Here is a 72,089-nt window from a genome sequence, read left to right on the forward strand (position 1 = left end):
TCTCAACCTTTCACCCTCTCAACCTTTCACCCTCTCAACCTTTCACCCTCTCAACCTTTCACCCTCTCCCCCTTTCACCCTCTCCCCCTTTCACCCTCTCCCCCTTTCACCCTCTCCCCCTTTCACCCTTTCACCCTCTCCCCCTGTCACCCTCTCCCCCTCTCCCCGTCACCCTGTCCCCCTTTCACCCTGTCCCCTCCCCCCCTCTCAGCCTCTCCCCCTTTCACCCTCTCCCCCTTTCACCCTCTCACCCTCTCCCCCCTCTCAGTTCTATTGTGAGGTTTTTCGCGCTCGCTGCAGTCGTCTGAAAATCACTCAGAGCGGAATCTGCGGAAAGATCCCGAAATACTGAACGTGAACAGGTGAGGTGTGGGGAGAGAGAGAGAGGGGTAATGGAGAACAGGTGAGGTGTGGGGAAAGAGAGAGAGAGAGAGAGAGGTAATGGAGAACAGGTGAGGTGTGGGGAAAGAGAGAGGGGTAATGGAGAACAGGTGAGGTGTGGGGAAAGAGAGATAGAGGGGTAATGGAGAACAGGTGAGGTGTGGGGAAAAAGAGGGGTAATGGAGAACAGGTGAGGTGTGGGGAAAGAGAGAGGGGTAATGGAGAACAGGTGAGGGGTAATGGAGAACAGGTGAGGTGTGGGGAAAGAGAGAGGGGTAATGGAGAACAGGTGAGGTGTGGGAAAGAGAGATAGAGGGGTAATGGAGAACAGGTGAGGTGTGGGGAAAGAGAGAGGGGTAATGGAGAACAGGTGAGGTGTGGGGAAAGAGAGAGGGGTAATGGAGAACAGGTGAGGTGTGGGGAAAGAGAGAGAGAGAGATAGAGGTGTAATGGAGAACAGGTGAGGTGTGGGGAAAGAGAGATAGAGGGGTAATGGAGAACAGGTGAGGTGTGGGGAAAGAGAGAGAGAGAGGGGTAATGGAGAACAGGTGAGGTGTGGGGAAGAGAGAGAGAGAGGGGTAATGGAGAACAGGTGAGGTGTGGGGAAAGAGAGAGAGATAGAGGGGTAATGGAGAACAGGTGAGGTGTGGGGAAAGAGAGAGGGATAATGGAGAACAGGTGAGGGTAATGGAGAACAGGTGAGGTGTGGGGAAAGAGAGAGGGGTAATGGAGAACAGGTGAGAGGGAGGGAGAGAGCAGGTCAGGCAGGAAGAGAATGGAAGTAAAGGGGTGACATGAAGAGGGGAGAACAGGTAGTGGAGGGAGAGAAGAGGGAGAAAACAGTTGAGGTGTGTGTGTCTGTGTGTGTGTGTGTGTCTGTGTATACATTTCTTCCCGTTACTTATCTTTCTCCGAGTCCTTCCATGGCAGTACACACAATGGGTTTATGCCCCTCATCCCACTTAAGATCCCCAGTCATACATTTAGCTGCCAGGACTTTTCTCAAACATTATTGCATCACGGAGCAGAAGTACTGTCTTCCAAAAAATACCTCTTCGGCACAGGCAAAGTCTGTGTACGCTCATGGAAGGACTCGGAGAAAGATAAATTAAAGTAAGAAATGTATACCTTTTCTCTATTGTCCTTCCCATAACCGTACCCCCGCAATGGGGATGCACCAAAGCAATCCAATTAAGGGTGGGAAGAGTCTGGAATGATCGCTTGAAAAACCTTTCTTACTAGCCCAGCTTCCTCTGAGGCTGACACATCTAACTTATATGTACAGCAGGGCCCCTGGTATACGGCGGGTTCCAGAGGCCCGCCGTGTAATGAAAATCGCCGGAAAGCGGATCCGGCGATTTTCACTTCTGCACATGTGCAAACCGGCATTTTTGCCGTTCTGCGCATGTGCAATTTATGGTATGTGCGCGCAACCTGTGGTCTGCGCATGCTTGCCGGGCGCACCTGCCCGTTCTGCGCATGCGCGACTGAGAATCCAAAATGGCGGCCCCCTTCTCAGTGCCGCCGTATAAGCGGATCACCGAGAAGCGGGGCCCTGCTGTACTTAATGAACAGTGGGAAAAAATGAGACACGGTTACCGCACTTACTCCGCTGGCGTCTTCACCCAGTTGATACCGGGCTCATGAATATGCGCTGTTGACGCGGTGTGCTTCGGATCGTTGTCCTGGTAGAAATGGTGACCATTGGGGAACTCGCGTGTGATGTATTCCACAATCTCAGGCACAATTTGCTCTTGGAAAAAAGCTTTATTCATGATTCCTATAACAAGAAAAGAAAAGTGCTCAAAAAACTGCACACTAGTACAGTACAGTGCATAAGGCAAAATTATATTTTTTATATTGTACCTTCAAAGATGACGATGCATCCTGGTCCACGCCTAGAGATGGCACCCCACACATGCATCTTCACTGGGTGTTTTGGACGCGGCTTCATAGATATGCGACCTTTTTTGTGGAATGCAAAGGTGGCAAATCTCTCCAGCGATACAGTAGACTCGTCAGTGAAGATGCAATCCTGGAAAGTTTCCCCACTGTCGATCCATGCCTGGGCCTGGACCACTCTCTTGATCTTGTTAACGTCCCTTATCATAGGGTATGCTCTGTAATGACAAGGAATAATTTTATAGGTACAGTATAGTTTCTTAAACAACACTTTAACCTCCTGTACTGTCCAGTACTAACCTCACACATCCATATTTCCACCCAATTCTGCGTCTCATCTTCTTTATGCTGGCCTCGGATACAGTGAGATTGTGATTTTGCAGCAGAGTGTATTTGACCCTTAAGTCACTCTTCTCATCATTCTCTTCACTTATTTTGTCGACCAGAAGAGTTGTCTCCCTACAGTGTACAGAAAAACAACAATCCGGTAAGTTACAGTGCAGTAGGCCACAAGTTCAGCACAACATTTACAGTAAACAATAATAGATGCAGCAATATAAACAATAATAGATATACTGTATTATATAGTTATATAAATATACTTACGCGTTAGTTACCGTTGGTGTCCTCGTGCGTTGTTTGGTTTTTCCGTGTGCATGATAGCACACGGTGGTTGATGGCACAACGAGGCCAGAAGTAGCTAACCAGCGTTGGATAGCAGCAATTCGGTGTCCGCTCGTGTACATCTCCTTAATTCTCATGCTGAGATCCTTTGAAATCTTTATAACAGGCATAGCTGCGAGTAGAAAGAAATACAAGCACAAGAATGTATATTCGATGTGTATTTAATGTGCAGTGAATCCACAAAATGGATGGTGTATTTATACGATAATGACTCACACGCCAACTTTCAACACCTGTACCTCGTCGCCATGCATAAAAGGTTACACACTTTGCATAGCCCACCACTCGATGATCTGTGTCTGAACTTGCCCTTGACCAGATACTGCATTGTGACAAGGTGATAGTGAAAAAACAGGCGCTAATAAAATGCTAATTATAATAATATATAACCCTAATAATTCAGTGAAAAATATATAATAAACATATAATAGTGCTATAACTTAAAGTGACTAAAATAGTGCAACCATAAACTTAATAAAAGTTGTAACCCCCTGCTCAAACCCTCTGGAAGGGACTGTCTTGACTGGTCCCAGATGATCGATACAAATTCTCACAACCCAGGGGGAGCATGGGGGAAAAACAACAGAAAAAACACAAACTTAGTGCAGACAATCAGATTCAATATTGAAGCGTGTGTTCAGACTTGGCTCTTATGTGCAGCCTACTCACAAGATGGTAGTAGGGTAAAGGCAATATCAGGATAAGTGGAATCTATGGAGTCCTCTAGACGCAGACAGGATACAACTCAGGCTCAGAAGTCAGGTGCAAAGATACATGGGAAAATAAAGAGAAATCTCCATGGTGCAGGTCAATGGTACAAAAGGTATCTTTATGAAAATGCTAAAATTGTGCACTTACAATATAAAAAAGTATAGTTAACATGTATCACTTAAAAGTGAATGAGGAGTGTTAGGGATGTTGCCGCAGCTCACCGCACCGCCGACGCTTCGTTATCTCACACTTCTCCTGACGAAGCCAGCTGTCCTATTGGCGAAACGCGTAGAGTGGACCCGCCCAGGAAGTGTGAGGATTGGTGCTGCAAGCTATCAATCTCGAGCCGCACCGGAAGTGATGCGACGGAGGTCATTGTTTACACCGGAAGTGACGTATCGCATCGGAGAGAGTGCTGGAGGTGATCCCCAGACATTGCGGTGGAGAGGGGACCACAGAAAGCTCATCAAGCAGGAATAACGAAGTGTCGGAGGTGCGGTGAGCTGCGGCAACATCCCTAACACTCCTCATTCACTTTTAAGTGATACATGTTTACTATACTTTTTTATATTGTAAGTGCACAATTTTAGCATTTTCATAAAGATACCTTTTGTACCATTGACCTGCACCATGGAGATTTCTCTTTATTTTCCCATGTATCTTTGCACCTGACTTCTGAGCCTGAGTTGTATCCTGTCTGCGTCTAGAGGACTCCATAGATTCCACTTATCCTGATATTGCCTTTACCCTACTAACGTCTTGTGAGTAGGCTGCACATAAGAGCCAAGTCTGAACACACGCTTCAATATTGAATCTGATTTTCTGCACTCAGATACTGCATTGTGCCATCTGCTTCCATGGATCAACCCCGATTCTACGGACGCAGGAAGCCACTCGCCTCTGCCGTGCCTGTCGCGCAGAAAAAGCGAAAGGCAGGAGCCATTTCCAAGCCAAGTCCAAAGAGAAAGGCTAAGGCTAATAAAGAAAACCTTCTGCTGATCCCAAAGGCTAAGGGTTTTAATACACGTAAGCCTTATTATGTCAAGAAGAAATTCTGTGATGTACACTCAAGGCAAAACAGATGGCTGCCAACCCATCGAACCCGCAGGCCACTTCCTCGATTACGCTTCGACGTCTCTGCCGCTGCTTTCCCGGAAATCTACAGCCCATCTTCTCCACTACTCGTCCACGACGCTGCTGCCGCTCTCCCGGAAACCCACAGCCCATCTTCTCCACTACTCTTCGACGACGCTGCCGCTGGTCTCCCGGAAATCCACGGGTCACTTTCTCCATTACGCTTAAACGACTATGCTGCTTCTCGTCCGGAAATCCACAGGTCACTTTCTCCATCCCTCTTCGAACGACGCTGCCACTTCTCTCCTGGAAATCCACAGGTCACCTCCTCCAATCTTCTTCGACGACGCTGCCGCTTCTCTCCAGGGAACCCCCATCTCATCCTCCGTAGTACTCATCCACCCAGATGTCCACAGCACCCCATGCACAAGAACCAGCTCGTTAGACCGCATTCTTTTAGAGACCATGCTAAATATGGATCGACGGATGGAGAAGATGGATCGACGGATGGAGAAGATGGATCGACGGATGGAGAAGATGGATCGACGGATGGAGAAGATGGATCGACGGATGGAGAAGATGGATCGACGGATGGAGAAGATGGATCGACTGATGGAGAAGATGGATCGACGGATGGAGGAGATAGAGACTGACATAGCGGGGATACATAATTTGCTCAGTGTGCATGCCCCTGTATCCCCGACGCCGGAGCAGGAGGGTGGCATGGATGTGATGAATGGGACCTTCGACCACCTTGCAACACCAAGAGCACCCCCTCCACCAGAAGATTTGTGTACATGTATGCCGTTGACGAGGAGGATAACATGACAACCCCGTCAAGACCCGCCAGGAGACAACATGGCGACCAAGACAGGAGGAAAGCTTCCTCCCAGACAACCTACCCTCGCCCGCCGTCACAAGCACACCCGCTCCCAGAAGCACACCCGCTCCCAGAATCCAACCTACATACGCTTGCATCAATACGGTGCCCGACATCATCCTGCGCGAGCTGCCAGGGAGAAGTATATGGTGATGAGTGCTGGTTTACCCCAGAAGTATGGCATGTTAATTTTTAAGCACCACGTGTCCTACTTGGTGTACTGCGGGTGGGCCAAAAATGTAAACTACAAAGGAAATCGCGAAAAAAGGGCGCTTCCTGAAAATTTAAGAAGGACTATTGTGGAGGAATTGCGGCGCTATTTGTCAATTTTAGATCCTTTAATGAAAAGCGTTCGAGACTCCATTAATGGCATTTTGCGCCATACAAGGCATCGGCCCTGGAAGGACAATCTGGTGGGGATCGAATTTGCGTGACTGTTCAACTGTTGTTTATTTTTTGACTTGTTGCTTGTTTTAACTTGTATTAATAAAGAAATGTTTTTACTTTCACAAGACCTGCACAACTCCAGTCCTTGAGGGCCGCAAACAGGCCCGGTTTTCAGGATAAAACCGGGCCTGTTTGCGGCCCTCGAGGACTGGAGTTGTGCAGGCCTGACTTACTGTACTGTACACCATCCTACTGTAAATATTTTGACTTTCTGTACAGAGTTTCTAGAACATACAGTACTGTCCAGGCATACTGTACAGTACTGTATACTGTAGGCATGCTCAGTACTGTACATCACAAGAGTATTAAAACAATACATGCTGTACGGGTATAGAATACACATATGTACTGGAATACATGTAGAATAAATGCATACTTTTTATTTTTCGGGTTTATTATACAGTATATATAAAAAAGTATTGTATACGGTCTGAAAACAACAGCATACTGTTTCAGGTTTTCTATGGAGCTCTCAGTTACAGTATTCTATCCTAATCAATAACGGCCACTAAACTGTAGACTCCGGTACGTAGTTTTTTAAATCCGATTCAGCAATGTGCAGGCATTGCTACACAAAGCGATATTATCCATCGAAATCCCTCCATGTGCCGTTTTCCGCATGAGATGACAAAGCTTTCTTTTCTGAGGAAAAACAAAAGTACAAGTTTTACTGTAATGGTCCGTCAGTCCCCTAAAGAAGTTCCCACAGTCAGTCCCACCAATAATTTTCTCGGGGGGCGTCTCCTGTTCACATGCGCATGCGCCTACTGTTGATGTGATGACACGCATATGCGTTTCAAGAAGGTTCCAATGCGCATGCGCCTAGCGTTCCACCTATTGTGCAGTATCTACTGTAGAAGCCGCTCAGCCAATGATATTGCTTACAGGAGAATCGCTTGACTGAGCATTGATATTGATATTTCAAAAACAGAATAAAATACGGCAACATTACTCACCATAGACTTTGCCAATCAGCTGGCGCCGAGCCACTGCCAGTCCCGTATTCTTGATTATACACGTAGTTGACAGGTGCCAGCGGATGAGGCTGGAAATCGCTTTGGTACATGCAAGCTTGCTGGAATCTGTACGCGAAATCCGGCTCAGGCTGCAGGTATCCGGGCGGGGACAGACAGCAAGGGTTGCCGGTCACCAGGTTTTCACTGACGGTCTGACCGTTATTGGATGCTGGCGCTGTCGCTGGCGCATTGCTTGCCAGCGACTGACGTTTCTTAGTTGGTTTTAGCATGACCTTTCGCCTTTTGAAGTCTCCATGATCAAAGATACGGGAAAAATCTGGTGATACACACCAATACCCTCCAATAACACCGGGATCAATACGAAAAAACACGGATCGATACATAACTTTTTCCTTATTGCACGCCTCCACACACGAGCATCTGGTGAAAATTTGTAAAAGTCATAGTTTTTGATAAAATACTGATAAATTTGACCAACTGTTGCCATCTTATCATCGGTTGCATTAATCGCGGCCCATATTAAATAAGCGTACGTTTTGTCGGGTTTTTGGAACACGGACTGCGGTGGTGCACTCATGTCGGGACTCTCAGGACAATAAAACACCAGACACTGTGCATGTATTTTTTAATATGAAAAGCCTAAATTGATACATTATTGTAACTTCTTCAGTACCAAGGCCAATTTACAATGGACCACTGTGGTATTTTTTTAAACACCTGCAAGTCGACACATTACTGCAGCCCGGGGAAGGCTGATGGCGTGTAGACTCTATAGGAAAGCTGCAGGTGTTGAGAGAACGCCCCCTAGCTTGCTCGGCTGCCTGGAGGCTATTTTTGCCTAGTCCTTTCCTCTGCAGGGAAGCACTGGTGAGTCACTCTCACTCCTGCGCTGAATCGTTAGAAGCCCTGCGTGTGAATGTGCCGCCGCCGACTCGCACGTTTCGCGTACTATTGCGTGGGGGGGGGAGGGGGTCCTATACACCTTGCAAGGTCATATTAGGAAAGTATGTTGAAATGATACGGCAGGATTTTTCCAAAATAATTTTGACAATTATTGTCACGAAGTAGTGACTTTTAACCCAATTTCCAGGAATGCATTATATCTCCAGTTCTATATTTACCGTATACTTTATTAAGATATAAACTTGGCCGAAGCGTTTAAAAGATGCTTAATATGATTTCTCCTATTTAGAGGATGGGACTGAAGACGAATCCCACGTGCAATCCCTCGGGTGCTAATGTGCCAGGCACATATATCCACCTAGATTCTTTTTTAAGGAGCTCCTTATCCCAGTCCCCTCTCGCATACCAGGGGAGAATTCGTCTATTCCAATGAATTTTACTAGATTGTTGTCATTATTATGGAAATTATTTTGGAAAAATCCTGCCGTAACATTTCAACATACTATCCTAATATGACCTTACAAGGTGTATAGGAAAACAAATTAATGGCATTCAAAACGAAATTATTATTGAATGATCACAGATCCGTAATCTGAAAATGTAACAAATAACCCAAGTGAACATAAGGTATTAACTCTATGAAAAATCACTTCTATTTCTCCCATTCTGGTTGCTATATGCAGGGCAACCTAATAACTGTGCTTTAGGGAATACTTACCTTGTAATGCTTAAGATGACTTAGTGTTCTAAAGCAGGGAGAAGTGTGCCAATCGCCTAATAGCATACGCAATTGTTAAAAACAATCAGAACAAGATTGCAGGTTCAAGGCATTTGATTAGACACACAAGGGGTTAATATGTTATGCAACCTTTTTTGCACGCGGCTACAAAAGCCCCAGGTATAGGACTGGGACTCTTCCCCCCCTCCTCCCCCCCCCCCAATATTGCGCCTTGAGAAAGCATGTATTCACGTGAAACGCGCGCTTCGCCGGCACATCACGTGAAGGGATTCTAACGATACAGCGCAGGAGTGAGAGGCTGAGGCCCCGCTGCCTCAGTCGGCGCGCTCGCACTGCATGCAGGGAGCTGGGGGGCGGCGTGGTTTGAGCGGAGGGCTGCAGCGCAGTACAAGTGCCGGCGTACAAGGAGGGCTGCAGTACAAGTGCCGGCACGTCTTCCGGGTCACCTAACCCCCCTGGTGCCAGTACTTGGTACCACACAATCCTTATCACACTGAATCTGGTTGTGTCTGTGTGTGTATCTATACCGAGGGGCAGACTGTCTACTAACAACCACCTACAAGGACATAGATGTGTAAGGAAATCCTCTGTTGTGACGTATATTACACCACAGAAGGACAAAGATACCTTTACGTGACAGCGCTCACACAGGGCCGTGTGAGTGACATTAATTATATTTATTTATTCCATCACATCCATCCCTTTTCACTCCCCTCATTGGTATGAGCGGTGAGGCTATGGCTGGGGTTTTTTTTTAACTCCTTGAGCATCAAGCTCAATACTTACCTTTGCTTGACTATTGGCTTCACATCTTTTCAGACACAATTTGTGTCTATCTCCACATAGGAGTTGTATGTATATCACTGTTCACTTTGTGCTCCCAACTCTCTTTTGTGTTTTTATTGCATGCACAGTTAAAAATAATGTATATTATAGCATATATAACAGTTACAGACCAGATTAAAATGTGAGACTGCTGGTAGGGGTTAACCAGGCTATCTAGTAAAGGTTAAGCCCTCTGGTTACCCCGGAAAACGTGGGGTTAAAGTGACCCCGGGTTTTTCTATTTTCTTGTTCCCTTTGCCCTAGAACTGTGAGATTTCTTGTGTGTCAGTTTTAGGGGGGATATTTGGGTAGAAATACAATTATTTTGTTTGCAGGAGTTCGGGGGCCGAAGTTGATGATTTTCCGGTACGCGGGGTGAATTACACCGGGGCAACCCAGTGTCCCCCAGACTCCTGGATTTCCAAATATCCCAAATCCATTCCCATTATAAGTATAAGTATAAGATTCCCCAAAGTATATTCTTTATTAAAGTGTATTTTATAATGTGTTCTACATTTACTATAAGGCTCTATGCAGTCAGCCAGGGCATCTGGTTAAGGTGCCAGCAAGTCTGCATAGAGTCCATAGATGAAAGAGGAGACGGGATGTTGAGAGGTGTCGAGGTGCTAAGTGGCTGGGACAGGGCAGAGTACTGGGTCCAGAGAACAGAGACCCCCTGTGGGGAGAATCCTCTGGTCTTCCAGACTCAGTGGAGCCTGCCCAGTAGGTGGCAATGGGTTGACTAGGGGAAGCGGCAGAATGTCTGCGCGTTTCCCATTAGTCAGTCCATATGTCCCGCCCACGGGGTTATCCCAAGCCAGCTTGGCACACCCCTCCTTTGACGTCAGCCAAATGATGAGCTCCCTTTCCTATTGGCTGTTGGGGAGAAATGCCCACGCTATGATTGGTCGCTCCTCCTTCCTCCATGCTGAGGATAGCTTAGCAGAGGGTATATAAGGAGATGGCCGAGTTAGAGTACCAGACCATCCAGTGGCTTATGTCAATGAAGCCAGGGCGGCTTTTCAAAGTTGCTCTGTTTTAAATATCAGAGCAACCAGCTTAGTTTTGAAGCTAGTTAAGCCTGCCTCTCAGAGACAAAGTCCTGACTTTTGCGGCCAATTCTACAAACGAACTAGCGATCGCGGTCACGTTTTGTTGCGAAAAACAGTTCCAGGAGTATCGGTACTAGGTCCCGGTCAGGAGTTTCTGCTGAATCTCGGTACAGGACGTCCGGAACAAGGTTCCGACCAGGGTAAGCCCTGCACCGAGGAAAGGCTAGCTCTCATACTCCAGACCCCAGTAAGTGTGTATATTTCTGTATTTTGTGTGTTGTTGTATTTCCGAGGTTTTATCCAAATAAACCCCATTTTATTTCACTGCCTTGTTTTGCCTATAGACTGATCCCAAAAATATAAATGTGTTAAAAGACTTGGTCTACCGTGACAGAGACAGCTTTAGTTGTGAAAGAACTTAAACTGGTGGTGGATGTGAGAGTTTCCGGTAGGTTGTTCCAGTTTTGGGGTGCACAGTAAGAGGAGGAGGAGCGGCCAGATACTTTGCTGAACCTTGGGACCATGAACAGTCTTTTGGAGTCAGATCTCAGATGATAAGTGCTGCATGTGGTTGGGGTGGGGATCTTGTTCTGATAAGTTGGTAGCTTGCCCAGAAAGTATTTGAAGGCAAGACAGAAGAGATGAACTTTGCGCCTAGACTCAAGTGATGACCAATCTTCTTTGAGTATTTCACAATGTGTTGTAATTGCATTGGAGGACAAAGCAGCAAATTGAGTTGTAGAATATAAAGTTTGCCAAGGTGGGTTTGAGGTGCCGAGCCATATAGTATGTCCCCATAGTCTTTAATTGGCATTAGCATCTGCTGTGTGATACACTTTCTGACCAGCAGACTTAGGGAGGATTTGTTCCTGTAAAGTACACCTAATTTGGCATAGGTTTTGGATGTCAGGGTATCAATGTGCAACCCACAAGGGGCTAGGATAGTATTAGAGTTTTTGTTCTGATTTGTAGCTTCATTATTGGAAGCTTTAGAAATTTAGCCTTGGTCCCAAATACCATTGTCACATGTCGGGAGCCCCCCTGCAACCCCAATCCCATCTCCTGTATATGGGGGGCCAGCACGCCGGGAGCCCCCCTGCAACCCCAATCCCATCTCCTGTATATGGGGGGCAAGCACGCCTGGAGCTCCCCTGTGACCACAATTCTTTCCTGTATATGGGGGGACCAGCACGCCAGGGCCCCCTTGTAATCTCAATCATTTCTCCTGTATATGGGGGGACCAGCACACCGGGAGCCGTCTGTAACCCCAATCCTATCTTCTGTATATGAGGGAGACTGGCACGCCGTGAGCCCCCCTGTAACCCCAATCCTTTCTCCTGCATATGGGTGGACCAGTATGCCGGAGCCCCCCTGTAATCCCAATTCTTTTCTGTATTTAGGGGGATCAGCATGCCAGGAGCCCCCCTATAACCTCAATCCTTTCCTGTATATGGGGGAACCTGTTTATATGTGTATATATATGTATACGTGTGTGTGGGTGTATGTGTGTATGTATATTTATTCATGTGTATATGTACTAAAAAGTGTATATGTATGTACTGTACACACAGGGCCCTCTTGTCCTCTCTGGAGCTTGGGCTCCTCGGTTCCGGGTTTGAGATTTTCTCGCAGTCTCTGGATCTCTACAAGAAACACGCAGACAGCATTGAGACTACGCTGCAGGTCCTTGAGGTACTAATACTGCTCCACGCTGCAACGTACAGATATTGCTGCCTTTGCAAGTCCTAGAGGTACCTATTTTGCCCCCAGCTGCAACATAGGGTTGCCAGGTGTCCAGTGTGATGGTAGGGGTAGACAGCTTCACATACTAAAGGTGAAGCCCGGCTGGATGCCCCTATATCGTGTGTAATGGCCGCCTCTGTGAGGCTCATTTGGCCTGGATGTCATATTTTGTGTAACCCCTTCCAGGAAAGAGCTAATCACTGTGTCATGTCTGGAAGGGGAAAAAATGTATATTTTGGGGAACAGGGGTTGTATATGTATAAAAGCACTTTATTCTCTGTGTTAGTGTACTCCACCATACAGTTGGCAAGCCAGTAGTGTATTTGTTGTGTTTGTGGAATTTCTCTGTGTTCAGTGCCAGTAAATCACTTGGCTAGGCTTGGCATTTGGATGGCTTTAGTGTAAGGCCTGCTTCCCTGATCCTATCTAGGACCGCCGCTATATGAACTAGATGAGTGTCCCAGTCATCACTAAACACAGCTATGTAGACTAGATAAGCCCTAGCATAGCCCTGCATCCCTTCCAGCAACCGGTTGACCAGGTGCTGGAACGTGGCCGGCGTGTTCTTCATCCTGAATGGCATGACCGAAAACTCGGGATGATGAAAGCCGATATTTCCGGGGTCAACGGGATCCTTTTTGGATCTGCCCTTCCCTCTCGACAGATGTATGGTGGTCAAATACCTGGCCCCAGCGAGCTCGTCTAAGAGCTCATCCATACGAGGCATGGGATAGGCATCCGCCACAGTCTGAGCATTGAGCTGCCGCCAGTCCACACAGAACCGAGTGGTACCATCCTTCTTGAGCACCAGGACTACTGGCGAAGCCCAAGGGCTCTGAGAATGGGAAATTACCCCTACGGCCCGCATCTCCTCAACCTCCCCCTCAATGCTCCGCTTCACCTCCACAGAGACCCTGTACGCGTTCTTGTGGAGGGGCCGATGATCCCCGGTGCTGACCTGGTGATCGGTTAGATGGGTCTTGCCCTGCTTATCCATAAACAGGACCTGGTGCTCCTCTAACATCTCCTGTGAGGGAGCCGTGAGTTGGGGACCGATCCCCACTTGCTCCACTGAGCAAGGAGATTGGGCAGAACCTGGCTTGCCGGATCTCCCAGCCAACACCGCCGGCCCACTTTATGTGGTAAGTCCTGTGCCTTTCTGTCTCTGGATTCATGTTTAAAACATAATTGCACTCATTCATCCGCTGGTGAAACGTGTACGGCAAGTAGTTTGTTCTGCCGAGTGGACTTCAGAACAAGCACTTTGCTGCCCAGAGATCAATTCTCTACTATGGCTATGCCAATTATACCGGTGCTTTTGCCTGGTCTGAGCTGCCTCGGGGTTAGCCTGTGTCAATCACATGAGTTCCTCTAACCAGTCCCTGAGCCCCACCACATACTGCATCACCGAAGCATCAGTATTGGCGGTCTCCCCTCACAATACAGATTGAGCGGTCCCCAGACACAACGCCCATACAGATGCTCGAAGGGGGAAAAGCCAGTAGACTCCTGCGGCACCTCTCGAAACGTGAAGAGCAGATGCTGCAAGCGAGCTTCCCAGTCTCCCCCTTTGGCTTGCAGCATTTGTTTCAAGGTCCCATTGAACCGCTCAAACAATCCGTTAGTTATGGGATGGTAGGGGGCTTTGTGGAGGCCTTTAACCCCGCACGTAGCCCAGAGACATTGGAGCAGTTGGGACATGAACTGCGCCCCCTGATCGGTTAGGCTCTTGCTCGGGAAACCTACCCTAGTGAAGATCTCAATCAGTGCCAACATCACCTTACGCACTTTGATCGAGGACAGAGCTACAGCCTCCGGATACCGGGTGGCAAAATCGGCCACGTGAGGATGTAGCGCTTCCCCGAGTGACTAGGGTTCACTATATCTACCGCTAAGCGCTGAAAAGGCTCGCTGAACACCGATAGCGGTCTCAGGGGAGCCTTTGCACGGTCACCCAACTTGCCTACCTGCTCGCAGACATCACAGATGTGGCAAAACGCAGATTCCTCCTGTGATGCCCCCTCCCAGTAGAAGGTCTGCAATAGCCGGGCTCTGGTGCCCCACCAGAGGGATCGTATGGGCTACCTGCAACTACAGTTCCCTATATATACGGGGACCACTAGCTGTTGAATACCTGTCCACGGTCTGACCGGAGCACCCGGGGCTTGTTCCCGGTATAAGCCCACGGTGCCACAGTAACCAATCGGGCGCACCATCGTAGGCAGACTCGTGCCCTTCAGACCGGGGTCCGTCTGCACCGCCTCCCTGAACTCCTGATTCAGCTCTGGTTGAGCGTCCTCAGTCACATTGTCAAGAGAAATGTTGGAATGGATAGGGACTAAGGTCTGGCTCGTGCTGTTTTACCTGCCTTGACTCTACTGGGACATCAGCAAGTGTTGGCTCCAAAAGCTGGGGAGCGATGATCAGGGTAGTGGACGGCAGCACCAAAGTCACCTTCGCCTGGGCAACTGTCCAACTTTGGCTCCGGCTGGCCCCAGCCACGGGAGCATCCCAAGTAATTACCCAGCAGGATGTCGGTGTCCAAGCCTGGTAACACCCCAACATCCTGGACTCCTCTACCGGTGCCCCAGTCGAGGAACACCAGGGCAACTTGCAAAGACTTAGGGGCTCAATCCGGCATTCTCACCTGCATCCCTGTCCCTGGGAGCAGATTCTCTGGGCTGACCATATCAGGTCGCACCAGAGTTACCGTAGCGCCGCTGTCCATCATGCCAGACGCCTGCCGATGGCCTATGGTCACCGGATACAAATAACATTGACGGACATCATTGTTCTCCAGCTGACGGCTGCGACACGATGTCCCTCTGGATCCTCCTTCCTGCTGGAACCGCTAGCTGGATCAACTGCTTCACCTGCTGCACTGCTTCATCTTGCTCCGCTGTAGGTGATCGGCCTTGCCGCTTGTGAGCGTTGGATTGGGGTTTCTGGAACGAGGTGGGTTGGGGGTGTACACTTGCAGATGGCCCGGCCGGTTGCATTGGTAGCACCGGCGCTTGTGGACCAACTCCACGGGCTTTGCACCAGCAGCACTTGACTTGCTCTGCCACGGCTTGGTGGCCTGGGGAGAGTCAGCTGCCCTGGGGACTTGGGTTGCCAGCATGGGGGCGGGAGCCAGGACCCACTTCTTGTAATGTGGTCATAAATTCATCGGCCATCATGGCGGCCTCCATCACACCCTGGAACGTGGTGACTCCGCATCTGGCTACCCACCTACGGCTGTGATTGGTTAGCCGGAAGTCTAATTCCACGTAGGTGTCCCCGGCGCCTTTGTCCAGAGTCCTGAACTGGGCGCGATAGATCTCCGGCGTTTTGGCAGGGAAGGAATTAACCAGGCTTATAATAAAGATCAAGCCCGCTTGGTTACCCCTGACCTGTGTTTTGGGGTCCTAGAGTGTCAGCTCTTGAGCCCGGGCAGTGTGTATGTATTACAGTGACTGTGTGCAAATTATGAGAAAACTGCCATTTTTGTGTTTTACCCTTTTCCCGGGGTGCTGGGACCGGGAGATTTTCAGGAGGTAACTTTCAGGGTGGGTTTGCCGGAGAAAGTCGTTACAGATTGTGGCTATGTATCGGGGTTCTCAAGTTATGAGTTACCCCAGAAATGTATCTGGGAATCAAGAGAGCTTCTCGGATATATAGAAGCCCTGGGCTCCGGGCAGACCCCATCCTGAAAATGTTCTTGCGACTCACCACTAGGACGTCCTGCTTCAGCATAATCCAGGAAAAGGTAAAATGAGGCACAGGGTTCCCTAGTATAATGGAGGAAGCCCAAGTAATGCCCACGTACTCTGAATCCAGGATAGGGGTTCAGGGGGGAAATCATATGTGTTAAATGTATGAATTAGGGTAGCCCCCGCTCAGGATAAAGCGCAGAGTTTAGTGGGGGGTAAATGTATGAATTAGGGTAGCCCCCGCTCAGGATAAAGCGCAGAGTTTAGTGGGTGGTAAGGAAAATGTTGAATTCATGTTAGAATAAAGCTGTGTAAGTTAGGTTTTAAAGTATAGCTAACTTTAGTTAGGAGCATCCTAGAAAGATGATATTGGGTGTGGGCATTACTGAGGTACAAACACATAAAGGGGTTATGTTTCTGAACATTAACGTTCACCCCCAGTATTGAATGAATGTCCCCTATAATTTTGATATTTTAAAGTTATAAGAGTAAGGAAATTAACATTATAGTCAGGAGATGACACTTAGGGTGCGATATCCTGGCCTTTGAAATGCTTAGCAGAAAACCTTTGAGCTTCAAAGAAATAGAAGTGAGAGTATTTGTTCAGAGGAGGGCTTGTGGCTACTAGATCAAAGGGTCTAGCTAGACTGAGCGGCATTCATTAAGAAAGCAGGATGGCATATGCTAAGTAGCAAGTGGCCAGTGTGCGGGGGGGGGGGCAGATTACATTTTTGTTGCATATGCTCTGTCACTTTTCTGAAGCCAGGGATGCCAGGAGTTATCCACCTGGCAAAGCATGACTACTGGTCGTGGAGGGGGCCAGAATGACACATCACCACCTGGAGGGCCTGCACACATTGTTCCACGGACGCCTCAGGTCCCAGAGAAGCCATTATAGCCACAAAATCGATTGCCACAGCAGGTGTGGCTCCCTGGTTAACCACAGGGTTCCCTCCGAATCACTCACAAGGACATTGACCCCTGAGCCCCTGGCAAGGGCGTTAGTGGCCGCAGCCACCGCTGCATTGGCAACCTCGGACAAGCCGGCCTTGTGCCGCTCAATGTCCTCCGCGAGGTCCACCTTTTCTCTGCCCTCAGTTGTCAGACCATAGCCCTTATAACGATCTACAATATCGGCCATTGTATGGACACAGTAACGGCCAGCTCTTCCGGCCATCTTGGATCAGGTCAACTAAGCAAAATGGGGAACGTGAAAGGAGAGGTACACCAGACTATGCACTATATATTTTCAACCACTTGTGCTGCAGTCTTGAAATCAAGACTGACTCAGAACTGAAACTCCCGCAAGAATTTCAGAACTGAGCCTAGTGATCCCACCGCTGCCACCAGAAAAAGCCTGCCACGTTTACCACTGGATCACTATTACCAGACAGGACACAGAAGTTGAATAAACGAAAGTTTATTCTGGCAAGCCAGCAAACACACAAAATACATAAGCACAGTGAAACACCAACTGGGGGTCTGAGGCCAAGAAACTAGCCTTAACTAGGTGCAGGGGCCGGCTTCAGTCGGCTTGCCCTGAGCGTCTTCTTCCCCGGCTTCTCAGTGCTTTCTCAGTGCTATTTCACACAAAGTACATTTGAATGTCCCGCGAGCCTCCAAAGTTGTTCTTGTTCCCTGATCGGGCTTACTCCTTACATAGGTTTCAGTTGCTATACTTAACATCGAGCAGAGGCCGCAGACCAATCACAGCGCGGATCGTGACGGTGCGGCCAATCGGAGGACGAGATCTCGCCCAGCTGCACCAATCAGAGAAGGGGGCTGGCATAAGCGCTCGGGACGGCCCCTTGATGACTTAGCTGCTGGCAAGCGGCAAATTTGAACTTGCCAATAGGAATCATGTCTACAGGGCTCAGACCCGGCAGACGGTTCCCTTCCGCTGGGAAGGCACCTCGGTGTCTGTGGGGATCAGAGGCTCTACCTCGCTGAGAGCCCATCCCCGGACCTGGTAATCAGCCATTCCTCACTCACCATTTGTCCCGGTACTTAGCCGCACCCAGCCTTTGTCATGACCTGGCATTTCCCTGCAGACAGCCCAGCTAAGTGAATAAGGCTTCATCCATGGTGGCCGCGACGGAGTGCGCGCCGCTCACAAGGTACAGCCCTCTATGGGGCAGGCCCCAGTCGGCGTGTTGTGGGCGCACACAAGGCACGATGCACGACCACATTTGCGAAACGACAAGATTTTTGTCGTAGCGGGCGAGGATTGGCCATGTCACGGCAGCAGTTCAGCCAATAAGGGAGAACCAGCCACGTGACATCATGGCCATTCCCCCCAGTCGTGAGTTGTCTGAAGTCCATCCGGTCGTGCTGATGCCTGGAAAGAGCGCCACCAGGCACCCCGTCACGAGCGCAACGCGTACACCGGACCGTATCCTTTCTGGGTCTGCATACATAGAAATGCTAATACATAGATTACATCGCTGACCCTTAACCCTAATACATCAATTACATCGCTGACTAACTGTATGGGGAACCTAACCCTAATACATGGATTACATCGCTGACCCTTAACCCTAATACATCGATTACATCGCTGATCCGTAACCCAAATACATCGATTACATCACTGACTAACTGTATGGGGAACCTAACCCTAATACATAGATTACATCGCTGACCCTTAACCCTAATACATCGATTACATCGCTGACTAACTGTATGGGGAACCTAACCCTAATACATAGATTACATCGCTGACCCTTAACCCTAATACATCGATTACATCGCTGACTAACTGTATGGGGAACCTAACCCTAATACATAGATTACATCGCTGACCCTTAACCCTAATACATCGATTACATCACTGACTAACTGTATGGGGAACCTAACCCTAATACATAGATTACATCGCTGACCCTTAACCCTAATACATCGATTACATCGCTGACTAACTGTATGGGGAACCTAACCCTAATACGTAGATTACATCGCTGACCCTTAACCCTAATACATCGATTACATCACTGACTAACTGTATGGGGAACCTAACCCTAATACATAGATTACATCGCTGACCCTTAACCCTAATACATCAATTACATCGCTGACTAACTGAATGGGGAACCTAACCCTAATACATCGATTACATCGCTGACTAACTGAATGGGGAACCTAACCCTAATACATCGATTACATCGCTGACCCTTAACCCTAATACATCGATTACATCGCTGATCCGTAACCCAAATACATCGATTACATCGCTGACTAACTGTATGGGGAACCTAACCCTAATACATAGATTACATCGCTGACCCTTAACCGTAATACATCGATTACATCGCTGACTAACTGTATGGGGAACCTAACCCTAATACATAGATTAGATCGCTGACCCCAACCCTAATACATCGATTACATCGCTGACTAACTGTATGGGGAACCTAACCCTAATACATAGATTACATCGCTGACCCTTAACCCTAATACATCGATTACATCGCTGACTAACTGAAAGGGGGAACCTAACCCTAATACATAGATTACATCGCTGACCCTAACCCTAATACATAGATTACATCGCTGACCCTAACCCTAATACATAGATTACATCGCTGACCCTAACCCTAATACATAGATTACATCGCTGACCCTAACCCTAATACATAGATTACATTGCTGACTAACTGTATGGGGAACCTAACCCTAATACATAGATTACATCAATGACCCTTAACCCTAATAAATCGATTACATCGCTGACCCTTAACCCTAATACATAGATTACATCGCTGACTAACTGTATGGGGAACATAACCCTAATACATAGATTACATCGCTGACCCTTAACCCTAATACATCGATTACATCGCTGACTAACTGTATGGGGAACCTAACCCTAATACATAGATTACATCGCTGACCCTTAACCCTAATACATAGATTACATCGCTGACCCTTAACCCTAATACATAGATTACATCGCTGACTAACTGTATGGGGAACCTAACCCTAATACATAGATTACATCGCTGACCCTTAACCCTAATACATCGATTACATCGCTGACTAACTGTATGGGGAACCTAACCCTAATACATAGATTACATCGCTGACCCTTAACCCTAATACATAGATTACATTGCTGACCCTTAACCTTAATACATAGATTACATCGCTGACTAACTGTATGGGGAACCTAACCCTAATACATCGATTACATCGCTGACTAACTGTATGGGGAACCTAACCCTAATACATAGATTACATCGCTGACCCTTAACCCTAATACATAGATTACATCGCTGACTAACTGTATGGGGAACCTAACCCTAATACATAGATTACATCGCTGACCCTTAACCCTAATACATCGATTACATCGCTGACTAACTGTATGGGGAACCTAACCCTAATACATAGATTACATCGCTGACCCTTAACCCTAATACATCGATTACATCGCTGACTAACTGTATGGGGAACCTAACCCTAATACATAGATTACATCGCTGACCCTTAACCCTAATACATCGATTACATCGCTGACTAACTGTATGGGGAACCTAACCCTAATACGTAGATTACATCGCTGACCCTTAACCCTAATACATCGATTACAAAGCTGATCCGTAACCCAAATACATCGATTACATCACTGACTAACTGTATGGGGAACCTAACCCTAATACATAGATTACATCGCTGACCCTTAACCCTAATACATAGATTACATCGCTGACCCTTAACCCTAATACATCAATTACATCGCTGACTAACTGTATGGGGAACCTAACCCTAATACATAGATTACATCGCTGACCCTTAACCCTAATACATCAATTACATCGCTGACTAACTGTATGGGGAACATAACCCTAATACATAGATTACATCGCTGACCCTTAACCCTAATACATCGATTACATCGCTGACTAACTGTATGGGGAACCTAACCCTAATACATAGATTACATCGCTGACCCTTAACCCTAATACATCGATTACATCGCTGACCCTTAACCCTAATACATCGATTACATTGCTGACCCTTAACCCTGATACATCGATTACATCGCTGACTAACTGTATGGGGAACCTAACCCTAATACATAGATTACATCGCTGACCCTTAACCCTAATACATAGATTTCATCGCTGACCCGTAACCCAAATACATCGATTACATCGCTGACTAACTGTATGGGGAACCTAACCCTAATACATAGATTACATTGCTGACCCTTAACCCTAATACATAGATTACATTGCTGACCCTTAACCCTAATACATAGATTACATCGCTGACCCTTAACCCTAATACATAGATTACATCGCTGACTAACTGAATGGGGAACCTAACCCTAATACATCGATTACATCGCTGACTAACTGAATGGGGAACCTAACCCTAATACATCGATTACATCGCTGACCCTTAACCCTAATACATCGATTACATCGCTGACTAACTGTATGGGGAACCTAACCCTAATACATCGATTACATCGCTGACTAACTGTATGGGGAACCTAACCCTAATACATAGATTAGATCGCTGACCCCAACCCTAATACATCGATTACATCGCTGACTAACTGTATGGGGAACCTAACCCTAATACATCGATTACATCGCTGACCCTTAACCCTAATACATAGATTACATCGCTGACTAACTGTATGGGGAACCTAACCCTAATACATAGATTACATCGCTGATCCGTAACCCAAATACATCGATTACATCGCTGACTAACTGTATGGGGAACCTAACCCTAATACATCGATTACATCGCTGACTAACTGTATGGGGAACCTAACCCTAATACATAGATTAGATCGCTGACCCCAACCCTAATACATCGATTACATCGCTGACTAACTGTATGGGGAACCTAACCCTAATACATAGATTACATCGCTGACCCTTAACCCTAATACATCGATTACATCGCTGACTAACTGAAAGGGGGAACCTAACCCTAATACATAGATTACATCGCTGACCCTAACCCTAATACATAGATTACATCGCTGACCCTAACCCTAATACATAGATTACATCGCTGACCCTAACCCTAATACATAGATTACATCGCTGACCCTAACCCTAATACATAGATTACATTGCTGACTAACTGTATGGGGAACCTAACCCTAATACATAGATTACATCGCTGACCCTTAACCCTAATACATCGATTACTTCGCTGACTAACTGTATGGGGAACCTAACCCTAATACATAGATTACATCGCTGACCCTTAACCCTAATACATAGATTACATCGCTGACCCTTAACCCTAATACATAGATTACATCGCTGACTAACTGTATGGGGAACCTAACCCTAATACATAGATTACATCGCTGACCCTTAACCCTAATACATAGATTACATTGCTGACCCTTAACCCTAATACATAGATTACATCGCTGACTAACTGTATGGGGAACCTAACCCTAATACATCGATTACATCGCTGACTAACTGTATGGGGAACCTAACCCTAATACATAGATTACATCGCTGACCCTTAACCCTAATACATAGATTACATCGCTGACTAACTGTATGGGGAACCTAACCCTAATACATAGATTACATCGCTGACCCTTAACCCTAATACATCGATTACATCGCTGACTAACTGTATGGGGAACCTAACCCTAATACATAGATTACATCGCTGACCCTTAACCCTAATACATCGATTACATCGCTGACTAACTGTATGGGGAACCTAACCCTAATACATAGATTACATCGCTGACCCTTAACCCTAATTCATAGATTACATCGCTGACTAACTGTATGGGGAACCTAACCCTAATACATAGATTACATCGCTGACCCTTAACCCTAATACATCGATTACATCGCTGACTAACTGTATGGGGAACCTAACCCTAATACATAGATTACATCGCTGACCCTTAACCCTAATACATAGATTAGATCGCTGACCCCAACCCTAATACATCGATTACATCGCTGACTAACTGTATGGGGAACCTAACCCTAATACATAGATTACATCGCTGACCCTTAACCCTAATACATCGATTACATTGCTGACTAACTGAAAGGGGGAACCTAACCCTAATACATAGATTACATCGCTGACCCTAACCCTAATACATAGATTACATCGCTGACCCTAACCCTAATACATAGATTACATCGCTGACCCTAACCCTAATACATAGATTACATCGCTGACCCTAACCCTAATACATAGATTACATTGCTGACTAACTGTATGGGGAAGCTAACCCTAATACATAGATTACATCAATGACCCTTAACCCTAATAAATCGATTACATCGCTGACTAACTGTATGGGGAACCTAACCCTAATACATAGATTACATCGCTGACCCTTAACCCTAATACATCGATTACATCGCTGACTAACTGTATGGGGAACCTAACCCTAATACATAGATTACATCGCTGACCCTTAACCCTAATACATAGATTACATCGCTGACCCTTAACCCTAATACATAGATTACATCGCTGACTAACTGTATGGGGAACCTAACCCTAATACATATATTACATCGCTGACCCTTAACCCTAATACATAGATTACATCGCTGACTAACTGTATGGGGAACCTAACCCTAATACATAGATTACATCGCTGACCCTTAACCCTAATACATAGATTACATTGCTGACCTTTAACCCTAATACATAGATTACATCGCTGACTAACTGTATGGGGAACCTAACCCTAATACATCGATTACATCGCTGACTAACTGTATGGGGAACCTAACCCTAATACATAGATTACATCGCTGACCCTTAACCCTAATACATAGATTACATCGCTGACTAACTGTATGGGGAACCTAACCCTAATACATAGATTACATCGCTGACCCTTAACCCTAATACATCGATTACATCGCTGACTAACTGTATGGGGAACCTAACCCTAATACATAGATTACATCGCTGACCCTTAACCCTAATTCATAGATTACATCGCTGACTAACTGTATGGGGAACCTAACCCTAATACATAGATTACATCGCTGACCCTTAACCCTAATACATCGATTACATCGCTGACTAACTATATGGGGAACCTAACCCTAATACATAGATTACATCGCTGACCCTTAACCCTAATACATAGATTACATCGCTGACCCTAATCCTAATACATAGATTACATCGCTGACTAACTGTATGGGGAACCTAACCCTAATACATAGATTACATCGCTGACCCTTAACCCTAATACATCGATTACATCGCTGACTAACTGTATGGGGAACCTAACCCTAATACATCGATTACATCGCTGACCCTTAACCCTAATACATAGATTACGTCGCTGACTAACTGTATGGGGAACCTAACCCTAATGCATAGATTACATCGCTGACCCTTAACCCTAATACATCGATTACGTTGCTGACCCTTAACCCTAATACATCGATTACATCGCTGACTAACTGTATGGGGAACCTAACCCTAATACATAGATTACATCGCTGACCCTAACCCTAATACATAGATTACATCGCTGACCCTAACCCTAATACATCGATTACATCGCTGACTAACTGTATGGGGAACCTAACCCTAATACATAGATTACATCGCTGACCCGTAACCCATATACATAGATTACATCGCTGACTAACTGTATGGGGAACCTAACCCTAATACATCGATTACATCGCTGACCCTTAACCCTAATACATCGATTACATCGCTGACTAACTGTATGGGGAACCTAACCCTAATACATAGATTACATCGCTGACCCTTAACCCTAATACATCGATTACATCGCTGACTAACTGAAAGGGGGAACCTAACCCTAATACATAGATTACATCGCTGACCCTAACCCTAATACATAGATTACATCGCTGACCCTAACCCTAATACATAGATTACATCGCTGACCCTAACCCTAATACATAGATTACATCGCTGACCCTAACCCTAATACATAGATTACATTGCTGACTAACTGTATGGGGAACCTAACCCTAATACATAGATTACATCAATGACCCTTAACCCTAATAAATCGATTACATCGCTGACCCTTAACCCTAATACATAGATTACATCGCTGACTAACTGTATGGGGAACATAACCCTAATACATAGATTACATCGCTGACCCTTAACCCTAATACATCGATTACATCGCTGACTAACTGTATGGGGAACCTAACCCTAATACATAGATTACATCGCTGACCCTTAACCCTAATACATAGATTACATCGCTGACCCTTAACCCTAATACATAGATTACATCGCTGACTAACTGTATGGGGAACCTAACCCTAATACATAGATTACATCGCTGACCCTTAACCCTAATACACTGGCGACACACTTTATTCGAGCTCGGCTAGTCCCACGAATTCGGGTATACCCGGGTGTATTGAGGTTTGTGACTGTTTTCTGCCCGAGTGCATTGAGGTATTTTCCAAGCAGGGATTGAAGCATTTTATTCCCGCTGGCTGCAATACTGCACAGTATATATATATATACTGCATTACAATTCATGAATTTATGCCATCTGGTAGACACGCGAAGCATTGCAGCCTATTAAATCCTAATCATTATCATTTAACAGATTAGCCGCCCGTCAGCCAGGCATGAACCCAGGCTGGGAAGGCAAACGCAACGGGGCTTGTCAGAGGTGAGGAGCGGAGCATTCCAGGTATCTGCCAGGTACATACTGGGTATTTGCTCGAATAAAGTGTGTCGGTGCAGTACATCGATTACATCGCTGACTAACTGTATGGGGAACCTAACCCTAATACATAGATTACATCGCTGACCCTTAACCCTAATACATAGATTACATTGCTGACCCTTAACCTTAATACATAGATTACATCGCTGACTAACTGTATGGGGAACCTAACCCTAATACATCGATTACATCGCTGACTAACTGTATGGGGAACCTAACCCTAATACATAGATTACATCGCTGACCCTTAACCCTAATACATAGATTACATCGCTGACTAACTGTATGGGGAACCTAACCCTAATACATAGATTACATCGCTGACCCTTAACCCTAATACATCGATTACATCGCTGACTAACTGTATGGGGAACCTAACCCTAATACATAGATTACATCGCTGACCCTTAACCCTAATACATCGATTACATCGCTGACTAACTGTATGGGGAACCTAACCCTAATACATAGATTACATCGCTGACCCTTAACCCTAATACATCGATTACATCGCTGACTAACTGTATGGGGAACCTAACCCTAATACGTAGATTACATCGCTGACCCTTAACCCTAATACATCGATTACATCGCTGATCCGTAACCCAAATACATCGATTACATCACTGACTAACTGTATGGGGAACCTAACCCTAATACATAGATTACATCGCTGACTAACTGTATGGGGAACCTAACCCTAATACATAGATTACATCGCTGACCCTTAACCCTAATACATAGATTACATCGCTGACCCTTAACCCTAATACATCAATTACATCGCTGACTAACTGTATGGGGAACCTAACCCTAATACATAGATTACATCGCTGACCCTTAACCCTAATACATCAATTACATCGCTGACTAACTGTATGGGGAACATAACCCTAATACATAGATTACATCGCTGACCCTTAACCCTAATACATCGATTACATCGCTGACTAACTGTATGGGGAACCTAACCCTAATACATAGATTACATCGCTGACCCTTAACCCTAATACATCGATTACATCGCTGACCCTTAACCCTAATACATCGATTACATTGCTGACCCTTAACCCTGATACATCGATTACATCGCTGACTAACTGTATGGGGAACCTAACCCTAATACATAGATTACATCGCTGACCCTTAACCCTAATACATAGATTTCATCGCTGACCCGTAACCCAAATACATCGATTACATCGCTGACTAACTGTATGGGGAACCTAACCCTAATACATAGATTACATTGCTGACCCTTAACCCTAATACATAGATTACATTGCTGACCCTTAACCCTAATACATAGATTACATCGCTGACCCTTAACCCTAATACATAGATTACATCGCTGACTAACTGAATGGGGAACCTAACCCTAATACATCGATTACATCGCTGACTAACTGAATGGGGAACCTAACCCTAATACATCGATTACATCGCTGACCCTTAACCCTAATACATCGATTACATCGCTGACTAACTGTATGGGGAACCTAACCCTAATACATCGATTACATCGCTGACTAACTGTATGGGGAACCTAACCCTAATACATAGATTAGATCGCTGACCCCAACCCTAATACATCGATTACATCGCTGACTAACTGTATGGGGAACCTAACCCTAATACATCGATTACATCGCTGACCCTTAACCCTAATACATAGATTACATCGCTGACTAACTGAATGGGGAACCTAACCCTAATACATCGATTACATCGCTGACTAACTGTATGGGGAACCTAACCCTAATACATAGATTACATCGCTGATCCGTAACCCAAATACATCGATTACATCGCTGACTAACTGTATGGGGAACCTAACCCTAATACATCGATTACATCGCTGACTAACTGTATGGGGAACCTAACCCTAATACATAGATTAGATCGCTGACCCCAACCCTAATACATCGATTACATCGCTGACTAACTGTATGGGGAACCTAACCCTAATACATAGATTACATCGCTGACCCTTAACCCTAATACATCGATTACATCGCTGACTAACTGAAAGGGGGAACCTAACCCTAATACATAGATTACATCGCTGACCCTAACCCTAATACATAGATTACATCGCTGACCCTAACCCTAATACATAGATTACATCGCTGACCCTAACCCTAATACATAGATTACATCGCTGACCCTAACCCTAATACATAGATTACATTGCTGACTAACTGTATGGGGAACCTAACCCTAATACATAGATTACATCGCTGACCCTTAACCCTAATACATCGATTACTTCGCTGACTAACTGTATGGGGAACCTAACCCTAATACATAGATTACATCGCTGACCCTTAACCCTAATACATAGATTACATCGCTGACCCTTAACCCTAATACATAGATTACATCGCTGACTAACTGTATGGGGAACCTAACCCTAATACATAGATTACATCGCTGACCCTTAACCCTAATACATAGATTACATTGCTGACCCTTAACCCTAATACATAGATTACATCGCTGACTAACTGTATGGGGAACCTAACCCTAATACATCGATTACATCGCTGACTAACTGTATGGGGAACCTAACCCTAATACATAGATTACATCGCTGACCCTTAACCCTAATACATAGATTACATCGCTGACTAACTGTATGGGGAACCTAACCCTAATACATAGATTACATCGCTGACCCTTAACCCTAATACATCGATTACATCGCTGACTAACTGTATGGGGAACCTAACCCTAATACATAGATTACATCGCTGACCCTTAACCCTAATACATCGATTACATCGCTGACTAACTGTATGGGGAACCTAACCCTAATACATAGATTACATCGCTGACCCTTAACCCTAATTCATAGATTACATCGCTGACTAACTGTATGGGGAACCTAACCCTAATACATAGATTACATCGCTGACCCTTAACCCTAATACATCGATTACATCGCTGACTAACTGTATGGGGAACCTAACCCTAATACATAGATTACATCGCTGACCCTTAACCCTAATACATAGATTAGATCGCTGACCCCAACCCTAATACATCGATTACATCGCTGACTAACTGTATGGGGAACCTAACCCTAATACATAGATTACATCGCTGACCCTTAACCCTAATACATCGATTACATTGCTGACTAACTGAAAGGGGGAACCTAACCCTAATACATAGATTACATCGCTGACCCTAACCCTAATACATAGATTACATCGCTGACCCTAACCCTAATACATAGATTACATCGCTGACCCTAACCCTAATACATAGATTACATCGCTGACCCTAACCCTAATACATAGATTACATTGCTGACTAACTGTATGGGGAAGCTAACCCTAATACATAGATTACATCAATGACCCTTAACCCTAATAAATCGATTACATCGCTGACTAACTGTATGGGGAACCTAACCCTAATACATAGATTACATCGCTGACCCTTAACCCTAATACATCGATTACATCGCTGACTAACTGTATGGGGAACCTAACCCTAATACATAGATTACATCGCTGACCCTTAACCCTAATACATAGATTACATCGCTGACCCTTAACCCTAATACATAGATTACATCGCTGACTAACTGTATGGGGAACCTAACCCTAATACATATATTACATCGCTGACCCTTAACCCTAATACATAGATTACATCGCTGACTAACTGTATGGGGAACCTAACCCTAATACATAGATTACATCGCTGACCCTTAACCCTAATACATAGATTACATTGCTGACCTTTAACCCTAATACATAGATTACATCGCTGACTAACTGTATGGGGAACCTAACCCTAATACATCGATTACATCGCTGACTAACTGTATGGGGAACCTAACCCTAATACATAGATTACATCGCTGACCCTTAACCCTAATACATAGATTACATCGCTGACTAACTGTATGGGGAACCTAACCCTAATACATAGATTACATCGCTGACCCTTAACCCTAATACATCGATTACATCGCTGACTAACTGTATGGGGAACCTAACCCTAATACATAGATTACATCGCTGACCCTTAACCCTAATTCATAGATTACATCGCTGACTAACTGTATGGGGAACCTAACCCTAATACATAGATTACATCGCTGACCCTTAACCCTAATACATCGATTACATCGCTGACTAACTATATGGGGAACCTAACCCTAATACATAGATTACATCGCTGACCCTTAACCCTAATACATAGATTACATCGCTGACCCTAATCCTAATACATAGATTACATCGCTGACTAACTGTATGGGGAACCTAACCCTAATACATAGATTACATCGCTGACCCTTAACCCTAATACATCGATTACATCGCTGACTAACTGTATGGGGAACCTAACCCTAATACATCGATTACATCGCTGACCCTTAACCCTAATACATAGATTACGTCGCTGACTAACTGTATGGGGAACCTAACCCTAATGCATAGATTACATCGCTGACCCTTAACCCTAATACATCGATTACGTTGCTGACCCTTAACCCTAATACATCGATTACATCGCTGACTAACTGTATGGGGAACCTAACCCTAATACATAGATTACATCGCTGACCCTAACCCTAATACATAGATTACATCGCTGACCCTAACCCTAATACATCGATTACATCGCTGACTAACTGTATGGGGAACCTAACCCTAATACATAGATTACATCGCTGACCCGTAACCCATATACATAGATTACATCGCTGACTAACTGTATGGGGAACCTAACCCTAATACATCGATTACATCGCTGACCCTTAACCCTAATACATCGATTACATCGCTGACTAACTGTATGGGGAACCGAACCCTAATACATAGATTACATCGCTGACCCTTAACCCTAATACACAGATTACATCGCTGACTAACTGTATGGGGAACCTAACCCTAATACATAGATTACATCGCTGACCCTTAACCCTAATACATCGATTACATCGCTGACTAACTGTATGGGGAACCTAACCCTTATACATAGATTACATTGCTGACCCTTATCCCTAATACATCGATTACATTGCTGACCCTTAACCCTAATACATCGATTACATTGCTGACCCTTAACCCTAATACATAGATTACATCGCTGACCCTTAACCCTAATACATAGATTACATCGCTGACCCGTAACCCAAATACATCGATTACATCGCTGACTAACTGTATGGGGAACCTAACCCTAATACATAGATTACATTGCTGACCCTTAACCCTAATACATAGATTACATTGCTGACCCTTAACCCTAATACATAGATTACATCGCTGACCCTTAACCCTAATACATAGATTACATTGTTGACTAACTGAATGGGGAACCTAACCCTAATACATCGATTACATCGCTGACTAACTGAATGGGGAACCTAACCCTAATACATCGATTACATCGCTGACCCTTAACCCTAATACATCGATTACATCGCTGACTAACTGTATGGGGAACCTAACCCTAATACATAGATTACATCGCTGACCCTAACCCTAATACATCGATTACATCGCTGACTAACTGTATGGGGAACCTAACCCTAATACATAGATTACATCGCTGACCCGTAACCCATATACATAGATTACATCGCTGACTAACTGTATGGGGAACCTAACCCTAATACATCGATTACATCGCTGACCCTTAACCCTAATACATCGATTACATCGCTGACTAACTGTATGGGGAACCGAACCCTAATACATAGATTACATCGCTGACCCTTAACCCTAATACACAGATTACATCGCTGACTAACTGTATGGGGAACCTAACCCTAATACATAGATTACATCGCTGACCCTTAACCCTAATACATCGATTACATCGCTGACTAACTGTATGGGGAACCTAACCCTTATACATAGATTACATTGCTGACCCTTATCCCTAATACATCGATTACATTGCTGACCCTTAACCCTAATACATCGATTACATTGCTGACCCTTAACCCTAATACATAGATTACATCGCTGACCCTTAACCCTAATACATAGATTACATCGCTGACCCGTAACCCAAATACATCGATTACATCGCTGACTAACTGTATGGGGAACCTAACCCTAATACATAGATTACATTGCTGACCCTTAACCCTAATACATAGATTACATTGCTGACCCTTAACCCTAATACATAGATTACATCGCTGACCCTTAACCCTAATACATAGATTACATTGTTGACTAACTGAATGGGGAACCTAACCCTAATACATCGATTACATCGCTGACTAACTGAATGGGGAACCTAACCCTAATACATCGATTACATCGCTGATCCGTAACCCAAATACATCGATTACATCGCTGACTAACTGTATGGGGAACCTAACCCTAATACATAGATTACATCGCTGACCCTTAACCCTAATACATCGATTACATCGCTGACTAACTGTATGGGGAACCTAACCCTAATACATCGATTACATCGCTGACTAACTGTTTGGGGAACCTAACCCTAATACATAGATTAGATCGCTGACCCCAACCCTAATACATCGATTACATCGCTGACTAACTGTATGGGGAACCTAACCCTAATACATAGATTACATCGCTGACCCTTAACCCTAATACATCGATTACATCGCTGACTAACTGAAAGGGGGAACCTAACCCTAATACATAGATTACATCGCTGACCCTAACCCTAATACATAGATTACATCGCTGACCCTAACCCTAATACATAGATTACATCGCTGACCCTAACCTTAATACATAGATTACATTGCTGAATAACTGTATGGGGAACCTAACCCTAATACATAGATTACATCAATGACCCTTAACCCTAATAAATCGATTACATCGCTGACTAACTGTATGGGGAACCTAACCCTAATACATTGATTACATCGCTGACCCTTAACCCTAATACATCGATTACATCGCTGACTAACTGTATGGGGAACCTAACCCTAATACATAGATTACATCGCTGACCCTTAACCCTAATACATAGATTACATCGCTGACCCTTAACCCTAATACATAGATTACATCGCTGACTAAGTGTATGGGGAACCTAACCCTAATACATAGATTACATCGCTGACCCTTAACCCTAATACATCGATTACATCGCTGACTAACTGTATGGGGAACCTAACCCTAATACATAGATTACATCGCTGACCCTTAACCCTAATACATAGATTACATCGCTGACCCTAATCCTAATACATAGATTACATCGCTGACTAACTGTATGGGGAACCTAACCCTAATACATAGATTACATCGCTGACCCTTAACCCTAATACATCGATTACGTTGCTGACCCTTAACCCTAATACATCGATTACATCGCTGACTAACTGTATGGGGAACCTAACCCTAATACATAGATTACATCGCTGACCCTAACCCTAATACATAGATTACATCGCTGACCCTAACCCTAATACATCGATTACATCGCTGACTAACTGTGTGGGGAACCTAACCCTAATACATAGATTACATCGCTGACCCGTAACCCATATACATAGATTACATCGCTGACTAACTGTATGGGGAACCTAACCCTAATACATCGATTACATCGCTGACCCTTAACCCTAATACATCGATTACATCGCTGACTAACTGTATGGGGAACCGAACCCTAATACATAGATTACATCGCTGACCCTTAACCCTAATACACAGATTACATCGCTGACTAACTGTATGGGGAACCTAACCCTAATACATAGATTACATCGCTGACCCTTAACCCTAATACATCGATTACATCGCTGACTAACTGTATGGGGAACCTAACCCTTATACATAGATTACATTGCTGACCCTTAACCCTAATACATCGATTACATTGCTGACCCTTAACCCTAATACATCGATTACATTGCTGACCCTTAACCCTAATACATAGATTACATCGCTGACCCTTAACCCTAATACATAGATTACATCGCTGACCCGTAACCCAAATACATCGATTACATCGCTGACTAACTGTATGGGGAACCTAACCCTAATACATAGATTACATTGCTGACCCTTAACCCTAATACATAGATTACATTGCTGACCCTTAACCCTAATACATAGATTACATCGCTGACCCTTAACCCTAATACATAGATTACATTGCTGACTAACTGAATGGGGAACCTAACCCTAATACATCGATTACATCGCTGACTAACTGAATGGGGAACCTAACCCTAATACATCGATTACATCGCTGACCCTTAACCCTAATACATCGATTACATCGCTGACTAACTGTAAGGGGAACCTACCCCTAATACATCGATTACATCGCTGATCCGTAACCCAAATACATCGATTACATCGCTGACTAACTGTATGGGGAACCTAACCCTAATACATAGATTACATCGCTGACCCTTAACCCTAATACATCGATTACATCGCTGACTAACTGTATGGGGAACCTAACCCTAATACATCGATTACATCGCTGACTAACTGTATGGGGAACCTAACCCTAATACATAGATTAGATCGCTGACCCCAACCCTAATACATCGATTACATCGCTGACTAACTGTATGGGGAACCTAACCCTAATACATAGATTACATCGCTGACCCTTAACCCTAATACATCGATTACATCGCTGACTAACTGAAAGGGGGAACCTAACCCTAATACATAGATTACATCGCTGACCCTAACCCTAATACATAGATTACATCGCTGACCCTAACCCTAATACATAGATTACATCGCTGACCCTAACCCTAATACATAGATTACATCGCTGACCCTAACCCTAATACATAGATTACATTGCTGACTAACTGTATGGGGAACCTAACCCTAATACATAGATTACATCAATGACCCTTAACCCTAATAAATCGATTACATCGCTGACTAACTGTATGGGGAACCTAACCCTAATACATAGATTACATCGCTGACCCTTAACCCTAATACATCGATTACATCGCTGACTAACTGTATGGGGAACCTAACCCTAATACATAGATTACATCGCTGACCCTTAACCCTAATACATAGATTACATCGCTGACCCTTAACCCTAATACATAGATTACATCGCTGACTAACTGTATGGGGAACCTAACCCTAATACATAGATTACATCGCTGACCCTTAACCCTAATACATCGATTACATCGCTGACTAACTGTATGGGGAACCTAACCCTAATACATAGATTACATCGCTGACCCTTAACCCTAATACATAGATTACATTGCTGACCCTTAACCCTAATACATAGATTACATCGCTGACTAACTGTATGGGGAACCTAACCCTAATACATCGATTACATCGCTGACTAACTGTATGGGGAACCTAACCCTAATACATAGATTACATCGCTGACCCTTAACCCTAATACATAGATTACATCGCTGACTAACTGTATGGGGAACCTAACCCTAATACATAGATTATATCGCTGACCCTTAACCCTAATACATCGATTACATCGCTGACTAACTGTATGGGGAACCTAACCCTAATACATAGATTACATCGCTGACCCTTAACCCTAATACATCGATTACATCGCTGACTAACTGTATGGGGAACCTAACCCTAATACATAGATTACATCGCTGACCCTTAACCCTAATACATCGATTACATCGCTGACTAACTGTATGGGGAACCTAACCCTAATACGTAGATTACATCGCTGACCCTTAACCCTAATACATCGATTACATCGCTGACTAACTGTATGGGGAACCTAACCCTAATACATAGATTACATCGCTGACCCTTAACCCTAATACATCAATTACATCGCTGACTAACTGTATGGGGAACCTAACCCTAATACATAGATTACATCGCTGACCCTTAACCCTAATACATCGATTACATCGCTGATCCGTAACCCAAATACATCGATTACATCACTGACTAACTGTATGGGGAACCTAACCCTAATACATAGATTACATCGCTGACTAACTGTATGGGGAACCTAACCCTAATACATAGATTACATCGCTGACCCTTAACCCTAATACATAGATTACATCGCTGACCCTTAACCCTAATACATCAATTACATCGCTGACTAACTGTATGGGGAACCTAACCCTAATACATAGATTACATCGCTGACCCTTAACCCTAATACATCAATTATATCGCTGACTAACTGTATGGGGAACATAACCCTAATACATAGATTACATCGCTGACCCTTAACCCTAATACATCGATTACATCGCTGACTAACTGTATGGGGAACCTAACCCTAATACATAGATTACATCGCTGACCCTTAACCCTAATACATAGATTACATCGCTGACTAACTGTATGGGGAACCTAACCCTAATACATAGATTACATCGCTGACCCTTAACCCTAATACATAGATTACATTGCTGACCCTTAACCCTAATACATAGATTACATCGCTGACTAACTGTATGGGGAACCTAACCCTAATACATCGATTACATCGCTGACTAACTGTATGGGGAACCTAACCCTAATACATAGATTACATCGCTGACCCTTAACCCTAATACATAGATTACATCGCTGACTAACTGTATGGGGAACCTAACCCTAATACATAGATTATATCGCTGACCCTTAACCCTAATACATAGATTACATCGCTGACCCTAACCCTAATACATAGATTACATCGCTGACTAACTGTATGGGGAACCTAACCCTAATACATAGATTACATCGCTGACCCTTAACCCTAATACATCGATTACATCGCTGACTAACTGTATGGGGAACCTAACCCTAATACGTAGATTACATCGCTGACCCTTAACCCTAATACATCAATTACATCGCTGACTAACTGTATGGGGAACCTAACCCTAATACATAGATTACATCGCTGACCCTTAACCCTAATACATCAATTACATCGCTGACTAACTGTATGGGGAACCTAACCCTAATACATAGATTACATCGCTGACCCTTAACCCTAATACATCGATTACATCGCTGATCCGTAACCCAAATACATCGATTACATCACTGACTAACTGTATGGGGAACCTAACCCTAATACATAGATTACATCGCTGACTAACTGTATGGGGAACCTAACCCTAATACATAGATTACATCGCTGACCCTTAACCCTAATACATAGATTACATCGCTGACCCTTAACCCTAATACATCAATTACATCGCTGACTAACTGTATGGGGAACCTAACCCTAATACATAGATTACATCGCTGACCCTTAACCCTAATACATCAATTATATCGCTGACTAACTGTATGGGGAACATAACCCTAATACATAGATTACATCGCTGACCCTTAACCCTAATACATCGATTACATCGCTGACTAACTGTATGGGGAACCTAACCCTAATACATAGATTAGATCGCTGACCCCAACCCTAATACATCGATTACATCGCTGACTAACTGTATGGGGAACCTAACCCTAATACATAGATTACATCGCTGACCCTTAACCCTAATACATCGATTACATCGCTGACTAACTGAAAGGGGGAACCTAACCCTAATACATAGATTACATCGCTGACCCTAACCCTAATACATAGATTACATCACTGACCCTAACCCTAATACATAGATTACATCGCTGACCCTAACCCTAATACATAGATTACATCGCTGACCCTAACCCTAATACATAGATTACATTGCTGACTAACTGTATGGGGAACCTAACCCTAATACATAGATTACATCAATGACCCTTAACCCTAATAAATCGATTACATCGCTGACTAACTGTATGGGGAACCTAACCCTAATACATAGATTACATCGCTGACCCTTAACCCTAATACATCGATTACATCGCTGACTAACTGTATGGGGAACCTAACCCTAATACATAGATTACATCGCTGACCCTTAACCCTAATACATAGATTACATCGCTGACCCTTAACTCTAATACATAGATTACATCGCTGACTAACTGTGTGGGGAACCTAACCCTAATACATAGATTACATCGCTGACCCTTAACCCTAATACATCGATTACATCGCTGACTAACTGTATGGGGAACCTAACCCTAATACATAGATTACATCGCTGACCCTTAACCCTAATACATAGATTACATCGCTGACCCTAATCCTAATACATAGATTACATCTCTGACTAACTGTATGGGGAACCTAACCCTAATACATAGATTACATCGCTGACCCTTAACCCTAATACATCGATTACATCGCTGATCCGTAACCCAAATACATCGATTACATCACTGACTAACTGTATGGGGAACCTAACCCTAATACATAGATTACATCGCTGACTAACTGTATGGGGAACCTAACCCTAATACATAGATTACATCGCTGACCCTTAACCCTAATACATAGATTACATCGCTGACCCTTAACCCTAATACATCAATTACATCGCTGACTAACTGTATGGGGAACCTAACCCTAATACATAGATTACATCGCTGACCCTTAACCCTAATACATCAATTATATCGCTGACTAACTGTATGGGGAACATAACCCTAATACATAGATTACATCGCTGACCCTTAACCCTAATACATCGATTACATCGCTGACTAACTGTATGGGGAACCTAACCCTAATACATAGATTACATCGCTGACCCTTAACCCTAATACATAGATTACATCGCTGACTAACTGTATGGGGAACCTAACCCTAATACATAGATTACATCGCTGACCCTTAACCCTAATACATAGATTACATTGCTGACCCTTAACCCTAATACATAGATTACATCGCTGACTAACTGTATGGGGAACCTAACCCTAATACATCGATTACATCGCTGACTAACTGTATGGGGAACCTAACCCTAATACATAGATTACATCGCTGACCCTTAACCCTAATACATAGATTACATCGCTGACTAACTGTATGGGGAACCTAACCCTAATACATAGATTATATCGCTGACCCTTAACCCTAATACATAGATTACATCGCTGACCCTAACCCTAATACATAGATTACATCGCTGACTAACTGTATGGGGAACCTAACCCTAATACATAGATTACATCGCTGACCCTTAACCCTAATACATCGATTACATCGCTGACTAACTGTATGGGGAACCTAACCCTAATACGTAGATTACATCGCTGACCCTTAACCCTAATACATCAATTACATCGCTGACTAACTGTATGGGGAACCTAACCCTAATACATAGATTACATCGCTGACCCTTAACCCTAATACATCGATTACATCGCTGATCCGTAACCCAAATACATCGATTACATCACTGACTAACTGTATGGGGAACCTAACCCTAATACATAGATTACATCGCTGACTAACTGTATGGGGAACCTAACCCTAATACATAGATTACATCGCTGACCCTTAACCCTAATACATAGATTACATCGCTGACCCTTAACCCTAATACATCAATTACATCGCTGACTAACTGTATGGGGAACCTAACCCTAATACATAGATTACATCGCTGACCCTTAACCCTAATACATCAATTATATCGCTGACTAACTGTATGGGGAACATAACCCTAATACATAGATTACATCGCTGACCCTTAACCCTAATACATCGATTACATCGCTGACTAACTGTATGGGGAACCTAACCCTAATACATAGATTAGATCGCTGACCCCAACCCTAATACATCGATTACATCGCTGACTAACTGTATGGGGAACCTAACCCTAATACATAGATTACATCGCTGACCCTTAACCCTAATACATCGATTACATCGCTGACTAACTGAAAGGGGGAACCTAACCCTAATACATAGATTACATCGCTGACCCTAACCCTAATACATAGATTACATCACTGACCCTAACCCTAATACATAGATTACATCGCTGACCCTAACCCTAATACATAGATTACATCGCTGACCCTAACCCTAATACATAGATTACATTGCTGACTAACTGTATGGGGAACCTAACCCTAATACATAGATTACATCAATGACCCTTAACCCTAATAAATCGATTACATCGCTGACTAACTGTATGGGGAACCTAACCCTAATACATAGATTACATCGCTGACCCTTAACCCTAATACATCGATTACATCGCTGACTAACTGTATGGGGAACCTAACCCTAATACATAGATTACATCGCTGACCCTTAACCCTAATACATAGATTACATCGCTGACCCTTAACTCTAATACATAGATTACATCGCTGACTAACTGTGTGGGGAACCTAACCCTAATACATAGATTACATCGCTGACCCTTAACCCTAATACATCGATTACATCGCTGACTAACTGTATGGGGAACCTAACCCTAATACATAGATTACATCGCTGACCCTTAACCCTAATACATAGATTACATCGCTGACCCTAATCCTAATACATAGATTACATCGCTGACTAACTGTATGGGGAACCTAACCCTAATACATAGATTACATCGCTGACCCTTAACCCTAATACATCGATTACATCGCTGACTAACTGTATGGGGAACCTAACCCTAATACATCGATTACATCGCTGACCCTTAACCCTAATACATAGATTACGTCGCTGACTAACTGTATGGGGAACCTAACCCTAATACATAGATTACATCGCTGACCCTTAACCCTAATACATCGATTACGTTGCTGACCCTTAACCCTAATACATCGATTACATCGCTGACTAACTGTATGGGGAACCTAACCCTAATACATAGATTACATCGCTGACCCTAACCCTAATACATAGATTACATCGCTGACCCTAACCCTAATACATCGATTACATCGCTGACTAACTGTATGGGGAACCGAACCCTAATACATAGATTACATCGCTGACCCTTAACCCTAATACACAGATTACATCGCTGACTAACTGTATGGGGAACCTAACCCTAATACATAGATTACATCGCTGACCCTTAACCCTAATACATCGATTACATCGCTGACTAACTGTATGGGGAACCTAACCCTTATACATAGATTACATTGCTGACCCTTAACCATAATACATCGATTACATTGCTGACCCTTAACCCTAATACATCGATTACATTGCTGACCCTTAACCATAATACATAGATTACATCGCTGACCCTTAACCCTAATACATAGATTACATCGCTGACCCGTAACCCAAATACATCGATTACATCGCTGACTAACTGTATGGGGAACCTAACCCTAATACATAGATTACATTGCTGACCCTTAACCCTAATACATAGATTACATTGCTGACCCTTAACCCTAATACATAGATTACATCGCTGACCCTTAACCCTAATACATAGATTACATTGCTGACTAACTGAATGGGGAACCTAACCCTAATACATCGATTACATCGCTTACTAACTGAATGGGGAACCTAACCCTAATACATCGATTACATCGCTGACCCTTAACCCTAATACATCGATTACATCGCTGACTAACTGTATGGGGAACCTAACCCTAATACATCGATTACATCGCTGATCCGTAACCCAAATACATCGATTACATCGCTGACTAACTGTATGGGGAACCTAACCCTAATACATAGATTACATCGCTGACCCTTAACCCTAATACATCGATTACATCGCTGACTAACTGTATGGGGAACCTAACCCTAATACATCGATTACATCGCTGACTAACTGTATGGGGAACCTAACCCTAATACATAGATTAGATCGCTGACCCCAACCCTAATACATCGATTACATCGCTGACTAACTGTATGGGGAACCTAACCCTAATACATAGATTACATCGCTGACCCTTAACCCTAATACATCGATTACATCGCTGACTAACTGAAAGGGGGAACCTAACCCTAATACATAGATTACATCGCTGACCCTAACCCTAATACATAGATTACATCGCTGACCCTAACCCTAATACATAGATTACATCGCTGACCCTAACCCTAATACATAGATTACATCGCTGACCCTAACCCTAATACATAGATTACATTGCTGACTAACTGTATGGGGAACCTAACCCTAATACATAGATTACATCAATGACCCTAAACCCTAATAAATCGATTACATCGCTGACTAACTGTATGGGGAACCTAACCCTAATACATAGATTACATCGCTGACCCTTAACCCTAATACATCGATTACATCGCTGACTAACTGTATGGGGAACCTAACCCTAATACATAGATTACATCGCTGACCCTTAACCCTAATACATAGATTACATCGCTGACCCTTAACCCTAATACATAGATTACATCGCTGACTAACTGTATGGGGAACCTAACCCTAATACATAGATTACATCGCTGACCCTTAACCCTAATACATCGATTACATCGCTGACTAACTGTATGGGGAACCTAACCCTAATACATAGATTACATCGCTGACCCTTAACCCTAATACATAGATTACATTGCTGACCCTTAACCCTAATACATCGATTACATCGCTGACTAACTGTATGGGGAACCTAACCCTAATACATAGATTACATCGCTGACCCTTAACCCTAATACATAGATTACATCGCTGACTAACTGTATGGGGAACCTAACCCTAATACATCGATTACATCGCTGACTAACTGTATGGGGAACCTAACCCTAATACATAGATTACATCGCTGACTAACTGTATGGGGAACCTAACCCTAATACATAGATTACATCGCTGACCCTTAACCCTAATACATAGATTACATCGCTGACCCTTAACCCTAATACATCAATTACATCGCTGACTAACTGTATGGGGAACCTAACCCTAATACATAGATTACATCGCTGACCAATAACCCTAATACATCAATTACATCGCTGACTAACTGTATGGGGAACATAACCCTAATACATAGATTACATCGCTGACCCTTAACCCTAATACATCGATTACATCGCTGACTAACTGTATGGGGAACCTAACTCTAATACATAGATTACATCGCTGACCCTTAACCCTAATACATCGATTACATCGCTGACCCTTAACCCTGATACATCGATTACATCGCTGACTAACTGTATGGGGAACCTAACCCTAATACATAGATTACATCGCTGACCCTTAACCCTAATACATAGATTTCATCGCTTACCCGTAACCCAAATACATCGATTACATCGCTGACTAACTGTATGGGGAACCTAACCCTAATACATAGATTACATTGCTGACCCTTAACCCTAATACATAGATTACATTGCTGACCCTTAACCCTAATACATAGATTACATCGCTGACCCTTAACCCTAATACACAGATTACATTGCTGACTAACTGAATGGGGAACCTAACCCTAATACATAGATTACATCGCTGACCCTTAACCCTAATACACAGATTACATTGCTGACTAACTGTATGGGGAACCTAACCCTAATACATCGATTACATCGCTGACTAACTGAATGGGGAACCTAACCCTAATACATCGATTACATCGCTGACCCTTAACCCTAATACATCGATTACATCGCTGACTAACTGTATGGGGAACCTAACCCTAATACATCGATTACATCGCTGATCCGTAACCCAAATACATCGATTACATCGCTGACTAACTGTATGGGGAACCTAACCCTAATACATCGATTACATCGCTGACTAACTGTATGGGGAACCTAACCCTAATACATAGATTAGATCGCTGACCCCAACCCTAATACATCGATTACATCGCTGACTAACTGTATGGGGAACCTAACCCTAATACATAGATTACATCGCTGACCCTTAACCCTAATACATCGATTACATCGCTGACTAACTGAATGGGGGAACCTAACCCTAATACATAGATTACATCGCTGACCCTAACCCTAATACATAGATTACATCGCTGACCCTAACCCTAATACATAGATTACATCGCTGACCCTAACCCTAATACATAGATTACATCGCTGACCCTAACCCTAATACATAGATTACATTGCTGACTAACTGTATGGGGAACCTAACCCTAATACATAGATTACATCAATGACCCTTAACCCTAATAAATCGATTACATCGCTGACTAACTGTATGGGGAACCTAACCCTAATACATAGATTACATCGCTGACCCTTAACCCTAATACATCGATTACATCGCTGACTAACTGTATGGGGAACCTAACCCTAATACATAGATTACATCGCTGACCCTTAACCCTTATACATAGATTACATCGCTGACCCTTTTCCCTAATACATAGATTACATCGCTGACTAACTGTATGGGGAACCTAACCCTAATACATAGATTACATTGCTGACCCGTAACCCTAATACATCGATTACATCGCTGACTAACTGTATGGGGAACCTAACCCTAATACATAGATTACATCGCTGACCCTTAACCCTAATACATAGATTACATCGCTGACTAACTGTATGGGGAACCTAACCCTAATACATAGATTACATCGCTGACCCTTAACCCTAATACATAGATTACATTGCTGACCCTTAACCCTAATACATAGATTACATCGCTGACTAACTGTATGGGGAACCTAACCCTAATACATCGATTACATCGCTGACTAACTGTATGGGGAACCTAACCCTAATACATAGATTACATCGCTGACCCTTAACCCTAATACATAGATTACATCGCTGACTAACTGTATGGGGAACCTAACCCTAATACATAGATTACATCGCTGACCCTTAACCTTAATACATCGATTACATCGCTGACTAACTGTATGGGGAACCTAACCCTAATACATAGATTACATCGCTGACCCTTAACCCTAATACATCGATTACATCGCTGACTAACTGTATGGGGAACCTAACCCTAATACATAGATTACATCGCTGACCCTTAACCTTAATTCATAGATTACATCGCTGACTAACTGTATGGGGAACCTAACCCTAATACATAGATTACATCGCTGACCCTTAACCCTAATACATCGATTACATCGCTGACTAACTGTATGGGGAACCTAACCCTAATACATAGATTACATCGCTGACCCTTAACCCTAATACATAGATTACATCGCTGACCCTAATCCTAATACATAGATTACATCGCTGACTAACTGTATGGGGAACCTAACCCTAATACATAGATTACATCGCTGACCCTTAACCCTAATACATCGATTACATCGCTGACTAACTGTATGGGGAACCTAACCCTAATACATCGATTACATCGCTGACCCTTAACCCTAATACATAGATTACGTCGCTGACTAACTGTATGGGGAACCTAACCCTAATACATAGATTACATCGCTGACCCTTAACCCTAATACATCGATTACGTTGCTGACCCTTAACCCTAATACATCGATTACATCGCTGACTAACTGTATGGGGAACCTAACCCTAATACATAGATTACATCGCTGACCCTAACCCTAATACATAGATTACATCGCTGACCCTAACCCTAATACATCGATTACATCGCTGACTAACTGTATGGGGAACCTAACCCTAATACATAGATTACATCGCTGACCCGTAACCCATATACATAGATTACATCGCTGACTAACTGTATGGGGAACCTAACCCTAATACATCGATTACATCGCTGACCCTTAACCCTAATACATCGATTACATCGCTGACTAACTGTATGGGGAACCTAACCCTAATACATAGATTACATCGCTGACCCGTAACCCATATACATAGATTACATCGCTGACTAACTGTATGGGGAACCTAACCCTAATACATCGATTACATCGCTGACCCTTAACCCTAATACATCGATTACATCGCTGACTAACTGTATGGGGAACCGAACCCTAATACATAGATTACATCGCTGACCCTTAACCCTAATACACAGATTACATCGCTGACCCTTAACCCTAAAACATCGATTACATTGCTGACCCTTAACCCTAATACATCGATTACATCGCTGACTAACTGTATGGGGAACCGAACCCTAATACATAGATTACATCGCTGACCCTTAACCCTAATACACAGATTACATCGCTGACCCTTAACCCTAATACATAGATTACATTGCTGACCCTTAACCCTAAAACATCGATTACATTGCTGACCCTTAACCCTAATACATCGATTACATTGCTGACCCTTAACCCTAATACATAGATTACATCGCTGACCCTTAACCCTAATACACAGATTACATCGCTGACTAACTGTATGGGGAACCTAACCCTAATACATAGATTACATCGCTGACCCGTAACCCAAATACATAGATTACATCGCTGACTAACTGTATGGGGAACCTAACCCTAATACATAGATTACATCGCTGACCCGTAACCCAAATACATAGATTACATCGCTGACCCGTAACCCAAATACATAGATTACATCGCTGACTAACTGTATGGGGAACCTAACCCTAATACATAGATTACATCGCTGACCCTTAACCCTAATACATAGATTACATCGCTGACTAACTGAATGGGGAACCTAACCCTAATATATAGATTACATCGCTGACCCTTAACCCTAATACATAGATTAAATCGCTGACCCTTAACCCTAATACATCGATTACATCGCTGACTAACTGTATGGGAAACCTAACCCTAATACATAGATTACATTGCTGACCCTTAACCCTAATACATAGATTACATCGCTGACCCTTAACCCTAATACATCGATTACATCGCTGACTAACTGTATGGGGAACCTAACCCTAATACATAGATTACATCGCTGACCCTTAACCCTAATACATAGATTACATTGCTGACCCTTAACCCTAATACATAGATTACATCGCTGACTAACTGTATGGGGAACCTAACCCTAATACATCGATTACATCGCTGACTAACTGTATGGGGAACCTAACCCTAATACATAGATTACATCGCTGACCCTTAACCCTAATACATAGATTACATCGCTGACTAACTGTATGGGGAACCTAACCCTAATACATAGATTACATCGCTGACCCTTAACCCTAATACATCGATTACATCGCTGACTAACTGTATGGGGAACCTAACCCTAATATATAGATTACATCGCTGACCCTTAACCCTAATACATAGATTACATCGCTGACCCTTAACCCTAATACATCGATTATATCGCTGACTAACTGTATGGGGAACCTAACCCTAATACATAGATTACATCGCTGACCCTTAACCCTAATACATCGATTACATCGCTGACTAACTGTATGGGGAACCTAACCCTAACACGTAGATTACATCGCTGACCCTTAACCCTAATACATCGATTACATCGCTGACTAACTGTATGGGGAACCTAACCCTAATACATAGATTACATCGCTGACCCTTAACCCTAATACATCAATTACATCGCTGACTAACTGTATGGGGAACCTAACCCTAATACATAGATTACATCGCTGATCCGTAACCCAAATACATCGATTACATCACTGACTAACTGTATGGGGAACCTAACCCTAATACATAGATTACATCGCTGACCAATAACCCTAATACATCAATTACATCGCTGACTAACTGTATGGGGAACCTAACCCTAATACATAGATTACATCGCTGACTAACTGTATGGGGAACCTAACCCTAATACATAGATTACATCGCTTACCCTTAACCCTAATACATAGATTACATCGCTGACCCTTAACCCTAATACATCAATTACATCGCTGACTAACTGTATGGGGAACCTAACCCTAATACATAGATTACATCGCTGACCCTTAACCCTAATACATAGATTACATCGCTGACTAACTGTATGGGGAACCTAACCCTAATACATAGATTACATCGCTGACCAATAACCCTAATACATCAATTACATCGCTGACTAACTGTATGGGGAACCTAACCCTAATACATAGATTACATCGCTGACCCTTAACCCTAATACATCGATTACATCGCTGACCCTTAACCCTAATACATCGATTACATTGCTGACCCTTAACCCTGATACATCGATTACATCGCTGACTAACTGTTTGGGGAACCTAACCCTAATACATAGATTACATCGCTGACCCTTAACCCTAATACATAGATTTCATCGCTTACCCGTAACCCAAATACATCGATTACATCGCTGACTAACTGTATGGGGAACCTAACCCTAATACATAGATTACATTGCTGACCCTTAACCCTAATACATAGATTACATTGCTGACCCTTAACCCTAATACATAGATTACATCGCTGACCCTTAACCCTAATACATAGATTACATTGCTGACTAACTGAATGGGGAACCTAACCCTAATACATCGATTACATCGCTGATCCGTAACCCAAATACATAGATTACATCGCTGACTAACTGTATGGGGAACCTAACCCTAATACATCGATTACATCGCTGACTAACTGTATGGGGAACCTAACCCTAATACATAGATTACATCGCTGACCCTTAACCCTAATACATCGATTACATCGCTGACTAACTGTATCGGGAACCTAACCCTAATACATCGATTACATCGCTGACCCTTAACCCTAATACATAGATTACGTCGCTGACTAACTGTATGGGGAACCTAACCCTAATACATAGATTACATCGCTGACCCTTAACCCTAATACATCGATTACGTTGCTGACCCTTAACCCTAATACATCGATTACATCGCTGACTAACTGTATGGGGAACCTAACCCTAATACATAGATTACATCGCTGACCCTAACCCTAATACATAGATTACATCGCTGACCCTAACCCTAATACATCGATTACATCGCTGACTAACTGTATGGGGAACCTAACCCTAATACATAGATTACATCGCTGACCCGTAACCCATATACATAGATTACATCGCTGACTAACTGTATGGGGAACCTAACCCTAATACATCGATTACATCGCTGACCCTTAACCCTAATACATCGATTACATCGCTGACTAACTGTATGGGGAACCGAACCCTAATACATAGATTACATCGCTGACCCTTAACCCTAATACATCGATTACATCACTGACTAACTGTATGGGGAACCTAACCCTAATACATAGATTACATCGCTGACCCTTAACCCTAATACACAGATTACATCGCTGACTAACTGTATGGGGAACCTAACCCTAATACATAGATTACATCGCTGACCCTTAACCCTAATACATCGATTACATCGCTGACTAACTGTATGGGGAACCTAACCCTTATACATAGATTACATTGCTGACCCTTAACCCTTAAACATCGATTACATTGCTGACCCTTAACCCTAATACATCGATTACATTGCTGACCCTTAACCCTAATACATAGATTACATCGCTGACCCTTAACCCTAATACACAGATTACATCGCTGACTAACTGTATGGGGAACCTAACCCTAATACATAGATTACATCGCTGACCCGTAACCCAAATACATAGATTACATCGCTGACTAACTGTATGGGGAACCTAACCCTAATACATAGATTACATCGCTGACCCGTAACCCAAATACATAGATTACATCGCTGACCCGTAACCCAAATACATAGATTACATCGCTGACTAACTGTATGGGGAACCTAACCCTAATACATAGATTACATCGCTGACCCTTAACCCTAATACATAGATTACATCGCTGACTAACTGAATGGGGAACCTAACCCTAATATATAGATTACATCGCTGACCCTTAACCCTAATACATAGATTAAATCGCTGACCCTTAACCCTAATACATCGATTACATCGCTGACTAACTGTATGGGAAACCTAACCCTAATACATAGATTACATTGCTGACCCTTAACCCTAATACATAGATTACATCGCTGACCCTTAACCCTAATACATCGATTACATCGCTGACCCGTAACCCAAATACATCGATTACATCGCTGACTAACTGTATGGGGAACCTAACCCTAATACATAGATTACATCGCTGACCCTTAACCCTAATACATCGATTACATCGCTGACTAACTGTATGGGGAACCTAACCCTAATACATAGATTACATCGCTGACCCTTAACCCTAATACATAGATTACATTGCTGACCCTTAACCCTAATACATAGATTACATCGCTGACTAACTGTATGGGGAACCTAACCCTAATACATCGATTACATCGCTGACTAACTGTATGGGGAACCTAACCCTAATACATAGATTACATCGCTGACCCTTAACCCTAATACATAGATTACATCGCTGACTAACTGTATGGGGAACCTAACCCTAATACATAGATTACATCGCTGACCCTTAACCCTAATACATCGATTACATCGCTGACTAACTGTATGGGGAACCTAACCCTAATACGTAGATTACATCGCTGACCCTTAACCCTAATACATCGATTACATCGCTGACTAACTGTATGGGGAACCTAACCCTAATACATAGATTACATCGCTGACCCTTAACCCTAATACATCAATTACATCGCTGACTAACTGTATGGGGAACCTAACCCTAATACATAGATTACATCGCTGACCCTTAACCCTAATACATCGATTACATCGCTGATCCGTAACCCAAATACATCGATTACATCACTGACTAACTGTATGGGGAACCTAACCCTAATACATAGATTACATCGCTGACCAATAACCCTAATACATCAATTACATCGCTGACTAACTGTATGGGGAACCTAACCCTAATACATAGATTACATCGCTGACTAACTGTATGGGGAACCTAACCCTAATACATAGATTACATCGCTGACCCTTAACCCTAATACATAGATTACATCGCTGACTAACTGTATGGGGAACCTAACCCTAATACATAGATTACATCGCTGACCCTTAACCCTAATACATCAATTACATCGCTGACTAACTGTATGGGGAACATAACCCTAATACATAGATTACATCGCTGACCCTTAACCCTAATACATAGATTACATCGCTGACCCTTAACCCTAATACATCGATTACATCGCTGACTAACTGTATGGGGAACCTAACCCTAATACATAGATTACATCGCTGACCCTTAACCCTAATACATCGATTACATTGCTGACCCTTAACCCTGATACATCGATTACATCGCTGACTAACTGTATGGGGAACCTAACCCTAATACATAGATTACATCGCTGACCCTTAACCCTAATACATAGATTTCATCGCTTACCCGTAACCCAAATACATCGATTACATCGCTGACTAACTGTATGGGGAACCTAACCCTAATACATAGATTACATTGCTGACCCTTAACCCTAATACATAGATTACATTGCTGACCCTTAACCCTAATACATAGATTACATCGCTGACCCTTAACCCTAATACATAGATTACATCGCTGACTAACTGTATGGGGAACCTAACCCTAATACATCGATTACATCGCTGACTAACTGTATGGGGAACCTAACCCTAATACATAGATTACATCGCTGACCCTTAACCCTAATACATCGATTACATCGCTGACTAACTGAATGGGGGAACCTAACCCTAATACATAGATTACATCGCTGACCCTAACCCTAATACATAGATTACATCGCTGACCCTAACCCTAATACATAGATTACATCGCTGACCCTAACCCTAATACATAGATTACATCGCTGACCCTAACCCTAATACATAGATTACATTGCTGACTAACTGTATGGGGAACCTAACCCTAATACATAGATTACATCGCTGACCCTTAACCCTAATACATCGATTACATCGCTGACTAACTGTATGGGGAACCTAACCCTAATACATAGATTACATCGCTGACCCTTAACCCTTATACATAGATTACATCGCTGACCCTTAACCCTAATACATAGATTACATCGCTGACTAACTGTATGGGGAACCTAACCCTAATACATAGATTACATCGCTGACCCTTAACCCTAATACATAGATTACATCGCTGACTAACTGTATGGGGAACCTAACCCTAATACATAGATTACATCGCTGACCCTTAACCCTAATACATAGATTACATTGCTGACCCTTAACCCTAATACATAGATTACATCGCTGACTAACTGTATGGGGAACCTAACCCTAATACATCGATTACATCGCTGACTAACTGTATGGGGAACCTAACCCTAATACATAGATTACATCGCTGACCCTTAACCCTAATACATAGATTACATCGCTGACTAACTGTATGGGGAACCTAACCCTAATACATAGATTACATCGCTGACCCTTAACCTTAATACATCGATTACATCGCTGACTAACTGTATGGGGAACCTAACCCTAATACATAGATTACATCACTGACCCTTAACCCTAATACATCGATTACATCGCTGACTAACTGTATGGGGAACCTAACCCTAATACATAGATTACATCGCTGACCCTTAACCTTAATTCATAGATTACATCGCTGACTAACTGTATGGGGAACCTAACCCTAATACATAGATTACATCGCTGACCCTTAACCCTAATACATCGATTACATCGCTGACTAACTGTATGGGGAACCTAACCCTAATACATAGATTACATCGCTGACCCTTAACCCTAATACATAGATTACATCGCTGACCCTAATCCTAATACATAGATTACATCGCTGACTAACTGTATGGGGAACCTAACCCTAATACATAGATTACATCGCTGACCCTTAACCCTAATACATCGATTACATCGCTGACTAACTGTATGGGGAACCTAACCCTAATACATCGATTACATCGCTGACCCTTAACCCTAATACATAGATTACGTCGCTGACTAACTGTATGGGGAACCTAACCCTAATACATAGATTACATCGCTGACCCTTAACCCTAATACATCGATTACGTTGCTGACCCTTAACCCTAATACATCGATTACATCGCTGACTAACTGTATGGGGAACCTAACCCTAATACATAGATTACATCGCTGACCCTAACCCTAATACATAGATTACATCGCTGACCCTAACCCTAATACATCGATTACATCGCTGACTAACTGTATGGGGAACCTAACCCTAATACATAGATTACATCGCTGACCCGTAACCCATATACATAGATTACATCGCTGACTAACTGTATGGGGAACCTAACCCTAATACATCGATTACATCGCTGACCCTTAACCCTAATACATCGATTACATCGCTGACTAACTGTATGGGGAACCTAACCCTTATACATAGATTACATTGCTGACCCTTAACCCTAAAACATCGATTACATTGCTGACCCTTAACCCTAATACATCGATTACATTGCTGACCCTTAACCCTAATACATAGATTACATCGCTGACCCTTAACCCTAATACACAGATTACATCGCTGACTAACTGTATGGGGAACCTAACCCTAATACATAGATTACATCGCTGACCCGTAACCCAAATACATAGATTACATCGCTGACTAACTGTATGGGGAACCTAACCCTAATACATAGATTACATCGCTGACCCGTAACCCAAATACATAGATTACATCGCTGACCCGTAACCCAAATACATAGATTACATCGCTGACTAACTGTATGGGGAACCTAACCCTAATACATAGATTACATCGCTGACCCTTAACCCTAATACATAGATTACATCGCTGACTAACTGAATGGGGAACCTAACCCTAATACATAGATTACATCGCTGACCCTTAACCCTAATACATAGATTAAATCGCTGACCCTTAACCCTAATACATCGATTACATCGCTGACTAACTGTATGGGAAACCTAACCCTAATACATAGATTACATTGCTGACCCTTAACCCTAATACATAGATTACATCGCTGACCCTTAACCCTAATACATCGATTACATCGCTGACCCGTAACCCAAATACATCGATTACATCGCTGACTAACTGTATGGGGAACCTAACCCTAATACATAGATTACATCGCTGACCCTTAACCCTAATACATCGATTACATCGCTGACTAACTGTATGGGGAACCTAACCCTAATACATAGATTACATCGCTGACCCTAATCCTAATACATAGATTACATCGCTGACCCGTAACCCACATACATAGATTACATTGCTGACTAACTGTATGGGGACCCTAACCCTAATACATAGATTACATCGCTGACCCGTAACCCAAATACATAGATTACATCGCTGACCCGTAACCCAAATACATAGATTACATCGCTGACTAACTGTATGGGGAACCTAACCCTAATACATAGATTACATCGCTGACCCTTAAACCTAATACATCGATTACATCGCTGACTAACTGTATGGGGAACCTAACCCTAATACATCGATTACATCGCTGACCCTTAACCCTAATACATCGATTACATCGCTGACTAACTGTATGGGGAACCTAACACTAATACATAGATTACATCGCTGACCCTTAACCCTAATACATCGATTACATCGCTGACTAACTGTATGGGGAACCTAACCCTAATACATAGATTACATCGCTGACCCTTAACCCTAATACATAGATTACATCGCTGACTAACTGTATGGGGAACCTAACCCTAATACATAGATTACATCGCTGACCCTTGACCCTAATACATAGATTACATCGCTGACCCTAACCCTAATACATAGATTACATCGCTGACCCTAACCCTAATACATCGATTACATCGCTGACTAACTGTATGGGGAACCTAACCCTAATACATAGATTACATCGCTGACCCGTAACCCATATACATAGATTACATCGCTGACTAACTGTATGGGGAACCTAACCCTAATACATCGATTACATCGCTGACCCTTAACCCTAATACATCGATTACATCGCTGACTAACTGTATGGGGAACCGAACCCTAATACATAGATTACATCGCTGACCCGTAACCCATATACATAGATTACATCGCTGACTAACTGTATGGGGAACCTAACCCTAATACATCGATTACATCGCTGACCCTTAACCCTAATACATCGATTACATCGCTGACTAACTGTATGGGGAACCGAACCCTAATACATAGATTACATCGCTGACCCTTAACCCTAATACACAGATTACATCGCTGACTAACTGTATGGGGAACCTAACCCTAATACATAGATTACATCGCTGACCCTTAACCCTAATACATCGATTACATCGCTGACTAACTGTATGGGGAACCTAACCCTTATACATAGATTACATTGCTGACCCTTAACCCTAAAACATCGATTACATTGCTGACCCTTAACCCTAATACATCGATTACATTGCTGACCCTTAACCCTAATACATAGATTACATCGCTGACCCTTAACCCTAATACACAGATTACATCGCTGACTAACTGTATGGGGAACCTAACCCTAATACATAGATTACATCGCTGACCCGTAACCCAAATACATAGATTACATCGCTGACTAACTGTATGGGGAACCTAACCCTAATACATAGATTACATCGCTGACCCGTAACCCAAATACATAGATTACATCGCTGACCCGTAACCCAAATACATAGATTACATCGCTGACTAACTGTATGGGGAACCTAACCCTAATACATAGATTACATCGCTGACCCTTAACCCTAATACATAGATTACATCGCTGACTAACTGAATGGGGAACCTAACCCTAATACATAGATTACATCGCTGACCCTTAACCCTAATACATAGATTACATCGCTGACTAACTGTATGGGGAACCTAACCCTAATACATAGATTACATCGCTGACCCTTAACCCTAATACATAGATTACATCGCTGACTAACTGTATGGGGAACCTAACCCTAATACATCGATTACATCGCTGACCCTTAACCCTAATACATCGATTACATCGCTGACTAACTGTATGGGGAACCGAACTTTAATACATAGATTACATCGCTGACCCTTAACCCTAATACACAGATTACATCGCTGACTAACTGTATGGGGAACCTAACCCTAATACATAGATTACATCGCTGACCCTTAACCCTAATACATCGATTACATCGCTGACTAACTGTATGGGGAACCTAACCCTAATACATAGATTACATCGCTGACCCTTAACCCTAATACATCGATTACATCGCTGACTAACTGTATGGGGAACCTAACCCTTATACATAGATTACATTGCTGACCCTTAACCCTAAAACATCGATTACATTGCTGACCCTTAACCCTAATACATCGATTACATTGCTGACCCTTAACCCTAATACATAGATTACATCGCTGACCCTTAACCCTAATACACAGATTACATCGCTGACTAACTGTATGGGGAACCTAACCCTAATACATAGATTACATCGCTGACCCGTAACCCAAATACATAGATTACATCGCTGACTAACTGTATGGGGAACCTAACCCTAATACATAGATTACATCGCTGACCCGTAACCCAAATACATAGATTACATCGATGACCCGTAACCCAAATACATAGATTACATCGCTGACTAACTGTATGGGGAACCTAACCCTAATACATAGATTACATCGCTGACCCGTAACCCAAATACATAGATTACATCGATGACCCGTAACCCAAATACATAGATTACATCGCTGACTAACTGTATGGGGAACCTAACCCTAATACATAGATTAAATCGCTGACCCTTAACCCTAATACATCGATTACATCGCTGACTAACTGAATGGGGAACCTAACCCTAATACATAGATTACATCGCTGACCCTTAACCCTAATACATAGATTAAATCGCTGACCCTTAACCCTAATACATCGATTACATCGCTGACTAACTGTATGGGAAACCTAACCCTAATACATAGATTACATTGCTGACCCTTAACCCTAATACATAGATTACATCGCTGACCCTTAACCCTAATACATCGATTACATCGCTGACCCGTAACCCAAATACATCGATTACATCGCTGACTAACTGTATGGGGAACCTAACCCTAATACATAGATTACATCGCTGACCCTTAACCCTAATACATCGATTACATCGCTGACTAACTGTATGGGGAACCTAACCCTAATACATAGATTACATCGCTGACCCTAACCCTAATACATTGATTACATCGCTGACCCGTAACCCAAATACATAGATTACATCGCTGACTAACTGTATGGGGAACCTAACCCTAATACATAGATTACATCGCTGACCCTTAAACCTAATACATCGATTACATCGCTGACTAACTGTATGGGGAACCTAACCCTAATACATCGATTACATCGCTGACCCTTAACCCTAATACATCGATTACATCGCTGACTAACTGTATGGGGAACCTAACACTAATACATAGATTACATCGCTGACCCTTAACCCATATACATAGATTACATCGCTGACTAACTGTATGGGGAACCTAACCCTAATACATAGATTACATCGCTGACCCTTGACCCTAATACATAGATTACATCGCTGACCCTTAACCCTAATACACAGATTACATTGCTGACTAACTGTATGGGGAACCTAACCCTCATACATAGATTACATCGCTGACCCTTAACCCTAATACATAGATTACATCGCTGACCCTAACCCTAATACACAGATTACATTGCTGACTAACTGTATGGGGAACCTAACCCTAATACATAGATTACATCGCTGACCCTTAACCCTAATACATCGATTACATCGCTGACTAACTGTATGGGGAACCTAACCCTAATACATAGATTACATCGCTGACCCTTAACCCTAATACATCGATTACATCGCTGACTAACTGTATGGGGAACCTAACCCTAATACATAGATTACATCGCTGACCCTTAACCCTAATACATAGATTACATCGCTGACCCTTAACCCTAATACATCGATTACATCGCTGACTAACTGTATGGGGAACCTAACCCTAATACATAGATTACATCGCTGACCCTTAACCCTAATACATAGATTACATCGCTGACCCTTAACCCTAATACATCGATTACATCGCTGACTAACTGTATGGGGAACCTAACCCTAATACATAGATTACATCGCTAATCCTAATACATCGATTACATCGCTGACCCTAACCCTAATACATAGATTACATCGCTGACCCTTAACCCTAATACATAGATTACATCGCTGACCCTTAACCTTAATACATAGATTACATCGCTGACCCTTAACCCTAATACATCGATTACATCGCTGACTAACTGTATGGGGAACCTAACCCTAATACATAGATTACATCGCTGACTAACTGTATGGGGAACCTAACCCTAATACATCGATTACATCGCTGACCCTTAACCCAAATACATAGATTACATCGCTGACCCTAACCCTAATACATAGATTACATCGCTGACCCTAACCCTAATACATAGATTACATTGCTGACCCTTAACCCTAATACATAGATTACATCGCTGACTAACTGTATGGGGAACCTAACCCTAATACATAGATTACATCGCTGACCCTTAACCCTAATACATAGATTACATCGCTGACTAACTGTATGGGGAACCTAACCCTAATACATAGATTACATCGCTGACCCTTTACCCTAATACATAGATTACATTGCTGACCCTAACCCTAATACATAGATTACATTACTAACCCTAATACATAGAATACATTGCTGACCCTAACCCTAATACATAGATTACATCGCTGACCCTAACCCTAATACATAGATTACATTACTAACCCTAATACATAGATTACATTACTAACCCTAATACATAGAATACATTGCTGACCCTAACCCTAATACATAGATTACATCGCTGACCCTAACCCTAATACATAGATTACATTACTAACCCTAATACATAGATTACATTACTAACCCTAATACATAGATTACATTACTAACCCTAATACATAGATTACATTACTAACCCTAATACATAGATTACATTACGAACCCTAATACATAGATTACATTACTAACCCTAATACATAGATTACATTACTAACCCTAATACATAGATTACATTACTAACCCTAATACACAGATTACATTACTAACCCTAATACATAGATTACATTACTAACCCTAATACATAGATTGCATTACTGACCCTAACCCTAATATGTAGATTACTATACTGACCCTAATACATAGATTGCATTGCTGACCCTAACCCTAATACGTAGATTACATTGCTTACCCTAATACATAGATTACATTACTAACCCTAATACATAGATTACATTACTAACCCTAATACATCGATTACATTGCTGACCCTAATTACATCGCTGACCCTAACCCTAATACATCGATTACATCGCTGACTAACTGTATGGGAAACCTAACCCTAATACATAGATTACATCGCTGACCCTTAACCCTAATACATAGATTACATCGCTGACTAACTGTATGGGGAACCTAACCCTAATACATAGATTATATCGCTGACTAACTGTATGGGGAACCTAACCCTAATACATAGATTACATCGCTGACCCTTAACCCTAATACATAGATTGCATTACTGACCCTAACCCTAATACATAGATTACATCGCTGACCCATAACCCTAATACATAGATTACATTACTAACCCTAATACACAGATTACATTACTGACCCTAATACATAGATTGCATTACTGACCCTAACCCTAATACACAGATTACATTACTGACCCTAATACATAGAATACATTGCTGACCCTAACCCTAATACACAGATTACATTACTGACCCTAATACATAGATTGCATTACTAACCCTAATACACAGATTACATTACTGACCCTAATACATAGAATACATTGCTGACCCTAACCCTAATACACAGATTACATTACTGACCCTAATACATAGATTGCATTACTGACCCTAATACACAGATTACATTACTGACCCTAATACATAGATTGCATTACTGACCCTAACCCTAATACATAGATTACATCGCTGACCCTTAACCCTAATACATAGATTCTGTTGCGATGTGCTGCAGAGTAATGTCTCCTAGTCTGTTGCGATGTGCTGCAGAGTAATGTCTCCTAGTCTGTTGTGATGTGCTGCAGATAATGTGTCCAAGTCTTAGGTGCGATGTGCTGCAGAGTAATGTCTCCTAGTCTTAGGTGCGATGTGCTGCAAAAGTAATGTGTCTTAGTCTTAGGTGCGATGTGCTGCAGAATAATGTGTCCTAGTCTTAGGTGCGATGTGCTGAAGATAATGTGTCCAAGTCTTAGGTGCGATGTGCTGCAGAGTAATGTCTCCTAGTCTTAGGTGCGATGTGCTGCAGAGTAATATGTCCTAGTCGCGATGTGCTGCAGAGTAATGTGTCCTAGTCGCGATGTGCTGCAGAGTAATGTCTCCTCCGCAGACCCAGGTGAAGAAGAACAAATCTTTTGCGCGTTTCAAGAAACTGCAGGAATCTCGTGACGAGCTGCAGGGGCGGAGCCTGGAAGTACTGCTGCTCCTCCCCCTGCGCAGGCTGCGACGGTGAGTGTGCTGCTCCTCCCCCTGCGCAGGCTGCGACGGTGAGTGTGCTGCTCCTCCCCCTGCGCAGGCTGCGACGGTGAGTATGCTGCTCCTCCTCCCCCTGCGCAGGCTGCGACGGTGAGTGTGCTGCTCCTCCCCCTGCGCAGACTGCGACGGTGAGTGTGCTGCTCCTCCCCCTGCGCAGACTGCGACGGTGAGTGTGCTGCTCCTCCCCCTGCACAGGCTGCGACGGTGAGTGTGCTGCTCCTCCCCCTGCGCAGGCTGCAACGGTGAGTGCTGCTCCTCCCCCTGCACAGGCTGCGACGGTGAGTGTGCTGCTCCTCCCCCTGCGCAGGCTGCGACGGTGAGTGTGCTGCTCCTCCCCCTGCGTAGGCTGCGACGGTAAGTGTGCTGCTCCTCCCCCTGCGCAGGCTGCGACGGTGAGTGCTGCTCCTCCCCCTGCACAGGCTGCGACGGTGAGTGTGCTGCTCCTCCCCCTGCGCAGGCTGCGACGGTGAGTGTGCTGCTCCTCCCCCTGCGCAGGCTGCGACAGTGAGTGTGCTGCTCCTCCCCCTGCGCAGGCTGCGACGGTGAGTGTGCTGCTCCTCCCCCTGCGCAGTCTGCGACGGTGAGTGTGCTGCTCCTCCACCTGCGCAGGCTGCGCCGGCGAGTGTGCTGCTCCTCCCCCTGCGCAGGCTGCGACGGTGAGTGTGCTGCTCCTCCCCCTGCGCAGGCTGCGACGGTGAGTGTGCTGCTCCTCCCCCTGCGCAGGCTGCGACGGTGAGTGTGCTGCTCCTCCCCCTGCGCAGGCTGCGACGGTGAGTGTGCTGCTCCTCCCCCTGCGCAGGCTGCGACAGTGAGTGTGCTGCTCCTCCCCCTGTGCAGGCTGCGACGGTGAGTGTGCTGCTCCTCCCCCTGCAGGCAACTCTGCCTCTGTGCGCAGGTCTCTCTCTCTCCCTATAACTCTGCCTCTGTGCGCAGGTCTCTCTCTCTGTCCCTATAACTCTACCTCTGTGCGCAGGTCTCTCTGTCCCTATAACTCTGCCTCTGTGCGCAGGTCTCTCTCTGTCCCTATAACTCTGCCTCTGTGCGCAGGTCTCTCTCTGTCCCTATAACTCTGCCTCTGTGCGCAGGTCTCTCTCTCTGTCCCTATAACTCTGCCTCTGTGCGCAGGTCTCTCTGTCCCTATAACTCTGCCTCTGTGCGCAGGTCTCTCTCTGTCCCTATAACTCTGCCTCTGTGCGCAGGTCTCTCTCTCTGTCCATATAACTCTGCCTCTGTGCGCAGGTCTCTCTCTCTGTCCATATAACTCTGCCTCTGTGCGCAGGTCTCTCTCTGTCCCTATAACTCTGCCTCTGTGCGCAGGTCTCTCTCTCTGTCCCTATAACTCTGCCTCTGTGCGCAGGTCTCTCTCTGTCCCTATAACTCTGCCTCTGTGCGCAGGTCTCTCTCTGTCCCTATAACTCTGCCTCTGTGCGCAGGTCTCTCTCTGTCCCTATAACTCTGCCTCTGTGCGCAGGTCTCTCTCTGTCCCTATAACTCTGCCTCTGTGCGCAGGTCTCTTTCTGTCCCTATAACTCTGCCTCTGTGCGCAGGTCTCTCTCTCTCCCTATAACTCTGCCTCTGTGCGCAGGTCACTCTCTCTCCCTATAACTCTGCCTCTGTGCGCAGGTCTCTCTCTGTCCCTATAACTCTGCCTCTGTGCGCAGGTCTCTCTCTCTCCCTATAACTCTGCCTCTGTGCGCAGGTCTCTCTCTCTGTCCCTATAACTCTGCCTCTGTGCGCAGGTCTCTCTCTCTGTCCCTATAACTCTGCCTCTGTGCGCAGGTCTCTCTCTGTCCCTATAACTCTGCCTCTGTGCGCAGGTCTCTCTGTCCCTATAACTCTGCCTCTGTGCGCAGGTCTCTCTCTGTCCCTATAACTCTGCCTCTGTGCGCAGGTCTCTCTCTCCCTATAACTCTGCCTCTGTGCGCAGGTCTCTCTCTGTCCCTATAACTCTGCCTCTGTGCGCAGGTCTCTCTCTCCCTATAACTCTGCCTCTGTGCGCAGGTCTCTCTCTCTCCCTATAACTCTGCCTCTGTGCGCAGGTCTCTCTCTCTCCCTATAACTCTGCCTCTGTGCGCAGGTCTCTCTCTGTCCCTATAACTCTGCCTCTGTGCGCAGGTCTCTCTCTCTCTCCCTATAACTCTGCCTCTGTGTGCAGGTCTCTCTCTCCCTATAACTCTGCCTCTGTGCGCAGGTCTCTCTCTCTCCCTATAACTCTGCCTCTGTGCGCAGGTCTCTCTCTCTGTCCCTATAACTCTGCCTCTGTGCGCAGGTCTCTCTCTCCCCCTATAAATCTGCCTCTGTGCGCAGGTCTCTCTCAGTCCCTATAACTCTGCCTCTGTGCGCAGGTCTCTCTCTCTCCCTATAACTCTGCCTCTGTGCGCAGGTCTCTCTCTCTCCCTATAACTCTGCCTCTGTGCGCAGGTCTCTCTCTCTCTCCCTATAACTCTGCCTCTGTGCGCAGGTCTCTCCCTGTCCCTATAACTCTGCCTCTGTGCGCAGGTCTCTCTCTCTGTCCCTATAACTCTGCCTCTGTGCGCAGGTCTCTCTCTCCCTATAACTCTGCCTCTGTGCGCAGGTCTCTCTCTCTGTCCCTATAACTCTGTCTCTGTGCGCAGGTCTCTCTCTGTCCCTATAACTCTGCCTCTGTGCGCAGGTCTCTCTCTCTGTCCCTATAACTCTGCCTCTGTGCGCAGGTCTCTCTCTCTGTCCCTATAACTCTGCCTCTGTGCGCAGGTCTCTCTCTCTGTCCCTATAACTCTGCCTCTGTGCGCAGGTCTCTCTCTCTGTCCCTATAACTCTGCCTCTGTGCGCAGGTCTCTCTCTGTCCCTATAACTCTGCCTCTGTGCGCAGGTCTCTCTCTCTGTCCCTATAACTCTGCCTCTGTGCGCAGGTCTCTCTCTCTGTCCCTATAACTCTGCCTCTGTGCGCAGGTCTCTCTCTCTGTCCCTATAACTCTGCCTCTGTGCGCAGGTCTCTCTCTCCCTATAACTCTGCCTCTGTGCGCAGGTCTCTCTCTCCCTATAACTCTGCCTCTGTGCGCAGGTCTCTCTCTGTCCCTATAACTCTGCCTCTGTGCGCAGGTCTCTCTCTGTCCCTATAACTCTGCCTCTGTGCGCAGGTCTCTCTCTGTCCCTATAACTCTGCCTCTGTGCGCAGGTCTCTCTGTCCCTATAACTCTGCCTCTGTGCGCAGGTCTCTCTCTGTCCCTATAACTCTGCCTCTGTGCGCAGGTCTCTCTCTCCCTATAACTCTGCCTCTGTGCGCAGGTCTCTCTCTGTCCCTATAACTCTGCCTCTGTGCGCAGGTCTCTCTCTGTCCCTATAACTCTGCCTCTGTGCGCAGGTCTCTCTCTCCCTATAACTCTGCCTCTGTGCGCAGGTCTCTCTGTCCCTATAACTCTGCCTCTGTGCGCAGGTCTCTCTCTCTCCCTATAACTCTGCCTCTGTGCGCAGGTCTCTCTCTCTCCCTATAACTCTGCCTCTGTGCGCTGGTCTCTCTCTCTCCCTATAACTCTGCCTCTGTGCGCAGGTCTCTCTCTCTCTCTCTCTCTCTCTCTCTCCCTATAACTCTGCCTCTGTGCGCAGGTCTCTCTCTCTCTCCCTATAACTCTGCCTCTGTGTGCAGGTCTCTCTCTCCCTATAACTCTGCCTCTGTGCGCAGGTCTCTCTCTCCCTATAACTCTGCCTCTGTGCGCAGGTCTCTCTCTCTCCCTATAACTCTGCCTCTGTGCGCAGGTCTTTCTCAGTCCCTATAACTCTGCCTCTGTGCGCAGGTCTCTCTCTCTCTCCCTATAACTCTTCCTCTGTGCGCAGGTCTCTCTCTCTCTCCCTGTAACTCTGCCTCTGTGCGCAGGTCTCTCTCTGTCCCTATAACTCTGCCTCTGTGCGCAGGTCTCTCTCTCTGTCCCTATAACTCTGCCTCTGTGCGCAGGTCTCTCTCTGTCCATATAACTCTGCCTCTGTGCGCAGGTCTCTCTCTCTGTCCCTATAACTCTGCCTCTGTGCGCAGGTCTCTCTCTCTGTCCCTATAACTCTGCCTCTGTGCGCAGGTCTCTCTCTCTGTCCCTATAACTCTGCCTCTGTTCGCAGGTCTCTCTCTGTCCCTATAACTCTGCCTCTGTGTGCAGGTCTCTCTCTCTGTCCCTATAACTCTGCCTCTGTGCGCAGGTCTCTCTCTCCCTATAACTCTGCCTCTGTGCGCAGGTCTCTCTCTCCCTATAACTCTGCCTCTGTGCGCAGGTCTCTCTCCCTATAACTCTGCCTCTGTGCGCAGGTCTCTCTCTCCCTATAACTCTGCCTCTGTGCGCAGGTCTCTCTGTCCCTATAACTCTGCCTCTGTGCGCAGGTCTCTCTCTCTCCCTATAACTCTGCCTCTGTGCGCAGGTCTCTCTCAGTCCCTATAACTCTGCCTCTGTGCGCAGGTCTCTCTCTGTCCCTATAACTCTGCCTCTGTGTGCAGGTCTCTCTCTCCCTATGACTCTGCCTCTGTGCGCAGGTCTCTCTGTCCCTATAACTCTGCCTCTGTGCGCAGGTCTCTCTCTCTCCCTATAACTCTGCCTCTCTGCGCAGGTCTCTCTCAGTCCCTATAACTCTGCCTCTGTGCACAGGTCTCTCTCTGTCCCTATAACTCTGCCTCTGTGCGCAGGTCTCTCTCTGTCCCTATAACTCTGCCTCTGTGCGCAGGTCTCTCTCTCCCTATAACTCTGCCTCTGTGCGCAGGTCTCTCTCTCTCCCTATAACTCTGCCTCTGTGCGCAGGTCTCTCTCTCTCTCCCTATAACTCTGCCTCTGTGCGCAGGTCTCTCCCTGTCCCTATAACTCTGCCTCTGTGCGCAGGTCTCTCTCTCTGTCCCTATAACTCTGCCTCTGTGCGCAGGTCTCTCTCAGTCCCTATAACTCTGCCTCTGTGCGCAGGTCTCTCTCTCTCCCTATAACTCTGCCTCTGTGCGCAGGTCTCTCTCAGTCCCTATAACTCTGCCTCTGTGCGCAGGTCTCTCTCTGTCCCTATAACTCTGCCTCTGTGTGCAGGTCTCTCTCTCCCTATGACTCTGCCTCTGTGCGCAGGTCTCTCTGTCCCTATAACTCTGCCTCTGTGCGCAGGTCTCTCTCTCTCCCTATAACTCTGCCTCTCTGCGCAGGTCTCTCTCAGTCCCTATAACTCTGCCTCTGTGCACAGGTCTCTCTCTGTCCCTATAACTCTGCCTCTGTGCGCAGGTCTCTCTCTGTCCCTATAACTCTGCCTCTGTGCGCAGGTCTCTCTCTCCCTATAACTCTGCCTCTGTGCGCAGGTCTCTCTCTCTCCCTATAACTCTGCCTCTGTGCGCAGGTCTCTCTCTCTCTCCCTATAACTCTGCCTCTGTGCGCAGGTCTCTCCCTGTCCCTATAACTCTGCCTCTGTGCGCAGGTCTCTCTCTCTGTCCCTATAACTCTGCCTCTGTGCGCAGGTCTCTCTCTCCCTATAACTCTGCCTCTGTGCGCAGGTCTCTCTCTCTGTCCCTATAACTCTGTCTCTGTGCGCAGGTCTCTCTCTGTCCCTATAACTCTGCCTCTGTGCGCAGGTCTTTCTCTCTGTCCCTATAACTCTGCCTCTGTGCGCAGGTCTCTCTCTCTGTCCCTATAACTCTGCCTCTGTGCGCAGGTCTCTCTCTCTGTCCCTATAACTCTGCCTCTGTGCGCAGGTCTCTCTCTCTGTCCCTATAACTCTGCCTCTGTGCGCAGGTCTCTCTCTGTCCCTATAACTCTGCCTCTGTGCGCAGGTCTCTCTCTCTGTCCCTATAACTCTGCCTCTGTGCGCAGGTCTCTCTCTCTGTCCCTATAACTCTGCCTCTGTGCGCAGGTCTCTCTCTCTGTCCCTATAACTCTGCCTCTGTGCGCAGGTCTCTCTCTCCCTATAACTCTGCCTCTGTGCGCAGGTCTCTCTCCCTATAACTCTGCCTCTGTGCGCAGGTCTCTCTCTCCCTATAACTCTGCCTCTGTGCGCAGGTCTCTCTGTCCCTATAACTCTGCCTCTGTGCGCAGGTCTCTCTCTCTCCCTATAACTCTGCCTCTGTGCGCAGGTCTCTCTCAGTCCCTATAACTCTGCCTCTGTGCGCAGGTCTCTCTCTGTCCCTATAACTCTGCCTCTGTGTGCAGGTCTCTCTCTCCCTATGACTCTGCCTCTGTGCGCAGGTCTCTCTGTCCCTATAACTCTGCCTCTGTGCGCAGGTCTCTCTCTCTCCCTATAACTCTGCCTCTCTGCGCAGGTCTCTCTCAGTCCCTATAACTCTGCCTCTGTGCACAGGTCTCTCTCTGTCCCTATAACTCTGCCTCTGTGCGCAGGTCTCTCTCTGTCCCTATAACTCTGCCTCTGTGCGCAGGTCTCTCTCTCCCTATAACTCTGCCTCTGTGCGCAGGTCTCTCTCTCTCCCTATAACTCTGCCTCTGTGCGCAGGTCTCTCTCTCTCCCTATAACTCTGCCTCTGTGCGCAGGTCTCTCTCTGTCCCTATAACTCTGCCTCTGTGCGCAGGTCTCTCTCTCTCTCCCTATAACTCTGCCTCTGTGCGCAGGTCTCTCTCTCTCTCCCTATAACTCTGCCTCTGTGTGCAGGTCTCTCTCTCCCTATAACTCTGCCTCTGTGCGCAGGTCTCTCTCTCTCCCTATAACTCTGCCTCTGTGCGCAGGTCTCTCTCTCTGTCCCTATAACTCTGCCTCTGTGCGCAGGTCTCTCTCTCCCCCTATAAATCTGCCTCTGTGCGCAGGTCTCTCTCAGTCCCTATAACTCTGCCTCTGTGCGCAGGTCTCTCTCTCTCCCTATAACTCTGCCTCTGTGCGCAGGTCTCTCTCTCTCTCCCTATAACTCTGCCTCTGTGCGCAGGTCTCTCCCTGTCCCTATAACTCTGCCTCTGTGCGCAGGTCTCTCTCTCTGTCCCTATAACTCTGCCTCTGTGCGCAGGTCTCTCTCTCCCTATAACTCTGCCTCTGTGCGCAGGTCTCTCTCTCTGTCCCTATAACTCTGTCTCTGTGCGCAGGTCTCTCTCTGTCCCTATAACTCTGCCTCTGTGCGCAGGTCTCTCTCTCTGTCCCTATAACTCTGCCTCTGTGCGCAGGTCTCTCTCTCTGTCCCTATAACTCTGCCTCTGTGCGCAGGTCTCTCTGTCTGTCCCTATAACTCTGCCTCTGTGCGCAGGTCTCTCTCTCTGTCCCTATAACTCTGCCTCTGTGCGCAGGTCTCTCTCTCTGTCCCTATAACTCTGCCTCTGTGCGCAGGTCTCTCTCTCTGTCCCTATAACTCTGCCTCTGTGCGCAGGTCTCTCTCTCTGTCCCTATAACTCTGCCTCTGTGCGCAGGTCTCTCTCTCTGTCCCTATAACTCTGCCTCTGTGCGCAGGTCTCTCTCTCCCTATAACTCTGCCTCTGTGCGCAGGTCTCTCTCTCCCTATAACTCTGCCTCTGTGCGCAGGTCTCTCTCTGTCCCTATAACTCTGCCTCTGTGCGCAGGTCTCTCTCTGTCCCTATAACTCTGCCTCTGTGCGCAGGTCTCTCTCTGTCCCTATAACTCTGCCTCTGGGCGCAGGTCTCTCTGTCCCTATAACTCTGCCTCTGTGCGCAGGTCTCTCTCTGTCCCTATAACTCTGCCTCTGTGCGCAGGTCTCTCTCTCCCTATAACTCTGCCTCTGTGCGCAGGTCTCTCTCTGTCCCTATAACTCTGCCTCTGTGCGCAGGTCTCTCTCTGTCCCTATAACTCTACCTCTGTGCGCAGGTCTCTCTCTCCCTATAACTCTGCCTCTGTGCGCAGGTCTCTCTGTCCCTATAACTCTGCCTCTGTGCGCAGGTCTCTCTCTCTCCCTATAACTCTGCCTCTGTGCGCAGGTCTCTCTCTCTCCCTATAACTCTGCCTCTGTGCGCAGGTCTCTCTCTCTCCCTATAACTCTGCCTCTGTGCGCAGGTCTCTCTCTCTCTCTCTCTCTCTCTCTCTCTCCCTATAACTCTGCCTCTGTGCGCAGGTCTCTCTCTCTCTCCCTATAACTCTGCCTCTGTGTGCAGGTCTCTCTCTCCCTATAACTCTGCCTCTGTGCGCAGGTCTCTCTCTCCCTATAACTCTGCCTCTGTGCGCAGGTCTCTCTCTCTCCCTATAACTCTGCCTCTGTGCGCAGGTCTTTCTCAGTCCCTATAACTCTGCCTCTGTGCGCAGGTCTCTCTCTCTCTCCCTATAACTCTTCCTCTGTGCGCAGGTCTCTCTCTCTCTCCCTGTAACTCTGCCTCTGTGCGCAGGTCTCTCTCTGTCCCTATAACTCTGCCTCTGTGCGCAGGTCTCTCTCTCTGTCCCTATAACTCTGCCTCTGTGCGCAGGTCTCTCTCTGTCCATATAACTCTGCCTCTGTGCGCAGGTCTCTCTCTCTGTCCCTATAACTCTGCCTCTGTGCGCAGGTCTCTCTCTCTGTCCCTATAACTCTGCCTCTGTGCGCAGGTCTCTCTCTCTGTCCCTATAACTCTGCCTCTGTTCGCAGGTCTCTCTCTGTCCCTATAACTCTGCCTCTGTGTGCAGGTCTCTCTCTCTGTCCCTATAACTCTGCCTCTGTGCGCAGGTCTCTCTCTCCCTATAACTCTGCCTCTGTGCGCAGGTCTCTCTCTCCCTATAACTCTGCCTCTGTGCGCAGGTCTCTCTCCCTATAACTCTGCCTCTGTGCGCAGGTCTCTCTCTCCCTATAACTCTGCCTCTGTGCGCAGGTCTCTCTGTCCCTATAACTCTGCCTCTGTGCGCAGGTCTCTCTCTCTCCCTATAACTCTGCCTCTGTGCGCAGGTCTCTCTCTCTCCCTATGACTCTGCCTCTGTGCGCAGGTCTCTCTGTCCCTATAACTCTGCCTCTGTGCGCAGGTCTCTCTCTCTCCCTATAACTCTGCCTCTCTGCGCAGGTCTCTCTCAGTCCCTATAACTCTGCCTCTGTGCGCAGGTCTCTCTCTGTCCCTATAACTCTGCCTCTGTGCGCAGGTCTCTCTCTGTCCCTATAACTCTGCCTCTGTGCGCAGGTCTCTCTCTCCCTATAACTCTGCCTCTGTGCGCAGGTCTCTCTCTCTCCCTATAACTCTGCCTCTGTGCGCAGGTCTCTCTCTCTCCCTATAACTCTGCCTCTGTGCGCAGGTCTCTCTCTGTCCCTATAACTCTGCCTCTGTGCGCAGGTCTCTCTCTCCCTATAACTCTGCCTCTGTGCGCAGGTCTCTCTCTGTCCCTATAACTCTGCCTCTGTGCGCAGGTCTCTCTCTGTCCCTATAACTCTGCCTCTGTGCGCAGGTCTCTCTCTCTCTCCCTATAACTCTGCCTCTGTGCGCAGGTCTCTCTCTCTCTCCCTATAACTCTGCCTCTGTGTGCAGGTCTCTCTCTCCCTATAACTCTGCCTCTGTGCGCAGGTCTCTCTCTCTCCCTATAACTCTGCCTCTGTGCGCAGGTCTCTCTCTCTGTCCCTATAACTCTGCCTCTGTGCGCAGGTCTCTCTCTCCCCCTATAAATCTGCCTCTGTGCGCAGGTCTCTCTCAGTCCCTATAACTCTGCCTCTGTGCGCAGGTCTCTCTCTCTCCCTATAACTCTGCCTCTGTGCGCAGGTCTCTCTCTCTCCCTATAACTCTGCCTCTGTGCGCAGGTCTCTCTCTCTCTCCCTATAACTCTGCCTCTGTGCGCAGGTCTCTCCCTGTCCCTATAACTCTGCCTCTGTGCGCAGGTCTCTCCCTGTCCCTATAACTCTGCCTCTGTGCGCAGGTCTCTCTCTCTGTCCCTATAACTCTGCCTCTGTGCGCAGGTCTCTCTCTCCCTATAACTCTGCCTCTGTGCGCAGGTCTCTCTCTCTGTCCCTATAACTCTGTCTCTGTGCGCAGGTCTCTCTCTGTCCCTATAACTCTGCCTCTGTGCGCAGGTCTCTCTCTCTGTCCCTATAACTCTGCCTCTGTGCGCAGGTCTCTCTCTCTGTCCCTATAACTCTGCCTCTGTGCGCAGGTCTCTCTCTCTGTCCCTATAACTCTGCCTCTGTGCGCAGGTCTCTCTGTCCCTATAACTCTGCCTCTGTGCGCAGGTCTCTCTCTCCCTATAACTCTGCCTCTGTGCGCAGGTCTCTCTCTCCCTATAACTCTGCCTCTGTGCGCAGGTCTCTCTCTGTCCCTATAACTCTGCCTCTGTGCGCAGGTCTCTCTCTGTCCCTATAACTCTGCCTCTGTGCGCAGGTCTCTCTCTCTGTCCCTATAACTCTGCCTTTGTGCGCAGGTCTCTCTCTGTCCCTATAACTCTGCCTCTGTGCGCAGGTCTCTCTGTCCCTATAACTCTGCCTCTGTGCGCAGGTCTCTCTCTGTCCCTATAACTCTGCCTCTGTGCGCAGGTCTCTCTCTCCCTATAACTCTGCCTCTGTGCGCAGGTCTCTCTCTCTCCCTATAACTCTGCCTCTGTGCGCAGGTCTCTCTCTCCCTATAACTCTGCCTCTGTGCGCAGGTCTCTCTGTCCCTATAACTCTGCCTCTGTGCGCAGGTCTCTCTCTCTCCCTATAACTCTGCCTCTGTGCGCAGGTCTCTCTCTCTCCCTATAACTCTGCCTCTGTGCGCAGGTCTCTCTCTGTCCCTATAACTCTGCCTCTGTGCGCAGGTCTCTCTCTCTCCCTATAACTCTGCCTCTGTGCGCAGGTCTCTCTCTCTCTCCCTATAACTCTGCCTCTGTGTGCAGGTCTCTCTCTCCCTATAACTCTGCCTCTGTGCGCAGGTCTCTCTGTCCCTATAACTCTGCCTCTGTGCGCAGGTCTCTCTCTCTCCCTATAACTCTGCCTCTGTGCGCAGGTCTCTCTCTCTCTCCCTATAACTCTGCCTCTGTGCGCAGGTCTCTCCCTGTCCCTATAACTCTGCCTCTGTGCGCAGGTCTCTCTCTCTGTCCCTATAACTCTGCCTCTGTGCGCAGGTCTCTCTCTCTGTCCCTATAACTCTGTCTCTGTGCGCAGGTCTCTCTCTGTCCCTATAACTCTGCCTCTGTGCGCAGGTCTCTCTCTCTGTCCCTATAACTCTGCCTCTGTGTGCAGGTCTCTCTCTCTGTCCCTATAACTCTGCCTCTGTGCGCAGGTCTCTCTCTGTCCCTATAACTCTGCCTCTGTGCGCAGGTCTCTCTCTCTGTCCCTATAACTCTGCCTCTGTGCGCAGGTCTCTCTCTCTGTCCCTATAACTCTGCCTCTGTGCGCAGGTCTCTCTCTCTGTCCCTATAACTCTGCCTCTGTGCGCAGGTCTCTCTCTCCCTATAACTCTGCCTCTGTGCGCAGGTCTCTCTCTCCCTATAACTCTGCCTCTGTGCGCAGGTCTCTCTCTGTCCCTATAACTCTGCCTCTGTGCGCAGGTCTCTCTCTGTCCCTATAACTCTGCCTCTGTGCGCAGGTCTCTCTCTCTGTCCCTATAACTCTGCCTCTGTGCGCAGGTCTCTCTCTGTCCCTATAACTCTGCCTCTGTGCGCAGGTCTCTCTCTGTCCCTATAACTCTGCCTCTGTGCGCAGGTCTCTCTCTCCCTATAACTCTGCCTCTGTGCGCAGGTCTCTCTCTGTCCCTATAACTCTGCCTCTGTGCGCAGGTCTCTCTCTCCCTATAACTCTGCCTCTGTGCGCAGGTCTCTCTGTCCCTATAACTCTGCCTCTGTGCGCAGGTCTCTCTCTCTCCCTATAACTCTGCCTCTGTGCGCAGGTCTCTCTCTCTCCCTATAACTCTGCCTCTGTGCGCAGGTCTCTCTCTGTCCCTATAACTCTGCCTCTGTGCGCAGGTCTCTCTCTCTCTCTCTCTCTCCCTATACTGTAACTCTGCCTCTGTGCGCAGGTCTCTTCTCTCTCCCTATAACTCTGCCTCTGTGTGCAGGTCTCTCTCTCCCTATAACTCTGCCTCTGTGCGCAGGTCTCTCTGTCCCTATAACTCTGCCTCTGTGCGCAGGTCTCTCTCTCTCCCTATAACTCTGCCTCTGTGCGCAGGTCTTTCTCAGTCCCTATAACTCTGCCTCTGTGCGCAGGTCTCTCTCTCTCCCTATAACTCTGCCTCTGTGCGCAGGTCTCTCTCTCTCTCCCTATAACTCTGCCTCTGTGCGCAGGTCTCTCTCTCT

The 72,089-nt window shown here is 45.3% G+C and overlaps 1 protein-coding gene across 1 annotated transcript; it reads left to right on the forward strand.

Moving 5' to 3' along the window:
• Window positions 1-280: 280 nt before the first annotated feature.
• Window positions 281-59,987, forward strand: ARHGEF39 (Rho guanine nucleotide exchange factor 39; the record flags this gene model as incomplete). Its single annotated transcript, XM_075581214.1, has 3 exons — window positions 281-362; window positions 12,147-12,267; window positions 59,869-59,987. Coding segments are annotated over 3 exons (322 nt in total), but the record flags the coding sequence as incomplete, so codon positions are not given.
• Between the last annotated feature and the right edge of the window lie 12,102 nt (window positions 59,988-72,089).

Source organism: Ascaphus truei, unplaced genomic scaffold (assembly GCF_040206685.1).
Source record: "Ascaphus truei isolate aAscTru1 unplaced genomic scaffold, aAscTru1.hap1 HAP1_SCAFFOLD_1127, whole genome shotgun sequence".
NCBI lineage: Eukaryota > Metazoa > Chordata > Amphibia > Anura > Ascaphidae > Ascaphus > Ascaphus truei.